The sequence below is a fragment of the Procambarus clarkii genome, chromosome 66 (assembly GCF_040958095.1).
Source record: "Procambarus clarkii isolate CNS0578487 chromosome 66, FALCON_Pclarkii_2.0, whole genome shotgun sequence".
NCBI lineage: Eukaryota > Metazoa > Arthropoda > Malacostraca > Decapoda > Cambaridae > Procambarus > Procambarus clarkii.
The window spans coordinates 758,314-830,402 of record NC_091215.1 but is presented as its reverse complement, the minus strand read 5'-3'; the positions used below and the strand labels follow the sequence as shown (position 1 = coordinate 830,402).

The 72,089-nt window shown below is 42.5% G+C and overlaps 2 protein-coding genes across 2 annotated transcripts; both read left to right on the top strand.

Moving 5' to 3' along the window:
- Nucleotides 1-19,800: 19,800 nt before the first annotated feature.
- On the top strand, nt 19,801-52,821 carry LOC138355124 (seminal vesicle major clotting proteins-like). The gene is made up of 3 exons (XM_069309848.1): nt 19,801-20,098; nt 24,519-24,734; nt 52,712-52,821. The coding sequence occupies exons 1-3, from the start codon at nt 19,801-19,803 to the stop codon at nt 52,819-52,821; spliced, it is 624 nt and encodes a 207-aa protein (XP_069165949.1).
- Nucleotides 52,822-60,206: 7,385 nt separating this feature from the next.
- On the top strand, nt 60,207-64,199 carry LOC138355123 (golgin subfamily A member 6-like protein 2). The gene is made up of 3 exons (XM_069309847.1): nt 60,207-60,468; nt 62,203-62,679; nt 64,075-64,199. The coding sequence occupies exons 1-3, from the start codon at nt 60,207-60,209 to the stop codon at nt 64,197-64,199; spliced, it is 864 nt and encodes a 287-aa protein (XP_069165948.1).
- Nucleotides 64,200-72,089: the final 7,890 nt, after the last annotated feature.

Genomic DNA, 72,089 nt, shown 5'->3' with positions numbered 1-72,089 from the left:
ATGGGGCTTGTTTTCAAAAACGCATGTTTTTACCTGTCACTGTAGGAAGCATCTATACAATAGGTATATAAAACTTCGCGCCTATGCGAATGTAAAGTTGTGTCAAAATTTCAAAGCAATCAGTAAAGAACTTTGGGAGATACAACATGTGTTGCTCTCACGTCCAACAGATGGCGGTTTAAAAAAAACAACTTTTTTTTTCCTGTCACAGGTAAGACATGTATATAGTAGATATATAAAAACATGCACCAATTCTAATGCAACGTCGTGTCAAATTTTCAAAGCAATCGGTAAAGAAGTTTCGAAGATTTCTCTCACATGAAAAACATATGAAAAACACAGTTTTCCAAAAAAAGCATGTTTTTTCAGTCACAGACGTGACATCAATATAGCATGTATGTAAAAGCCTGCGCAAATGCGAATGGAACATTGTGTGAAAATTTCAAAGCAATCGGTCAAGCACTTTCGGAGATTAGCGATTTTGAGCAAACGAACAAACGAACACACACACACACACACACACACACACACACACACACACACACACACACACACACACACACACACACACACATATATATATATATATATATATATATATATATATATATATATATACATATATATATATATATATATATATATATATATATATATATATATATATACATATATATATATATATATATATATATATATATATATATATATTATATATATATATATATATATATATATATATATAATATATATGTCGTACCTAGTAGCCAGAACGTACTTCTCAGCCTAATATGCAAAGCCTGATTTGCCTAATAAGCCAAGTTTTCCTGAATTAATATATTTTCTCTATTTTTTTCTTATGAAATGATAAAGTTACCCATTTCATTACATATGAGGTAAAAAAAAAAAAAATTATAGGAGTTAAAATTAACGTAGATATATGACCGAACCTAACCAAACCTACCTAACCTAACCTAACCTATCTTTATATGTTAGGTTAGGTTAGGAAGCCGAAAAAGTTAGGTTAGGTTAGGTTAGGTGGTCGAAAAATCATTAATTCATGAAAACTTGGCTTATTAGGCAAATTGAGCCTTGCATAGTAGGCTGAGAAATGCGTTCTGGATCCTAGGTACGACATATATATATATATATATATATATATATATATATATATATATATATATATATATATATATATATATATATAATATATATATATATATATATATATGTTTCATTGAATATGACCGCATATTCTGTATTTATTATTTTCTGGTTTAGGGCTTCTATCCCTCTAACTATTTTCTTAGCATCAGGGCTTAATTGAAATAGGAGTTCTCCAAAACTCATTTTCGTACTTTTAAGGTGAAGAAAAGAAGTGATTTACTATAGAGTGTATTACACTTATTTGTATAATTTGCATGACGTTTCGAACCTCCATGGTTCATTCTCAAGTGAACAGATCTTACAATACTAGTTGATTTTATACCCGCATTAGGTCAGGTGATAATACAATGAAGGTGAAAACATGGGGGGATACATAAGGGATAAATGTGAGGTGAAACATAGAGGCTGCAGAAGGCTTATTGGCCCATACGAGGCATCTCCTATCTAAACACAAAGATTAATCCAGTGTAATTGGCCTGTTATGTTGGACATTGTCTTCTGTGTTGGCATCGATATGTTCTTGTCTTGTCCTTACTCTCATGGTGGGTAGAGTAAATAGTTCCGTGATTTGGGTGTTCATGGTAGGTCGCTCTATTCTTATGTGAATTGCCTCAAGAATTTGTAATCTTCTTGAATCTTGGGTTTTGTCTATTATGCAAGTATTCTTGTTCAACATTTCTCTTGTTAGAGTAATGTCATGGGCTTGTCTCATGTGATTCCTAGGGGCACCAGATTGAAGATGGCATGTCAAACGCCTCGTCAGCTTGGTCGACGTCATACCTATGTACTTACATTGAAGGTTACATCCTTCGTGGGGGCAAGTGTACATGTATACAACGCTTGACTGCTGTAGAGGGTTCTCCGTCGGCTTCGGGCTGTTTTTGATAAGGAGTTCGGAAGTCTTCTTGGTTTTGTAGAATATTATCAGGTTTATGTTTTGGTTAGGAGTAGTGCTTTTTACTCCTTTACGGATTATTTCTTTCATTATTCTTTCCTCTTTTATATGTTCACTGTGCATGGTTGATTTGTAATATAATTTTATTGGGGGTGTTGTGGTTTCTGTTCTAGGTTCTGAATTATACCAACGGTCCAAGTGTCTTCTTATAGCAGCGTTTATTTCCGCGTTGCTATATCCGTTGTTCACCAATACCTGAGTTACTCTTTCAAACTCTCTACTCACGTTGCTCCATTCAGAGCAGTGGGTAAGCGCTCGACGAATATAAGCATTGAGAACACTGGCTTTGTATCTTTGGGGGCACTCACTTCTACCGTTCAGGCATAATCCTATGTTGGTGGGCTTGGTATATACGTTGGTGCTTAAAGAGGTTCCTGTTTTTGTTATTAGTACATCCAAGAATGGCAGACTGTTATTTTCACTATTTTCATGTGTAAATCGGAGTACTGACTCTCTCTCTAGGTGTCTTTTTTGGTCAATTAGTTCATCTGAGTCTTTTACTATTACGAATATGTCATCTACATAACGGCAGTATACAGTTGGTTTTTGTCTGCTACTGAAGACCCTATCTTCGATGGTTCCCATATAAAAATTAGCAAATAAAACTCCTAAGGGGGAGCCCATTGCTACTCCGTCTATTTGTAAATACATGTCTCCTTGTGGACTGATGAAAGGGGCTTCCTTTGTACATGCTTCGAGAAGACTTTTCAAGTGTGGCTCAGGTATGTCTAATTTGGGGGTGCTCTCGTCTCTGTATACTCTGTCCAGTATCATTCCTATGGTTGTGTCGACTGGGACGTTGGTAAATAGGGATTCAACGTCCAGGGAAGCGATGATTCCATCGGGCTGGGTAGATTTGATCAATTCTAGGAAATCTGCTGATGATTGTAGACTAAACTTACTTGGAGTGTATGGAGTTAGGAGTTCATTGAGTTTCTTTGCCAGGTGATAAGTTGGGGTTGGTATTTGGCTGATTATAGGGCGTAGTGGGTTACCTGGTTTATGCGTCTTAACATTGCCGTAGGCATATCCTAAGCCATAGTCGCCTTGAAGTTTATTGAAATGCAAACTACCTTTCTTTGCGTTGATTGCTGTAATTGTTTTGTTTACTTTCCGCTTAAGGTCTTCTACGGGGTTCCTCGTGATTCGTTGAAATTTGGAGTCGTCACTTAGGATGTCGCTAATTTTGTTCATGTATTCATGGGTAGGAATCAATACATATGCTGCTGTTTTGTCGGCTTTTCTTATTGTTACGTCATTCAGATTTTTTAGTTGTTTCGGTGCTTCTTTGAGTCGTGGGGTTAAGATTGTAGATGAATATGTTCCTCGTTTTTTCCCTGCTTCTGCAAGTAGTTCAGCTTGAAGTGTGTCAGTGGTGATGACTTTTTTGTTGTCTTCTACCTTATGGATATCGTCCAGAAGCATTTCGATTTCCAGGCGTTTTTGATGCATCTTTGGTTTAGATAAGAATTGACAATTTAGACCAAGATTTAAGAGGTCTCGTTGGTCCTGGGTAAGATCATAAGAAGTCAGGGAAAAAACGAGGAACATATTCATCTACAATCTTAACCCCACGACTCAAAGAAGCACCGAAACAACTAAAAAATCTGAAAGACGTAACAATAAGAAAAGCCGACAAAACAGCAGCATATGTATTGATTCCTACCCATGAATACATGAACAAAATTAGCGACATCCTATGTGACGACTCCAAATTTCAACGAATCACGAGGAACCCCGTAGAAGACCTTAAGCGGAAAGTAAACAAAACAATTACAGCAATCAACGCAAAGAAAGGTAGTGTGCATTTCAATAAACTTCAAGGCGACTATGGCTTAGGATATGCCTACGGCAATGTTAAGACGCATAAACCAGGTAACCCACTACGCCCTATAATCAGCCAAATACCAACCCCAACTTATCACCTGGCAAAGAAACTCAATGAACTCCTAACTCCATACACTCCAAGTAAGTTTAGTCTACAATCATCAGCAGATTTCCTAGAATTGATCAAATCTACCCAGCCCGATGGAATCATCGCTTCCCTGGACGTTGAATCCCTTTTTACCAACGTCCCAGTCGACACAACCATAGGAATGATACTGGACAGAGTATACAGAGACGAGAGCACCCCCAAATTAGACATACCTGAGCCACACTTGAAAAGTCTTCTCGAAGCATGTACAAAGGAAGCCCCTTTCATCAGTCCACAAGGAGACATGTATTTACAAATAGACGGAGTAGCAATGGGCTCCCCCTTAGGAGTTTTATTTGCTAATTTTTATATGGGAACCATCGAAGATAGGGTCTTCAGTAGCAGACAAAAACCAACTGTATACTGCCGTTATGTAGATGACATATTCGTAATAGTAAAAGACTCAGATGAACTAATTGACCTAAAAAGACACCTAGAGAGAGAGTCAGTACTCCGATTTACACATGAAAATAGTGAAAATAACAGTCTGCCATTCTTGGATGTACTAATAACAAAAACAGGAACCTCTTTAAGCACCAACGTATATACCAAGCCCACCAACATAGGATTATGCCTTAACGGTAGAAGTGAGTGCCCCCAAAGATACAAAGCCAGTGTTCTCAATGCTTATATTCGTCGAGCGCTTACCCACTGCTCTGAATGGAGCAACGTGAGTAGAGAGTTTGAAAGAGTAACTCAGGTATTGGTGAACAACGGATATAGCAACGCGGAAATAAACGCTGCTATAAGAAGACACTTGGACCGTTGGTATAATTCAGAACCTAGAACAGAAACCACAACACCCCCAATAAAATTATATTACAAATCAACCATGCACAGTGAACATATAAAAGAGGAAAGAATAATGAAAGAAATAATCCGTAAAGGAGTAAAAAGCACTACTCCTAACCAAAACATAAACCTGATAATATTCTACAAAACCAAGAAGACTTCCGAACTCCTTATCAAAAACAGCCCGAAGCCGACGGAGAACCCTCTACAGCAGTCAAGCGTTGTATACATGTACACTTGCCCCCACGAAGGATGTAACCTTCAATGTAAGTACATAGGTATGACGTCGACCAAGCTGACGAGGCGTTTGACATGCCATCTTCAATCTGGTGCCCCTAGGAATCACATGAGACAAGCCCATGACATTACTCTAACAAGAGAAATGTTGAACAAGAATACTTGCATAATAGACAAAACCCAAGATTCAAGAAGATTACAAATTCTTGAGGCAATTCACATAAGAATAGAGCGACCTACCATGAACACCCAAATCACGGAACTATTTACTCTACCCACCATGAGAGTAAGGACAAGACAAGAACATATCGATGCCAACACAGAAGACAATGTCCAACATAACAGGCCAATTACACTGGATTAATCTTTGTGTTTAGATAGGAGATGCCTCGTATGGGCCAATAAGCCTTCTGCAGCCTCTATGTTTCACCTCACATTTATCCCTTATGTATCCCCCCATGTTTTCACCTTCATTGTATTATCACCTGACCTAATGCGGGTATAAAATCAACTAGTATTGTAAGATCTGTTCACTTGAGAATGAACCATGGAGGTTCGAAACGTCATGCAAATTATACAAATAAGTGTAATACACTCTATAGTAAATCACTTCTTTTCTTCACCTTAAAAGTACGAAAATGAGTTTTGGAGAACTCCTATTTCAATTAAGCCCTGATGCTAAGAAAATAGTTAGAGGGATAGAAGCCCTAAACCAGAAAATAATAAATACAGAATATGCGGTCATATTCAATGAAACATGTTTGAAAGAAAACCTGCTGCCAGTATACACCAATATATATATATATATACATATGTTAGTATACTTTGGTAACAGTCTTTCCTGTAGACATATATTATTAAATATGACCGAAAGAGTAAGATTAATATCTCTAACACGAATTTTCTCAATCTTTCGTACATTTCTTTTCACTGTTGGAGGTAATTCAAAAATCAATTCTCCAAAATTCATTTTTATTTCTAGTCTACCGCGACACGAGCGCGTTTCGTAAAACTTATTACATTTTCAAAGACTTTAGCTTACAAATACACAACTGAATAGAACTTACACATCTTCGATTTTTGTTTATATCTACATTTGAGTGAGGTGGATGGGGTGAGGTGGCATTAATAAGGTATTAATTTCATCAACACAAGACAGAACAAGAGGTGGCATTAATAGGGTATTAATTTCATCAACACAAGACAGAACACGAAACAATGGGTATTGAATTGGAAGTGATTGTAGAAAGCCTATTGGTCCATATTTCTTGATGCTTCTATATTGGAGTGGAGTCTTGAGGTGGGTAGAATATAGTTGTGCATTAATTGGCTGTTGATTGCTGGTGTTGACTTCTTAATGTGTAGTGCCTCGCAAACGTCAAGCCGCCTGCTGTCGCTGTATCTATCGATGATTTCTGTGTTGTTTACCAGGATTTCTCTGGCGATGGTTTGGTTGTGGGAAGAGATTATATGTTCCTTAATGGAGCTCTGTTGTTTATGCATCGTTAAACGCCTAGAAAGAGATGTTGTTGTCTTGCCTATATACTGGGTTTTTTGGAGCTTACAGTCCCCAAGTGGGCATTTGAAGGCATAGACGACGTTGGTCTCTTTTAAAGCGTTCTGCTTTGTGTCTGGAGAGTTTCTCATGAGTATGCTGGCCGTTTTTCTGGTTTTGTAGTAAATCATCAGTTGTATGCTCTGATTTTTATCTGTAGGAATAACGTTTGTATTAACAATATCTTTCAGGACCCTTTCCTCGGTTTTATGCAACCCGTTCTCGCAAATTCGTAAAGTCAATATTGACTTATTAACTACGTGCATAGGTGATATACTAAACATAATAGATACCCTTAAAAAGATTCATAGAAAACACCAACCTTACCTAACCTTGTTAGTATCTTAACATACTAAGTAGGTTAGGTAAGGTCGGTGTTTTCTATGATTCTTTTTAAGGGTATCTATTATGTTAAGTATGTCACCTATGCACATATTTAATAAGTCAATATTGACTTATTAAATTTGCGAGAACGGGTTGTTTTATGAGCTGTGGAAAAGAAGTTCCTGTAAAATAGTCTAATAGGGGGTATAGGTGTTGTGTTAGTTGTCTCTTCAGAGGTTGCATGGCGTTTCACTTTCCTTCTTATGATGTCTTCGACGAAACCATTGGAGAAGCCGTTGTTGACTAGGACCTGCCTTACCCTACTAGAGTTCTTCGTCGACTTGCTTCCATTCTGAGCTGTGGCTAAGAGCACGGTCGACATATGCGTTAACAACACTCCTCTTGTACCTGTCTGGGCAGTCGCTGTTGGCATTTAGGCACATTCCTATGTTCGTTTCCTTAGTGTAGACAGCAGTGTGGAAACCTCCGCTATTTTCCATGACTGTTACATCTAGAAAGGGCAGCTTCCCATCCTTTTCCATCTCGTAAGTGAAACGCAACACGGAACTCTGCTCAAATGCCTCCTTCAGCTCCTGCAGATGTCTGACATCAGATACCTGTGTAAAAATGTCGTCAACATACCTGCAGTATATGGCCGGTTTCAAGTTGATGTCGACTAAGACTTTTTGCTCGATGGTACCCATGTAGAAGTTTGCAAACAGGACACCTAGGGGAGAACCCATGGCGACCCCATCTACTTGCTTATACATGTGCCCATCCGGGCTCAAGAAGGGTGCCTCTTTAGTACAAGCTTGGAGTAGTTTCCTTAGAATATTTTCGGGTATATCAAGAGGAGTACAGGCTGGATCACAATACACTCTGTCGGCTATCATCCCGATTGTCTCGTCCACAGGTACGTTGGTAAACAGCGATTCTACGTCCAACAAGGCTCTTATCCCTGTGGCCCGTGTGCCCCGCAGTAACTCAACAAATTCCTTTGGAGACTTCAAGCTGAAGGCGCAAGGAACATAAGGAGTCAGCAGGCCGTTGAGTCGCTTCGCCAGTCTGTACGTGGGTGTGGGTATCTGGCTAATGATTGGCCGAAATGGGTTTTCAGGCTTGTGTGTCTTGACATTTCCATACGCATATCCAGGTTTATATTCCCCAATGATCTTTGGCAGGTGGAGTCCGGATTTCTTGGCGTTCACAGTTTCGATCAGTTTGTTGACCTTTGCTTTCAACTCGGCTGTAGTGTCCTTCGTTACCCTTTGGAACTTAGTTTGGTCAGAGAGTATGAGGTTCATTTTCGCCAGATATTCGTCTTTTTTAAGAATGACATATATTGGCGACTTGTCACCTCTCCTGACAACTATCTCCTTGTTCTCACGAAGGCTTTTAGCTGCCGATTTGAGCTCTGGGGACAGTATGGTGCTTCTGTAATTGCCTCAATTCTTTCCTCCTTCTGCAATAAGTTCTGCTTGTAAGGTATCTTTGGTAGTGACCTTCTTTTGTGTCTCGAGATCGAATATGTCGTCCAACAGAATTTCCAACTCTACTTTCCGGGCCATCTCACTCGGTCTGGACATAACGTGAAAGTTTATGCCCAGATTTAGGAGAGTGACTTCGTCCTCAGTGAGGTTAATTCCTGCAAGGTTCAGGAAGCCATCTCTTGGTCGTGGAATTGCCATAGGTCCTACATATAATGTTGTAAGTTTCTTGATAATCCTTGTTTCAGTGCTGAGGTGATGTCGGTCTGTGAGGATGTCGAGGTGTTGTTCAATGCGGGTACGGATACTTTCGTCGATGTTGCTATTTCTCCACTCGTTTGTAGCATGAAGTAGTTGCGTTTTGTTGTCTTTGATTTCATTCTTTGCCTTGTATATCTGATCACGAATCAGATCCTGGCGATATTTTATCGTGAAGGCTTGATTCCTTGCTGCTGGGTCGTGCGCTTTCATATTAGTATACTCTGGTAACAGTCTTTCCTGCAGACATATATTATTATATATGACCGAAAGAGTAAGATTAATAATTCTAACACGAATTTTCTCAATCTTTCGTAAATTTCTTTTCACTGTTGAAGGTAATTCAAAAATCAATTCTCCAAAATTCATTTTTATTTCTAGTCTGACGCGACACTTGAGCGCGTTTCGTAAAACTTATTACATTTTCAAAGACTTTACACATACACAACTGAATAGAACTTACACATCTCCGATTTGTTTATATCTACATATGAGTGAGGTGGATGGGGTGAGGTGGTATTTAATAGGGTATTAATTTCATCAACACAAGACAGAACACGAAACAATGGGTATTGAAATGGAAGTGATTGTAGAAAACCTATTGGTCCATATTTCTTGATGCTTCTATATTGGAGCGGAGTCTTGAGGTGGGTAGAATATAGTTGTGCATTAATTGGCTGTTGATTGCTGGTGTTGACTTCTTAATGTGTAGTGCCTCGCAAACGTCAAGCCGCCTGCTATCGCTGTATCTATCGATGATTTCTGTGTTGTTTACTAGGATTTCTCTGGCGATGGCTTGGTTGTGGGAAGAGATTATATGTTCCTTAATGGAGCCCTGTTGTTTATGCATCGATAAACGCCTAGAAAGAGATGTTGTTGTGTTGCCTATTTACTGTTTTTTTTTTGGAGCTTACAGTCCCCAAGAGGGCATTTGAAGGCATAGACGACGTTGGTCTCTTTTAAAGCGTTCTGCTTTGTGTCTGGAGAGTTTCTCATGAGTAGGCTGGCCGGTTTTCTGGTTTTATAGTAAATCGTCAGTTGTATCCTCTGATTTTTGTCTGTAGGGATAACGTTTCTATTAACAATATCTTTCAGGACCCTTTCCTCCGTTTTATGAGCTGTGGAAAAGAAGTTCCTGTAAAATAGTCTAATAGGGGGTATAGGCGTTGTGTAAGTAGTCTCTTCAGAGGTTGCATGGCGTTTCACTTTCCTTCTTATGATGTCTTCGACGAAACCATTGGAGAAGCCGTTGTTGACTAGGACCTGCCTTACCCTACAGAGTTCTTCGTCGACTTGCTTCCATTCTGAGCTGTGGCTGAGAGCACGTCGACATATGCGTTAACAACACTCCTCTTGTACCTGTCTGGGCAGTCGCTGTTGGCATTTAGGCACATTCCTATGTTCGTTTCCTTAGTGTAGACTGCAGTGTGGAAACCTCCGCTCTTTTCCATGACTGTTACATCTAGAAAGGGCAGCTTCCCATCCTTTTCCATCTCGTAAGTGAAACGCAGCACGGAACTCTGCTCAAATGCCTCCTTCAGCTCCTGCAGATGTCTGACATCAGGTACCTGTGTAAAAATGTCGTCAACATACCTGCAGTATATGGCCGGTTTCCAGTTCATGTCGACTAAGACTTTTTGCTCGATGGTACCCATGTAGAAGTTTGCAAACAGGAGACCTAGGGAAGAACCCATGGCGACCCCATCTACTTGCTTATACATGTGCCCATCCGGGCTTAAGAAGGGTGCCTCTTTAGTACAAGCTGGGAGTAGTTTCCTTAGAATATTTTCTGGTATGTCAAGAGGAGTACAGGCTGGATCACGATACACTCTGTCGGCTATCATCCCGATTGTCTCGTCCACAGGTACGTTGGTAAACAGCGATTCTACGTCCAACGAGGCTCTTATCCCTGTGGCCCGTGTGCCCCGCACTAAGTCAACAAATTCCTTTGGAGACTTCAGGCTGAAGGCGCAAGGAACATAAGGAGTCAGCAGGCCGTTGAGTCGCTTCGCCAGTCTGTACGTGGGTGTGGGTATCTGGCTAATGATTGACCGAAGTGGGTTTCCAGGCTTGTGTGTCTTGACATTTCCATACGCATATCCAGGTTTATATTCCCCAATGATCTTGAAATTGAAATTGAAATTGAAATAAGTTTATTGATGTAAAATACACACAAAGGGATGAGGTAGCTCAAGCTATTCTCACCCCATTCAGTACAACGTGTTAATATATACATAGACACACATCACAAATAAACACATTACCAAACATTCTGAGAGGTAAAAATATACATTTCCTCCCTCACAAGTAGTATGGTATCAGACGTACACACAAATACTTTTATGACCTAGGTATACTGTATAGACAATTTGCAAGACACCTGCAGATAATTCAACAAAAAATTACAATCTTGGTGCAAAATTCTTATATCTCTCAAGAATATCATCAACCTTTCCGTTGTGACACATCCAGGCTATTTGTTCAGGAACAGTCCTTATCTCAGTGTTTCTATATACATTAATCAACGGACAATCAAGAATATAATGGGCAAGGGTGTGAGACCTTAACATACCACATAGTTTACACTTCGTGTCATTACCATGAACATCTATCCCATATTCCCAGTAATATTTGTACCCAAGCCTGAGCCGCATGTACACAGAGTCACTCCAAGCATTTCTCCTTTTACCATAAGTGAAATGGGTGTTTTGACTCACATACATGTAGTGTTGCATGGTTTGACTTCTCTCATACATTATCTCTCTCCTCTCCACTCCCGCCTGTGCCTGAATATTTCTGATTTTGCTTCTTATTTGTCTCATTGTGAATTCACATTCAATGTCAACTTGTGGTTTTGATGTGGCACGTTTGGCCAAGTCATCCGCCACCTCGTTGAGCACTATTCCAACATGAGACGGAATCCACATGAATTTCACACTATGACCTTTCAGCTGTATCTCAGTTATTCTTCTCTTACAGTCCTCAACTATAGACATGAAGACTGGGTTTCGACTATTTAAGGACTCCAGTGCTCCTCGGCTATCGACAAATACAAAAACATTTTTGTCGTCATGACGTACTTCCTCCAAACACGCCAGAATGGCCTGCAGTTCAGCTTGTGTGGATGATATATAATTACTAAGCCGATCCAATGATCTTTGGCAGGTGGAGTCCGGATTTCTTGGCGTTCACAGTTTCGATCAGTTTGTTGACCTTTGCTTTCAATTCGGCTGTAGTGTCCTTCGTTACCCTTTGGAACTTAGTTTGGTCAGAGAGTATGAGGTTCATTTTCGCCAGATATTCGTCTTTTTTAAGAATGACATATATTGGCGACTTGTCACCTCTCCTGACAACTATCTCCTTGTTCTCACGAAGGCTTATTGCAGAAGGAGGAAAGAATCGAGGCAATTACAGAAGCACCATACTGTCCCCCGAGCTCAAAGCGGCAGCTAAAAGCCTTCGTGCATCTAAGTAAATTTAAATTAATTTCTTGGCAATTCATTATTTTGTTGTTTTAGGCACCCATATCACAAAAAAACAGTTCTTTGGTGGTCGATGGATAACATCCCGGTCGTTTCTGCAAAGAGTAGAATCAGTCTGTTATATGTAAAACCCCCATCAAAAAGAAGCTCCATGCATAAGTTACCGGATTTCTCTACGGGTAGAGCATCTCTTGTATCTACCACAGTTGGGTTAAATACAAATACGGATCTTCCTCTATTAAGAGGTCTGTATTCAAGAATGGAATCTCCAGTCCTATCGCCCGAATTGTTTCATAATAAAGTCGCGAATAATGATGGTGAAATTCACTCGAAATACGATATACGGCTATATTATTTACAAAAATGGCTATATTACTTATCTTACCATTTTCGAAATACAAACCATTTTCGGTATATTCACCGGCATAAGCGCTCATTGGAACTACAACCATATATAATTAATGAGGTATGACATGAGACCAGGGCTGATCAATCAAGAGACTCGTCTGATTCGCTGCTAGGACATAATTTTTAGATAGTGTCTTGTTGTAAGTATATGTTGCACTTTCTGCTGAAGCTGTCAAAGAGTTATTCAAAGCAAGATAGGCAGTTGGTTAAGGAAAAACACGGGTCACCAATAATTTCGCATAATCCAAATGGACTCTAAATTTAGAGGCATCTGCAGGGCTCGAATTTAGAATCCAAGCTTGTGGGGGAAAGTTCGAATCTTAGATGTAAATCAATATTATCTAAAATATACTGATCTAGGGTAGAAATATCCAGGGCTGAGGGAAAACACATTGATAGCCCCTTAGTTTTACAGTCATTAATAAAATCTTTCTCTTTCTCATTCGCATTGGTAAAATAGGTATTAGTAAATTTGTAATGATGCCACTTCCCTTCCTATCACTGCGAAAGGCACCAATTCGACCTAGTGTGGCCATCTTAGAGGTTGGCATGCATGTATTTACTTTTATAAAAGACCAGTAATTGAAATTAGAATTAGATTCAATCACTTGTTCTCCTAAAAAGACTTGCACGCTTTTAAATACCGTATTTGACAACCCATTAATAAATTCCACATTATGCAGGCGATGAGTCACAATAACGTGGCTAAAGTATGTTGACCAGACCACACACTAGAAGGTGAAGGGACGACGACGTTTCGGTCCGTCCTGGACCATTCTCAAGTCGATTGTGATGAAGTAGAGACAGGCAATAAATAGGCAAGAGAAAGGTGAGGAGCAAAGGTGTAGTAGAGAGGATAGTAAATAAATAATTAAATAAATAAATAAATGTTTATTCAGGTAAAGTACATACATACAAGAGATTTTCCAAAATTTGATGGATTTATAGATAGAGCTAGTACATACAATGCCTAAAGCCACTATTACGCAAAGCGTTTCGGGCAGGAAAAACATTAATGACTAAAAATTAATACTAATTGAGTATAAAGAATAAAATGTGTTGAGAACAAATAAAAATAAAGACAAAAAAAGGGGGAACATGGCTGAAAAAGCAGCACAAATAACAATTAGGTCGACAAACAGCGTTTTTTTTTTTTTAAAAACAGACATGGGTTGACAATAGAGGGGTAAGGTAGGTTACAGGGAATTTATTTGGTAGTGCTTCGTTTTTACCTTAAACTGGTTGAGAGAGGTACAGTCTTTAACATTTTTGGGAAGGTCATTCCACATTCTGGATCCCTTGATTTGTAGAGCATTTCTAGTTTGATTAATTCGTACTCTTGGAATATCAAAACTGTATTTATTTCTGGTGTGGTGCTCATGGGTTCTGTTACAACCTTCAATGAAGCTTTTGAGGTCAGGACTGGCATTACAGTTCAGCGTTTTATATATGTATAATACACATGAGAGAATGTGCAGCGACTTAATATCTAACATATTCAGAGATTTGAGTAGGGGTACCGAGTGATGTCTGTGGCCAGAGTTTGATATTGTCCTAATTGCAGCTTTGCGTTGAGTAATTAGAGGACGTAAATGATTTTGGGTAGTAGAAACCCAAGCACAAATACCATAGTTGAGATCTAGAGAGATGAGGGAGTAATAGAGAGAGTCACCAGGGCAGGGCGGGGTACATAATATCTGATCTAAGAAAGAATGCCAACAGTTTTTGAAACTGTTTTTGATATATTTAGAATGTATCCCTGGAAATTCAGCTTGAGGTCAATGAGAACGCCAAGGAATATGCCATCTAATTTGTTACAAATTTGGGTATTGTTTATTTTGAGATTTATTTGATTAGAGGATTTATTGCCAAACAGAATATAGAAAGTTTTGTCAATGTTAAGTGTGAGTTTGTTGGCAGTTAGCCAAAGATGGACTTTATTTAGCTCAGTATTTACAGTGGCATTCAGAGCAAGGGGGTCAGGACTGGAGTAAATGAAGGTTGTGTCGTCAGCAAATAGAATTGGTTTGAGGTGTTGAGAGGGATTTGGAAGATCATTAATGTAGATGAGAAAGAGGAGAGGGCCAAGTATGCTGCCCTGAGGAACACCGATGTTGTTGGGTAGGGTGGGAGAAATTGAATTATTCAGAAACATACTGAAGCCTGTCAGTAAGGTAAGATTTGAGGTATTGCTGGGAGTGTCCTCTGACTCCATAATGATGTAATTTAAGAAGAAGGTTTTGGTGGTTGACAGTGTCAAAAGCCTTACACAGGTCCACAAATAACCCAACAGGGTACTCTTTTTTTATCAAGTGCTGCATGAATCAAGTTAATCATACTAATAAGTGCATCGTTAGTGCTTTTTTGGGGTCTGAAGCCATATTGACAATAGCTAAGTATATTGTGTTTGGCTAGATAAGAGTAAAGCTGCTTGTAGATTAGTTTTTCAAATATTTTTGACAAGTTAGGCAGGATTGATATACAGGCAATGAGTCACAATAACGTGGCTGAAGTATATTGACCAGACCACACACTAGAAGTTGAAGGGACGACGACGTTTCGGTCCGTCGTCCTGGACCATTCTCAAGTCGATTTTGATGAGGAGGTAGAGATAGGGAATAAATAGGCAAGAGAGAGCTGAGGAGGAAAGTAAGGTGTAGGGGATAGTAGTAATAATGAGAACTGCAGAGGGCCTATTGGCCCATACGAGGAAGCTCCTATTATAACCACCGAAGGAGATAGTAAAAGGAATAAGAAGAGGATAGCAAGGGAGCGTAGGAGAAGACAATGAACAGAAAAAGGGGAGAAGAGAGAAAGAAATGGAAAGAGAAAGAAAGATAAATGGAAGGGGTAAGCTTGTGTTAAGTCACGTTTGTTAGAAAGATTAGAGCATTTGAGTATATACTGTGAAAGGGAAGAGTCCACAGCAATAAAGCCAGGACTCAAGTTCATGTTGGGTACATTGTGTATAAGAGCCGATTCTACAAGACGGCGCTGTGTAGAGTAGAGGCAGGAAAGATTATTTTGGAGGAAGACCAATCAATGGGATGATTAGAATCCCTCACATGGCAGAAGAGAGCATTGTTAGTGTCTGCAGACTTAACACTTCTCTTGGGTTCTTTAAGTCTGTCATTCAGTGTACGGCCAGTTTCGCCAAAGTATTGGAGAGCACAAGATGAACAGGAAATAGATTAGACACCAGCAGCATTAGAAGCAGGAGGAGCAATGTGAACTAGATTACTACGAAGTGTGTTAGTTTGTCGAAAGGCGAGTTTAATGTCAAGAGGACGAAAGGTATTGGTAAAAGTTTTGAGTTCAGATATGAAGGGAAGGCATTTTACAGTGCTACTAGTGTTGGAAGCAGGTTTAGGATGAAAGGAATTTCGTTTAGCTTGAGAGTAGGCACAATTGATGAAATGCAAAGGATAACCAAGAAGAGAGAAGGATTTGTAGATAAAGGCAATTTCAGAATCAAGAAACTGAGGGTCGCTGATGCGTAGAGCGCGGAGGAAGAGAGAGACGAGGACACTTATCTTAACAGAAGGAGGATGGTAGGAAAAGAAGTGAATGTACATGCCACTATGCATGGGTTTACGGTAGACAGAGAAAGAGAACCCGGACACAGAGCTGTGAACATGAACATCAAGAAAAGGAAGGAGGGAATTAGATTCCCACTCAACTTTGAAATGGATAGGAGCCAGATTGTTAAGAGAGGCGAGGAAAGGCTGGAAAAGATTAAGGTTATGAGGCCATAGAGCAAAAATGTCATCAACAATTTCTTTCATCCTAAACCTGCTTCCACCACTAGTAGCACTGTACTATGCCTTCCCTTCATATCTGAACTCAAAACTGGTGGCATCACCACCAGCCAAGGAGTCATCACCAGCCAATGCGTCATCACCAGCCATTGCGTCATCATCAGCTTTTGCGTCACCACCAGCTATTGCGCCACCACCAGCCATGGCGTCACCACCAGCCATGGCGTCACCACCAGCCATGGCGTCACCACCAGCCATGGCGTCACCACCAGCCATGGCGTCACCACCAGCCATGGCGTCACCACCAGCAATGGCATGACCACCTGCGGAAAATATTAGCAAGCTTTAATTGTTTTTATTCTGTGAATATTCAAATATTTACTTTATTTTTATTTATAATTGACTTTAATATTATATTTTTTTTATTTGATTATTTTTCTTCTGAGTTAGTTCTTAGTTCTTAGTTAGTTAGTAGTGGACTCTATATATTCTAATTCAGCCTGCAAAAATATTTCACACACAGTTGTGGGGACAATTTGTAGCTTAAACCAATTAGAGGTGGATCCTTCCTAAATCACATATTGTTTACCTAGTCTTTGATATATAAATTTAAAATCATACCATATGGTGGTCTAATCTACTGTAATTATAATTAATCTATCTACAATATAAAATAAAAGGGAGCCTTAGATGATACTGTTGGTGGAGAATGCTAAGGCTGTGTAATTGTAGAATCAGAAATAGGTGTGGCCCTGTGCCTCAGAGTGCCACGTAATGGCGGCTGTCTGGTGGCCTGCAAGGCTTGATGTACAGCTAGTGGCTGCAATCACAGTTATATTGGTCTTCTCAGATACTTGTAACTCCAACACAATTACCTGCCGAGTGTACGGAATTAATAATAGTTCCCTAAACATATAAGTACAGGTATGACATGGACTATGTGTGTGTGATGCTGAGTAAACTCACTTCGTTAAGGGATTTAATCCCACGTCTTGACGATATTTCCTACAATAATAATAATAATGGCCAGTATTAAATGCAGTAGAAATACCGAAAGTTGTTCTGCCCTTTGTTCATGAGATCTTCGGTTGGGCGGATCGTAGAGGACCCTCTGTCGAAGCTCGGAGAAAGAACCCTTATGTGTTGTAAAATTTGTCAGGGAGTGCTTCCTCACTGTGTTTACAAATAGCTGCGTATACGTGACAATGCCCTAAGGGAGACGTCCCAAATTATTTGGTGGTTGTATTTATGATTAAGGAATAGAGAGTTAAGCTATATTCCTGGTGTTGGAAATTATATTCAGTCATAGTGAACACTTTTTTATTAAATTTAAATACTAGACTGAGGTTTAAAAAGAGATGAGATATATAATATATGTCGTGTTGTGTGATGTCATGGAATACCCGTTCTCTTTTTCTTTAATGGGTAACTTATGTTACTATGTGTGTCCAATTCCCGACATAATTCCAGGGAAGGGGGGGGGGAGGAACACGGGTCAAAGTCCTGGTAAAGACTGCGATATCTTTATTCCTCACCCTCAGAATTACAGAGGTTCTTTAATTTGAGCTTGCATTGCTTTGACGCAGTCCGCTCGGGACAGATGTCCTTTACTGGCTCCTCAGGTGCTGGAAGTCGTTGAACGTCTTCTTTTCTTGCCAGTTCTAAAGGTACTAATTTCTCTAATGTTTTGAGAGTAGTGTTGCCTCGGCATTTTACTTTTACTATTCTCAAGATGCCCTGACGGTCTGGATTAACAGAGACTATTTGGCCTATAGGCCACTCTGAGCGTGGCCCATCGCTGTCTACCAGAACTATGTCGCCAGGGTTCAAGTTAATTCTGTTGTAGGGGTTGTTTGACCTGTAATGATACTCCCTCAGAGCAGTAAGGTATTCTCGAGTTCATACGTCATTCCACTGACTTATCACCCCCTGATAGATGTTTGAAACATTGAACCAAATCACTCTCGCGGACATATGAAGGATCCTCTGGTTCCTCGTCCATAAGGGACACAAGGGTGCTGAGAGGTCTCCCATACATCAGATGAGCTGGACGTAATGGTTCACGCTGCAAAACATCATCAGAGAAGTAGGTAAGTGGTCGGTTATTAACTCGTGTTTCTATCTCTATGGCTTGCTGGAAAGCCTAGGTCATCAGCATTCCAAATTGTAGGGCATTTGTGGAAAAAGTTAGAGCGAGCAGTAGCCTATATTTGTAAAAAGTTGAGGAGACAGAAGTGAGCAGAGTGGAATAGCTGAGGGGCGTGAGCCAACCGCCACCTGCCCCGTCCCCATAGCAACACATGCGGCCATCTTGAAGGCCTCCTTGAGGGCCAAGGAAGCTAGGCTGTGATTGGCCAAGGAGGTAGACCTCTATATGCCTTTCTTTGATTGGTTCGTTTGAGGAGGACTAGGAAGCCAGTCCTCGTCAAGGGGGCCGGGAAGCCGGTCCTCGTCAAGGGGGCCAGGAAGCCGGTCCTCGTCAAGAGGGCCGGGAAGCCAGTCCTCCTCAAAGAGGCTTGGAAGCCGGTCCTCCACAAGGGGGCCAGGAAGCCAGGAAGGGTTGACCAGGAAGCTGACACCTTGCCTGAACCTAGCTGTATTGTAGGCATTCTGCATCCAGCCATCGCCTGTGTTAGACATAATCTTTGCTCAGTCGGCCAGCTGAGTAAAGGCAAAGTGGCTGAAGCTACTAATACATCTCCATGAGCCACCAACGGCGACGTTAATCCGTGGGAACAGGCAGAATCCGGGAACTCTTCGTATTTGCCAGTGTTAGCCACCTACAAGCAGTGTGCCAGTGTATGGTAGGACGTGTGTGGGCGTGAGGGCCGGCTGTACAACCGAGTAAGTACCACCTGTGTGTATTTGGTGATTCGAGGCTGGTGGTGATGCCATGGCAGGTAACGAAACCATAGTTGGTAATGACACCATGGCTGGTGATGACGTCATAGCGGGTGATGACACCATTGTTGGTAGTGACGCCATGGCTGGTGGTGACTCGATAGCTAATAGTGATGCCTTGGCTGGTGATGACGCCATTGCTGGTGATGACTCCATGTCTGGTGGTGACGCCATGGCTGGTGGTGATGACCCCATGACTGGGGATAACGCCATGGCTGATGGTGATGATGCCACGCTGGAGGTGACACCATAGCTGGTGTTGACACCATGGCTGGTGGTTACACCATGACTGGTAATGATGCCATGGCTGGTGGTAACGCAATGGGTGGTGGTGACGCCATGGATGGTGGTGATGCCATGGCTGGTGGTGACGATTCCATGGCTGGAGGCCATGTTGCAATAGCTGGTGGTGACGATGCCATTGCTGGTGGTGACGATGGCATGGCCGGTAGTGACGATACCTAGGATGGTGTTGACGATGCCTTGGCTGGTGGTGACGACATGGTTAATGTTGACGATGTCATGGCTTGTGGTGACGCCACAGCTGGTGGTAACGACATGGCTGGTGGTGATTCCATGGCTGGTTGTGACGCAATTGCTGGTGATGATGTCATGGCTGGAGGTGACCCCATGGCTGGTGATGATGCCATGGCTGGTGTTGACGCCATGGCTGGTGGTGACGCCATGGCCGGTGATGATGCCATGGCTGGTGTTGACGCCATAGCAGGTCGTGACGCCATGGCTGGTGGTGATGCCATGGCTGGTGTTGACGCCATGGCTGGTGGTGACGCCATAGCAGGTCGTGACGCCATGGCTGGTGGTGATGCCATGGCTGGTGTTGACGCCATGGCTGGTAGTGACGCCATGGCTGGTGATGACACCATGGCTGGTTATGACGCCTTGACTGGTGATGACACCATGGCTGGTAGTGATGCCATGGCTGGTTATGACGCCATGGCTGGTAGTGACGCCATGGCTGGTTATGACTCCATGGCTGGTGATGACACCATGGCTGGTTATGACACCATGGCTGGTGATGACACCATGGCTGGTAGTGACGCCATGGCTGGTTATGACGCCATGGCTGGTGATGACACCATGGCTGGTGATGACACCATGGCTGGTTATGACACCATGGCTGGTGATGACACCATGGCTGGTAGTGACGCCATGGCTGGTGGTGACGCCATGGCTGGTGATGACACCATGGCTGGTGATGACACCATGGCTGGTGATGACACCATGGCTGGTGATGACACCATGGCTGGTTATGACACCATGGCTGGTGATGACACCATGGCTGGTAGTGACGCCACGGCTGGTGGTGACGCCATGGCTGGTGGTTACGCCATGGCTGGTTATGACACCATGGCTGGTTATGACGCCATGGCTGGTTATGACGCCATGGCTGGTGATGACGCCATGGCTGGTTATGACGCCATGGCTGGTTATGACGCCATAGCTGGTTATGACACCATGGCTGGCAGTGACGCCATGGCTGGTTATGACGCCATGGCTGGTTATGACGCCATAGCTGGTGATGACACCATGGCTGGTGATGACACCATGGCTGGTTATGACACCATGGCTGGTTATGACACCATGGCTGGTAGTGACGCCATGGCTGGTTATGACGCCATGGCTGGTTATGACGCCATGGCTGGTGGTGACGCCATGGATGGTTATGACACCATGGCTGGTTATGACACCATGGCTGGTTATGACACCATGGCTGGTTATGACACCATGGCTGGTAGTGACGCCATGGCTGGTGTTGACGCCATGGCTGGTGGTGACGCCATGGCTGGTTATGACACCATGGGTGGTTATGACACCATGGCTGGTTATGACACCATGGCTGGTTATGACACCATGGCTGGTTATGACACCATGGCTGGTTATGACGCCATGGCTGGTTATGACGCCATGGCTGGTGGTGACGCCATGGATGGTTATGACACCATGGCTGGTTATGACACCATGGCTGGTTATGACACCATGGCTGGTTATGACACCATGGCTGGTAGTGACGCCATGGCTGGTGATGACGCCATGGCTGGTGGTGACGCCATGGCTGGTTATGACACCATGGCTGGTTATGACACCATGGCTGGTTATGACACCATGGCTGGTTATGACACCATGGCTGGTTATGACGCCATGGCTGGTGATGTCGCCATGGCTGGTGGTGACGCCATGGCTGGTGGTGACGCCATGGCTGGTTATGACGCCATGGCTGGTGATGACACCATGGCTGGTGATGACGCCATGGCTGGTGATGACGCCATGGCTGGTGGTGACACCATGGCTGGTGATGACACCATGGCTGGTTATGACACCATGGCTGGTGATGACGCCATGGCTGGTTATGACGCCATGGCTGGTGGTGACACCATGGCTGGTGATGACACCATGGCTGGCGGTGACACCATGGCTGGTTATGACGCCATTACTGGTTATGACACCATGGCTGGTAGTGATGCCATGGCTGGTTATGACGCCATGGCTGGTGATGACGCCATGGCTGGTTATGACGCCATGGCTGGTGATGACACCATGGCTGGTGATGACGCCATGGCTGGTTATGACGCCATGGCTGGTTATGACGCCATGGCTGGTGATGACACCATGGCTGGTGATGACACCATGGCTGGTGATCACACCATGGCTGGTTATGACGCCATGGCTGGTTATGACGCCATAGCTGGTGATGACACCATGGCTGGTGGTGACACCATGGCTGGTGATGACACCATGGCTGGTCATGACACCATGGCTGTTGATGACACCATGGCTGGTGGTGACATCATGGCTGGTTATGACGCCATTACTGGTTATGACACCATGGCTGGTTATGACGCCATGGCTGGTGATGACGCCATGGCTGGTGATGACGCCATGGCTGGTGATGACACCATGGCTGGTGATGACGCCATGGCTGGTGATGACACCATGGCTGGTGATGACGCCATGGCTGGTGATGACACCATGGCTGGTGATGACGCCATTACTGGTTATGACACCATGGCTGGTTATGACGCCATGGCTGGTGATGACGCCATGGCTGGTGATGACGCCATGGCTGGTGATGACACCATGGCTGGTGATGACGCCATGGCTGGTGATGACACCATGGCTGGTTATGACACCATGACTGGTGATGACGCCATGGCTGGTTATGACGCCATGGCTGGTGGTGACACCATGGCTGGTGGTGACGCCATGGCTGGTGATGACACCATGGCTGGTGGTGACCCCATTACTGGTTATGACGCCATGGCTGGTTATGACGCCATGGCTGGTGGTGACACCATGGCTGGTGGTGACGCCATGGCTGGTGGTGACACCATGGCTGGTGATGACACCATGGCTGGTGGTGACACCATGGCTGGTGGTGACACCATGGCTGGTGGTGACACCATGGCTGGTGGTGACACCATGGCTGGTGGTGACACCATGGCTGGTGGTGACACCATGGCTGGTGATGACACCATGGCTGGTGGTGACCCCATTACTGGTTATGACGCCATGGCTGGTTATGACACCATGGCTGGTTATGACGCCATGGCTGGTGATGACACCATGGCTGGTGGTGACCCCATTACTGGTTATGACGCCATGGCTGGTTATGTTGGATATTTCCAACATCGAATACAGCATTGTTGTATTCTCATTACTTATTACTAACCATACTTAATACTGTAGTAAGTAAAATTAACAATTCGTAGAATTCTCCTGTACTAATAATTCATCTGTGCATTAGGCTAGAATTCTCACGTCACCTGACGCCAGTATTGCGTCTGATTTCTTTACAGTAAAACACATTATATACAATTTGTGTGAGAATTAAATACGATTCTCCATAATTAAAGCATTCTGTATGACAACTGATTGCAGACGAATTGTTCTCTATCTAAAAGCCGAATAAAGCGTTAGAATTATACCGTCTACCTCGCGGTAGTGTTAACGTCATCAATGAATGCCATGGGGAGACATTAATTCCTCTCCCTTATATATTTACTATTCTTAAATAGTTAAATAATAATATTTCGTTCCTCTAAATAATAAACCCGTCCAGTCTTTAGAGTTTCAAGCGCGAATGCGAGAAATATTAATGTTCATGCCAATAATTTGTGTTGTGAACGTCGACTGGGCGTGGGAGGAGGGACGCCATGCCATCCTCAGTACACGTGGGGAACCGAAGAGAGGCAGACCTGCGCTTAACGTACTCACAAAAGACGCCATTGTCCAGCAAATAGGACACGTGTGTCTATCCACAGATGAAAGCCGCCACTGTGAGGCGTGAACGACCTTGCAGATAATATCTTCAACTAGTGCTGGTGTTAAATAAGGGACCCCTAGACTTGGTTCCTGACGACACGTGATCAGCCAACTTGAAACGTATTAATCCAGGATAAGCTCACCTGAACTTAGGATACGTAATTACGGCAATATTAATACTTACACAGTGCCCACAGTTAAGTACTTTTATTTGATGCATCATTTATAAGTGTATTAATGGCAGGGTGATTGCACGTCACGCGGCAAGACAACACCTAATAACAGGTGATTAGAATTCTATCTGTAGATATTAATAATCTTGAATATGAATTGAGTAGTTAAATCCATTGCTACTGGTAGTTATTTATCTTGCAGCTCGAGAGACGAATTCCTCATGCTGTCTTCTCCATGTTAACCGTGTCATTCGTCGGTGTGCCAGACTTGGAGATTAAGAGGACTGCCAGGGTTATCTAAAGGAATCTATTACCAGCTAAGGCTTATTTATTTTTATTCATAACTTTGCAATTTGATACATTCAGAATGTACAACATAATGTGTGATTTACTGTAACTCATTATTATGCTCATATTCATGTTTTTCTTTGTATGAATAATATTATATTCAACATTAATTATAGGATTAGATTATTATTAATAGAATTAGTGAACGAACCACACTGATTCCTGGACGTACTGACCTCCAGTAATAACCCCCCAATGTAGGTGTTTGAGGTTTGGTTTTTAATAATACAGCCCATTAATTATTCTTATGATCATACTTTCTAGTCATATCCATAGTCACTGGTTTTCTCTAGAATTTTATCTAATGATCTGAAATTCTCAGTTTCCCTCTTTCCTTTAAAAGCGGGTGGTCCTTCGTAATTTTAATTTACTACTTTAATTATTAATTAATCAGAATCAAACCCAAATATCCCACAGGTTATGACGCCATGGCTGGTGATGACACCATGGCTGGTTATGACACCATAGCTGGTGGTGACCCCATTACTGGTTATGACGCCATGGCTGGTTATGACACCATGGCTGGTTATGACGCAATGGCTGGTGATGACGCCATGGCTGGCTATGACACAATGGCTGGTGACGACGCCATGGCTGGTTATGACGCCATGGCTGGTTATGACACCATGGCTGGTGATGACACCATGGCTGGTGTTGACACCATGGCTGGTTATGACGCCATTACTGGTTATGACACCATGGCTGGTAGTGATGCCATGGCTGGTTATGACGCCATGGCTGGTGATGACGCCATGGCTGGTTATGACGCCATGGCTGGTGATGACACCATGGCTGGTTATGACGCCATGGCTGGTTATGACGCCATGGCTGGTTATGATGCCATGGCTGGTGATGACACCATGGCTGGTGATCACACCATGGCTGGTTATGACGCCATGGCTGGTTATGACGCCATGGCTGGTGATGACACCATGGCTGGTGATGACACCATGGCTGGTGGTGACACCATGGCTGGTGATGACACCATGGCTGGTGATGACACCATGGCTGGTGATGACACCATGGCTGGTGGTGACACCATGGCTGGTTATGACGCCATTACTGGTTATGACACCATGGCTGGTTATGACGCCATGGCTGGTGATGACGCCATGGCTGGTGATGACGCCATGGCTGGTGATGACACCATGGCTGGTGATGACGCCATGGCTGGCTATGACACAATGGCTGGTGACGACGCCATGGCTGGTTATGACGCCATGGCTGGTTATGACACCATGGCTGGTGATGACACCATGGCTGGTGTTGACACCATGGCTGGTTATGACGCCATTACTGGTTATGACACCATGGCTGGTAGTGATGCCATGGCTGGTTATGACGCCATGGCTGGTGATGACGCCATGGCTGGTTATGACGCCATGGCTGGTTATGACACCATGGCTGGTGATGACACCATGGCTGGTGTTGACACCATGGCTGGTTATGACGCCATTACTGGTTATGACACCATGGCTGGTAGTGATGCCATGGCTGGTTATGACGCCATGGCTGGTGATGACGCCATGGCTGGTTATGACGCCATGGCTGGTGATGACACCATGGCTGGTTATGACGCCATGGCTGGTTATGACGCCATGGCTGGTTATGATGCCATGGCTGGTGATGACACCATGGCTGGTGATCACACCATGGCTGGTTATGACGCCATGGCTGGTTATGACGCCATGGCTGGTGATGACACCATGGCTGGTGATGACACCATGGCTGGTGGTGACACCATGGCTGGTGATGACACCATGGCTGGTGATGACACCATGGCTGGTGATGACACCATGGCTGGTGGTGACACCATGGCTGGTTATGACGCCATTACTGGTTATGACACCATGGCTGGTTATGACGCCATGGCTGGTGATGACGCCATGGCTGGTGATGACGCCATGGCTGGTGATGACACCATGGCTGGTGATGACGCCATGGCTGGTGATGACGCCATGGCTGGTGATGACACCATGGCTGGTTATGACACCATGGCTGGTGATGACGCCATGGCTGGTTATGACGCCATGGCTGGTGGTGACACCATAGCTGGTGGTGACGCCATGGCTGGTGATGACACCATGGCTGGTGGTGACCCCATTACTGGTTATGACGCCATGGCTGGTTATGACGCCATGGCTGGTGGTGACACCATGGCTGGTGTTGACGCCATGGCTGGTGGTGACACCATGGCTGGTGATGACACCATGGCTGGTGGTGACACCATGGCTGGTGGTGACACCATGGCTGGTGGTGACACCATGGCTGGTGGTGACACCATGGCTGGTGGTGACACCATGGCTGGTGATGACACCATGGCTGGTGGTGACCCCATTACTGGTTATGACGCCATGGCTGGTTATGACACCATGGCTGGTTATGACGCCATGGCTGGTGATGACACCATGGCTGGTGGTGACCCCATTACTGGTTATGACGCCATGGCTGGTTATGACGCCATGGCTGGTGATGACACCATGGCTGGTTATGACACCATGGCTGGTTATGACACCATGGCTGGTTATGACGCAATGTCTGGTGATGACGCCATGGCTGGTTATGACACCATGGCTGGTGATGACGCCATGGCTGGTTATGACGCCATGGCTGGTTATGACACCATGGCTGGTGATGACGCCATGGCTGGTTATGACGCCATGGCTGGTGATGACGCCATGGCTGGTTATGACACCATGGCTGGTAATGACACCATGGCTGGTGATGACACCATGGCTGGTTATGACACCATGGCTGGTTATGACACCATGGCTGGTTATGACACCATGGCTGGTTATGACGCCATGGCTGGTTATGACACCATGGCTGGTTATGACGCCATGGCTGGTGGTGACGCCATGGCTGGTTGTAACACGGGGGACTTAAGCTGGACTTGGAAGATTTTCCACCTACGTTTCTACTGAAAACAGAATTCTAAGTCTAAAAACGCAATTCTACCGTCTTACTGGTAAAACTAGAAAATATCATCCGCATCGACTGGGGAATCCTAATGACACCCAGATCATACACGTGACCCACGAATTCAAATTTATTACAGTTAACGACTTTCCGACGTTGACTTCGCCGAAAATTTATCCCAAAATACTTAAAAATATTTTCACGTGCTCTCTCAAACATTTACAACGAAAATTACTATCTCTTAACAAACTCCTTCACTAACTATAGTGACCGACATATAGCCCTAAGTCCAGAGGATTAACTGCGCACTAGAAAACCACACCTCTGACTTAGACTAATACAACAGGGACTAGCAAAACTTAATGTACGGACTTAGCCTAATATACAAGAAAATACTAACACTTGGGAAAAAAATTTAACCGGGGATTGAATTTAGGGAAAAAAAGTTAATCTCTAGAACAACGCAAATAAACGGAATTACTTTATAAATTTAAGTATACTTAATTCAATGATACACTCGACTTAATCCTATAATTGCTCCTACCGGCTCGCCGTACCGCACCTAGCCTAGGGGTCTCGACCATCTAGATTCTAACAGAGCGACACTCAGCTTTCAGCAACAATTAAGACTAGAGACGACTCAACCTCCACTAAGTGTGCGATCACTTAGTCGTTGAATCGCTGCTAGGTAGGTTACTAGTCCAACCCTCGGAGGCCGCAACGCCCTTCACGGATTTACGTTTTTCCCAGCGTTTTGGGTCGTCTAACAACGCCCTCGGACTATCTCCTGGCGTCCCACAGATAAATCCGCCCAGACAGCCCACAAGGAACTGCTGTTGAGAGTATGGCGGCTCCCATCCCCTCTGAATCAATTGCAATGGGTCGAGTAAGGTTCCCAGTCCAATCAACTCGGAGCGTTCTCCTACTCAATAATCTTAACAGCGTAATCTTACTAACTAAACCTTAATCGTATCAGCCCGCACGACCACGATTCCCCAATCCCCACTCAACCGCACTGTTGTGAGGCGCACTGCTAATCCTGGCCCGCGGCTGACTCCCTCGCATCCACGCACGTGTCCGCATGGCTAGACGCGTGAGCCTTTCAACAATTTCAAACAAAATTGTTGAAACCACCGCTGTGCACCATTGTAACACGGGGAAGGGGTTCTCGAATGAACTTTTCTCCCTTTACTCTCCCTCTGCCCGTATCTTACTTTTGTTCTCTACCAAGGGACCCCAAAACTTTCACTTAAGCCGACCCCACGCCACGTGGTCTCAAGACGATTGACCGACTTTAGATTCTACACCCCATATGACGTGGACTAGGCTTCTAGCAAAACCCTAGGGTCGCCTTTCCGCCGCCACCACCAGACCAGTTACCCTGAGCAATGATCGAGGTCTGGATCGATCATACTAATCAATAACTTTGGGGCTTTATCCCCACTAGTAACATATAACCTTGGATCTTAAGTGTGGAATTAAAAATCAATGGGAATACCGAATTATGACTCGGTGTTAGAATTGGCGCCCAATTCAACTCTGCCTCGTGGGGACCACGTGACAAGGACAAATTCACATAAATATAACACACACATGGAAAATAATGCAAATGCAAATTAATAACTAATTAATTTATTCAAAACTAAAACAAACTGTAAGAAATGGCACTCCCTAAACTTGAACACTCCCTAATTGACCAGATCGGCAATGAGTGACCTATTCCCTACAATTACTCGTAAAGCAACTCTACCTTCGTCGACCAGCTAGATGTTCGTGCTGTCTGGAGGCCGATGATAGGAAGGCCACCTGCTCGAGCTGCTACTCAAACCACACTGATCTCTGCTCGGCGAGCGCTACCCAGACCAGAGCATTGTATCCTTCCACTAGTAAAAGTTTTACCAAGTTACTAGCATGGCTTAAGTTTTAACAACTAACCTCTGTTGCACTGAATGATCCAGATTGGTTGAATTATTTTAACTGAAGTTAAATTACACAAGCATCTTAAGGAAGAGCTACTCCCGATCACAAAATGGGTATTTGACCATTGAGAAATAGAGAACATGGAATCCTCTGGTGACCTATGACCGACAAATCACTCCACCTTATAGCCTAGTTCTGGCTCGTGATGTCACTGATGGTGACTTAACTCACGTCTCCTAATAATTAGAATATTTTTGATATTATAAATTAATACTGTACAATACAATTTGAATACAAAATGAATAGAGGCTAATTTCTCTAAATAAGTGAATACTATAGAATGATTCCTTATACAAAACTATGAACAAAGACGCCAGCCAATTTGTGACTCAGACTTGCTAATCCCCAGTGGAATGCGCAATGTTGAGGTCAGGTCCCTACACGAGACTTCTGGAACCTTCTGGATAATTCTTACAACAAACCTAGTTTGTTACAACCCCCCCGCACAAGCACTTAGTAAACCTTGTTAATTTGTTAAAAATAATGAGGTTTAGTATCCAAATCCACAATTCAACTCATGCCACAAACAAAAGCTAACCTAACTAAGAAAATTTGACAATTATTAGAGTGTCCAACATCATCATAATAAACATGTTCAAATTCATAAATTTCTCAGCTGTCAACTGAGAGCAATCCTCCAACATCAGGAAACACACATCCTACCCTTACTGACATAGCTAAATAACATGTCCCTACTCTAACATCAAAGACTAGCTATTAAAATCTCTTGGCTCTTCACTAGCCAAGTTCATGTGTCTTCTAGAGCCGGCCACACCGTGCTCCGTCATAAAACATAAAAGTTATATCTTCAGACTGAACTTTCAGTCATCCGGGAGCGTACTACGGAACTATCAAGTTCACAACCTTGTACTGTCCACTCCCCAATCAATGTTAACCTTGACATGCTAAGGAACACACCTAACGTTTATTACATGTATCTAAAAATGTAAAAAAAAAAAAATCCTATACTATATCACAGGTTTCAGCTGACTGTACAGCCAAGTGTCCTCACTCACTAGAAGTGTCAATGTTTATATTGGTCCGCCTCTCTTGTGTTCAAACATTCTGAAAAAGTAGCACACAACATAATTTTCCATAACCGTTTGTTCTGGGCTTAAACAATTACACAGGGGCTTCGATTTTGATTACTTGACCAATTTATGGAGTGAAATTTCCATATATCATTATACCAGAATAATTATTTTAAATTTGTTTTTCAACATTTATAAGGTATTGCGATTCTAAATCTGTTTTCAACATTTAAACAAAAGTGTCCAGACAGATATTCTTTACACAGATGTTCAGAGCCAACTTTCTTTGTTTGTATCAATTGTTCATATTGAGTAATCGAGAAAAAAAAATCGATGCTACTGGACAATGAATGTAGTCGCTTGACGATGACGGTGCCGATCTTGCTTCACCCCATGTGTAGACATCAATACCTGGTACTCTTGTACTCCCATCCGGTACTCTTGAATGACGACAGAGTGTAGTAGAACTGAGTGCCTAGTGACAGCTGTAGAATACTGTTACTTCGGCCATTGCTCTTGCTCCCGACAGTCCACACACCTTCATATCAATCACAGTTCACTCGGCAGTCTTGATGTTCAACTTGACGTCGCAGATGACCACAGAAGAGCAGGACTGGATGTACCAACAGTGTCTCGTAACAGGAGTGGTGTCAGAAGGTCGTAGAGGCGGGTTGCTTGTTTGCAGAACAGGTGAATCTCGTCTTCCATCATTGCTCACGTCATCTCAGGCGTTTCTTGATGTCACCAGGTTACTAGGCCGTAAACACCAACTGTGTATACCCTCGTACCGCCGACTTTAGGCCAAAGGAGACAATTTTGCGACCTTCTATTGGCGAGTCCCGGAACTCTGTAGGGAAACCGTGCCTTCCACCTGTGACCGCCTTAGTTCCGCTTTCTTGTTGCTTCAGATGACGTAATCATTAATCTTCCGGCGAAATTCTTGAGTACTGCTACATGCATTCCATTTCTTGACCTCTCCTCCAACACTGCTGGAATGGCTGCAGTCTTGATGACGCAGCAGGTGAGTAGTGGTGATGTCGAGACAGCTACCCCGGCGTTGTATGGCACCTCCGGTGACTGCTAAATGTGGACAGCTCGCTGGCCCTGACAACCTCGTTAGTGACGTGAGGCGTCGGCCGGGTGACTCCTGGATAGTCACTCATCACCAAAGTAACTGATGTATGGGTTACTGGGTCTGGTGGGGAAGGGCTTTGTATAACGTGCCTCCCCCCTCGGTCTTTACAGACAAGGGTTCACGTGTGGCTGGAACAACTGGGTCGGTGTACCAATCAGACCTGGGAACAGACAGATACAACACAGCGGAAGCATAGATAAACTCTGGGTTTGGTGGAGGTCGAACCCCAGAGCACGGTAAAAGCTGCTACCTGAGTTAAGTATAGAGATAGTTCACCTCATTGCCTTTACAGGAAAATCTAATGAATACTAAATTATACTAACCTAGGAAGTTACTTTACTGTATAGCGCGAGATCTCGTCACCATAGGGTGGCGAGACTGCACCTGACTACTGATGAGCGATGACAGAGGGTCATCCTCATCCCCTGACTCGTCGGTGAAGTCATGAGTCAGGAACTAGACCCGCTGAAGGCAGTTCTAGAAATGGTCAACTAGCACCAACACGTATCTATTACCTGAATGACTGTGATGTAAATCAATCATCTCGGCCCCCACACGGTCTAGAGGTTCACGAATTTCAGGAAATTCCTGAAGTGGGGCTTGTACCATAAGGGTACCTTTCCTCCTCTGGCAACGATTGCACAACTTCACGAAATTGATTACTTCAGAAAGTAATCCAGGAAAATAAAATAGAGACTTTGCCTTTAAGTGGGTTTTAACAACCCTGGATGCCCTGCAATTTTAGATGCATGTGCAAGCTTTAACGCTGATGACCGCAACGCGTCCGGAATAACTAGTTGAAATACTGCTCTATCATTCTGGCTATTAACATAATACAGGATGCCCTGTTTCATTTCAAAATCATGAATAGGTAAAAAATTTTTATTTTTCGGGTATTTTCTTCCCTCTAAATACTCAATAATTTCTTTCCATCTAGGCTTGCTCATCTGGTATTCTCTCATTTTATCTGATGGAATGGTTTCAATATTTTCATTAACTTGAACTGCCGCTATGTTTCTACTTAGCGTATCTGGCACAACGTGTGCTGGACCAGGCTTGTACAAGATCTGAAATGAGTGGGCCGAAAGTTCGTGAGACCAGCGTGACATACGTGGGCATTTTGTTTGCTTTTTAAATATGTGTGTCAACGCTCTATGGTCTGTGTAAATTACAAAGTGCCGCTGAAATAGTTAAGGCTCGAAATACCTAACTGATTCTACTACTGCCAGTGCCTCCCGATCCGTAGCTGAATAACGAACTTCAGGTCCTTTGACCTTCCTACTGAAATAGGCTACTGGATGGGGTAAATTATCCGCATCTCACTGAATTAAGCACCCGCCAATAGCAATACCGCTGGCGTCAGTGTGCACCTCCCACTCTTTCTTAAAATCAGGAATAGCCAATACCGAATATGCAAATATGTCAATATGTCAATATGTCAATATGCCAATATGTCAGGAATATGCCAATACCAATTATATATAAATGTGTCTGGAAGAGACTTAAAAATCAATTTTAGATAGTGCGCATTATATTTCTACTTCCTCATAATTGAAGCTACAACTGGGGGATGGTCGATCATCTCCACTGAGTAGGAAGTCTGTCCCAACTGCAACCTGCAGTTCCTAGCCCCTTTTTGAGCAGACAAGGAATAATCAAATCGCGACAGACAATCAGTTCCCATTAAGATGTGACCAGGAAAATCAAGGTTCTCTACGATCGTACATGTGTGAGGCTGCAATTCCCCATCAATCTCAAAATTAACTGTACCTTGACCTACAATCTCAATCTTTTCCCCATTGACCGCTGTTAATGTCTTTGCGCAACGTTTAAGACGTGCATACTTAAAATTGCTGAAGGCTGACTTTTTAATTACTGTTGCCTGGCTTCCTGTATCAACAAAAACAGGCCTAAGCAGGCCAAACAAAAGTAGGCCTACCATCACTAGGAGCCTGCTTTCATGCTTTCGTAGTAGTGACTTTACAGTCCCTCTGTATATGCCCGCGCTTCCCGCAGGAGTAACACCTCCGCGGATCTCTGTTGGTACCCCGCGCAGGGTGGCTCCAACTTGCATCTGTGGGCCGCTTCCCGCCTGATGAACCCGTGCTACAGTTACTCAGCTTGTCCCCCCTCGCCTTTACTTAACGCCTCAACGTATGGGGACGACTGAGCGCCCGATGTCCCTGTGCGCGTCTGCCTGTCTAAGGCTGTGGCGGCCTGTTGGACTAGGTCTTTATAACTCACAAACGCTCTCTCCGCAAACAAAAACGGCCCCATAACAGAAGGTTTCGCTTTGCAGAACAATTGTTTGGCTAATCGCTTTGCCTGACTCGAATCTAACCCCAGTTCCGTAGTGAGGTCGTCAAACCTGCTCTTTAATAGTGTCCCGAAATCCTTGACAGTGCTGCGGTCATCCTTCCTAAGTGACTGCAGATAAAAATGAGCCTCATCTTCTGACACCTTTTCCTTGAATCTGTCCCTAATCGCTTGGACAAACTGAGGCCAAGTCGTCAGGTGCTGAAACTCTGTCAGTCTCGCCAGTGGACCGGCTACGTCCACGCAAGCCCCCATAGCAAGAGCAATTTTCAAACTATCCTCTGGGACAGCCTCCAGCATCGAACTAATCTGACAAGCCAGTCTTCCACTCGGCGGTTACGTTCCACCTTAATAAGCGGCAACTCCGTGCCTCTGAGTGTCGGCAGAGTCAACTTGGGAATCAGACTCATAATTCCTGGTTTGTATGACGCGGGGCTACTGGAAGTGGTTGGGCCCTGGGGTTGGGAACTGGGTTGAAGTTGGGGTTTGTGTTGAGGTATGGTGTGGGTGGCCTTGGGTTGGGGTTGAGGTATGGTGTGGGTGGCCTAGGGTTGGGGTGTGGATGGAGGCTGGGGTTGAGGTATGGTGTGGGTGGCCTCGGGTTGGGGTTCAGGTACCGTGTGGGTGGCCTGGGGTTGGGATGGGTATAGGGTGGCCTGGGGTTGGAATGGGTATGGGGTGGTCTGTGGTTGGAATGGGTATAGGGTGGGCTGTTGGAATGGATATGGGGGTGGCCTGTTGGAATGGATATGGGTTGGCCTGGGGTTGGGGGAAGGGTGGGTATAGGAATGGAGGTTGGGGCTGGTATAGGAAGTGAGGATGGGGTTGGTATGGGGATTGAGTATGGGGTTGGTATGGGAGGTGGGGTTGGGGATGTTGTAGTGACGGATGAGGTGTACCTAGGTGTTGTGGTATTGGTGTTATGTGGGGTAGTTCCTGCTGTTGGTGGGGCTGTTCCTGTTCCCGTTGAACAGGTTGCTGGTGATGTTCTCTACCGAACGAAGTGGGACGTCCTACCGTACTAACTGAAGCCCCCCTGTCCAGCTCCCTGTCTGCCCTGTTGGTATGGCGTCGATGTTGTCTGTGGGGGAACCCAAGAAGGCTCCCCTCACTCTTGGGACGAATCCTCGCGAGACTCCCCACTCATGTCAATAATCGTATCTGTACTGGGATGAAAAGATACCCTCGCCTGCCCTGTCCTATGCAGAACCCGTGACCCCGTCGCTTCAGTCCCACTGACCCCACCTGTGACGTCAGCTGAGCTACCTGAGCGGACCCCTGTGGTGTCGGAAGAGGTGCTGTCCTCTACACTTTCACTCCCACTGGTCCCTACTGACTGGTCACTGTCTGGGTTAAACATTTCCTGAGATTTCTGGTGTGCCATGTCTCTTTTAACTACCCTTCAATATGCCCTCGACCCGGACTCACTACAACCGTGATCTTACAAAAAAAAAAGAAAATCAACTCTTTTTCCAAGAGAAAACCAACGAAATTCCCAAAATAGGAAATACAACGATTATTCGAGAGAATCGCTGAAGTGAATTCAATGAATGAGTGTCTGCCCCGCACTTGTGTCTGACCGTGAAATATCCCGCAGTTCTGTTACTGAAACCTAAGTCCTCTATGTTAAAAAAAAAAGTTAAAGAATCTAATTTATGTAAAACAATTAAAATGATAACAGTAACTAATGCGCAGACCTCGTGATGGATTAGATAAAGAATATTTACTGTACTTTAACACTAAACGCACTTTTTTTTTTTTTTTTTTTTTTTTTGAGATATATACAAGAGTTGTTACATTCTTGTACAGCCACTAGTACGCGTAGCGTTTCGGGCAAGTCCTTAATCCTATGGTCCCTGGAATACGATCCCCTGCCGCGAAGAATCGTTTTTTCATCCAAGTACACATTTTACTGTTGCGTTAAACAGAGGCTACAGTTAAGGAATTGCGCCCAGTAAATCCTCCCCGGCCAGGATACGAACCCATGACATAGCGCTCGCGGAACGCCAGGCGAATGTCTTACCACTACACCACGGAGACTTGAAGTGAGCAGCGTAGCCACTGATGACTGATGGAGCGGGACCAGCTGCACTGAAAAAAACTAAGTCCAGCGCTTTTTTGCTTAAACGCTGAAAAATCACAACTTTTATTCTGAAGGGAAATAACTAGTTTTACTTTACTAAACCATTCTAGCAATCACTGCAGACACCCAGGACATATATTTGCTTGCCGAAATTGAATTTTTTATCAAAAACTGCATTTTTACTCATATGCTGGACTCTGCCAATTTTCCTGCACTCGAACAAAAAAAATCTATCACCCTAATATTACAAAACTCCCTTAATTCGAAAAAATGGGTTTCTCGTTCCCAGATATAAATACGTTATTATTTAATACTGATGCTGTATACAGAACAATACTGACACCTTGGGCGGTTTCAACACTCACGAATTCGACTTTTCGTCAAAATCCGAGGTTTTCACCTCAAGTGGACTCTGACAACATTACAACACGATTTACTCGAAAAATAACTGAATTCGGCAAAAATGTAATTATCACTGTTTATGCTTAAGAACAGAATTACGTCCCTTGTGCACACTTGAGGGTAATACTGGCCCTACAATATACATGAAACATGAGAATTCGAATTTTCGCCAAAATGTACGATTCTAGCCCAAGCTGGACTTAGAAAATTTTCCACCTACGTTTCTACTGAAAACAGAATTCTAAGTCTACAACCACAATTCTACCGTCTTACTGGTAAAACTAGAAAATATCATTCGCATCGACTGGGGAATCCTAATGACACCCAGATCATACACGTGACCCACGAATACAAATTAATTACAGTTAACGACTTTCCGGCGTTGACTTAGCCGAAAACTTATCCCAAAATCCTTAGAAATATTTCCACGTGTTCTCTCAAACATTTACAACGAAAATTACTATCTCTTAACAAACTCCTTCACTAACTATAGTGACCGACATATAGCTCTAAGTCCAGAGGATTAACTACGCACTAGAAAACCATACCTTTGTCTTAGACTAATACAACAGGGACTAGCAAAACTTAATGTACATACTTAGCCTAATATACGAGAAAATACTAACACTTGGGAAAAAAAATTTAACCGGGGATTGAATTTAGGGAAAACAAAATTAATCTCTAGAACAACGCAAATAAACGGAATTACTTTATAAGTTTAAGTATACTTAATTCAATGATACACTCGACTTAATCCTATAATAGCTCCTACCAGCTCGCCGTACCGCACCTTTCCTAGGGGTATCGACCATCTAGATTCTAACAGAGCGACACTCAGCTTTCAGCAACAATTAAGACTAGAGATGACTCAACCTCCACTAAGTGTGCGATCACTTAGTCATTGAATCGCTGCTAGGTAGGTTACTAGTCCATCCCTCGGAGGCCGCAACGCCCTTCACGGATTTACGTTTTTCCCAGCGTTTTGGGTTGTCTAACAACGCCCTCGGACTATCTCCTGGCGTCCCACAGATAAATCCGCCCAGACAGCTCACAAGGAACTGCTGTTGAGAGTATGGCGGCTCCCAACACCTCTGAATCAATTGCAATGGGTCGAGTAAGGTACCCAGTCCAATCAACTCGGAGCGGACTCCTACTCAATAATCTTAACAGCCTAATCAAACTAACTAAACCTTAATCGTATCAGCCCGCACGACCACGATTCCCCAATCCCCACTCAACCGCACTGTTGTGAGGTGCACTGCTAATCCTGGCCCGCGGCTGACTCCCTAGCATCCACTCACATGTCCGATGGCTAGACGCGTGAGCCTTTCAACAATTTCAAACAAAATTGTTGAAACCACCGCTGTGCACCATTGTAACACGGTGAGGAGGTTCTCGAATGATCTTTTCTCCCTTTACTCTCCCTCTGCCCATATCTTACTTTTGTTCTCTACCAAGGGACCCCAAAACTTTCACTTAAGCCGACCCCACGCCACGTGGTCTCAAGACGATTGACCGACTTTAGGTTCTACAACCCGTATGACGTGGACTGGGCTTCTAGCAAAACCCTAGGGTCGCCTTTCCACCGCCACCACCAGACCAGTTACCCTGAGCAATGATCGAGGTCTGGATCGATCATGCTAATCAATAACTTTGGGGCTTTATCCCCACTAGTAACATATAACCTTGGATCTTAAGTGTGGAATTAAAAATCAATGGGAATACTGAATTATGACTCGGTGTTAGAATCGACGCCCAATTCAACTCTGCCTCGTGGGGACCACGTGACAAGGACAAATTCACATAAATATAACACACACATGGAAAATAATGCAAATGCAAATTAATAACTAATTAATTTATTCAAAACTAAAACAAACTGTAAGAAATGGCACTCCCTAAACTTGAACACTCCCTAATTGACCAGCTCGGCAATGAGTGACCTATTCCCTACAATTACTCGTAAAGCAACTCTACCTTCGTCGACCAGCTAGATGTTCGTGCTGTCTGGAGGCTGATGATAGGAAGGCCACCTTCCCGAGCTGCTACTCAAACCACACTGATCTCTGCTCGGCTAGCCCTACCCAGACCAGAGCATTGTATCCTTCCGCCTAGTCTAAGTTTTACCAAGTTACTATCACGGCTTAAGTTTTAACAACTAACCTCTGTTGCACTGAATGATCCAGATTGGTTGAATTATTTATCTGAAGTTAAATTACACAAGCATCTTAAGGAAGAGCTACTCCCGATCACAAAATGGTTATTTGACCTTTGAGAAATAGAGGACATGGAATCCTCTGGTGACCTATGACCGCCAGGTCACTCCGCCTTATAGCCTAGTTCTGGCATGTGACGTCACTGATAGTGACTTAACTCACGTCTCCTATTAATTAGAATACTTTTGATATTATAAATTAATACTATACAATACAATTTGAATACAAAATGAATAGAGGTTAATTTCTCTAAATAAGTGAATACTATAGAATGATTCCTTATACGAAACTATGAACAAAGACGCCAGCCATTTTGTGACTCAGACTTGCTAATCCCCAGTGGAATGCGTAATGTTGAGGTCAGGTCCCTACACGAGACTTCTGGAACCTTCTGGATAATTCTTACAACAAACCTAGTTTGTAACATGGTAATGACACCATGGCTGGTGGTGACGTCATGGCTGGTGATGACACCATGGCTGGTGGTGACACCATGGCTGGTGATGACGCCATGGCTTGTGGTAACGCAATGGGTGGTGGTGACGCCATGGCTGGTGATGACACCAGTAGTAGTAGGGATGAAGAATCAGCAGTCTCTTTTTTTGGGGGGAAAAGAGGCCCATACAAATTCAGGGGTTTCAGGTAAATTAGGGAAGAGGACGATACGGCACACTGGATTCAACGAACTTTGGAAAGAGGCCCATATGTCTTCAGGGGTTTCAGGTGAATTTGGGCAGATACTAATTTGGAATTAAGTAATTCTTATGAGGAAAATAATTTCTGAGATCTTAGAAGTTTGTTAAGAGTTCTTATGAGAAAAATACGATCATAGAAGTTTGTTAAGAGATCTTATGGGAGAAATTCAAATTCCTCTTTAGCGCTTCATGGTTTTCAGGTGAATTTGGGCAGTCACAGATTTGGAATTAAGGAATTCTTATGAGGAAAATAATTTCTGATATTTTAGAAGTTTGTTAAGAGTTCTTATGATGAAAATAAGTAGGAAAATATTAAAGAAAAATTCAGAAAAAATCCAATTTAGGACACAGCATTTCCACGTAAAACTCTGCGGACATATTTTACCTGTTTTCAAAACCTCGTAATTTTCAAAGACCATTTTCAGGGAATATTGTCTTAAACGTTTTGTTAAGGAAAACAGACATCTTAGTCATAACTTTAAGTTTTATAACCATTTACGGCTGTTTCACCTGTAAAGACCCAAAAATAGTCAGAGACAGTTTAAAGCTCAAATTTCATCAGAGGCCAGTTTATGCCTGAAAATAATCAGAGTCAAGTTTTACCCTGAAAATTAACAAGAGTCCTGTTGTTAACCTAAATTTTTCAGAGTCCACTTTGGGAGCAAAATTCTTCAGAGTCCAGTTTGTACCAGAAAATATTCAGAGACCAGTTGTAGACAGAAATTCATCAGAGTCCAGTTTATGCCTGAAAATAATCAGAGTCAAGTCTTACTCTGAAAATTAACAGAGCCCACTTTGTGCCCAAAAATATTCAGAGTCCACTCTGTGAGCAAAATTAGTCAGAGTCCGTTTGTAGACAGAAATTCGCCAGAGTCCAGTAAAGACCAAAAATTCATCAGAGTCCACTTTGTGCCAAAAATATTCAGAGTCAAGTTCATGATCAAAATTAATCAGAGCCCAATTGAAGACCAAAATTTGTTAGAAACCACATTTTCGCTACTAATAGCCCAATTTCCACGAAATTTAAACAGTCATATTCCAGACGTAGTGAAATATATGAAGTCAGTAAGCAAGTTGTAGCTCCTGTCTCCCTCCATAGTTCCCTCTCGTATCTTCGTTAATACCTATTCAATTTCCCTGAAACTTATACCCTCTGTATATCAGACACAGTAAATAAGATCAAGTCGGTTACTGGCTCCAGCTCATGTCCTCCACCTTAGTTCAATGTTTATCAAATTAATTAAGATCAAGTCCCTCTCCAGTCTGTCAAAGTAATCATCATGGCCTTTAATACCCTTTCTGTACTCAGTTATGTAATATTCACACAGTCATATAACACCTTTACCTTCAATACCTTTTGTTAACCCAAGTAAGCAATAATCCCACGGTCAAAATCTTACCTTACCCTTTCCCTCCCTTACCCTTCTTATCCCCCAACTTATCCAAACCTTCAATAATCGTACTGTATTTGCATATTTTCTCTATATTCACTGTGTTCTTCACATTCTTTTCCATGTTTTGTGTGTTCACTCCATGTTCTACAAATGTTCACAGCATGCTCAGTTCATATTTTTTCACCAGTTTCTCAATTTTTCTCTGTTTTCTACCATTTTCCTCGTATGTTCAATATGTTCTTTGTCACGTTTTCATGGACGTCATATGTTCTCTGTACAACTTTTATAGTCAATATTCATGTTCTCAATGTTCTTAGCTTGTTCTTCACATGTTCAGTGTTTATTTTTTTGTATTCCCTATGTTCCTTATCATGTCTTCATGTTCTCTGTAAGTTCATATTTCCTGCATGTTCACTGTGTTTATCAACTTTTTCTACATGTTTTCTGTGTTCCCCATATGTTCACTGTGTTCATTCCCTTATTTAGTCTCAATTTTTTATGTTCTTTGTTTCTTTAAACCAATTGTTTCTTCCATTCACTAACTAGTTCTTTGTCAAATATTATCAACCGCAATACAGTTCCCCCAACAAATTTAATCACCCAGTTTTATTTGCAAAACTATGTCAAAGTAATTCTCGTAGTTAACTTAATATTTCTTACCATCACTGTTCTTAACTAAAATAATCTTTCTCTTAGCAAAAAATAGTCAAAGGAAACCTTCCAATACTGTTCATAACAAACTTTATCCATCGTCAAGTAACTGAAAATAGTCTTGTTCATCATTTCTTAACAGCCATTATGTTTCGTCAAGTAAGAAAAAATAGCTAAAGATATCTTTCATCGCTGTTGTTAACTGACATTATACTTTGTGGAGCACAAAAAATAGTCTCCGTCATCATATTTTCATGTTTTTCCTCAACTAAAAATAGTCAAATGGAACATCGTTCTACACTTTTGTAACTAACAGTATACTTCAATGAGTAAGAAAAATAGTCAAAGACACTCTTCGAGATATCAAAGACTTACTCATTTCATCAAAGTTGCACTCAAAGACATCCTTTGAGATATCACAGACACTCTTTGAGACATCTAAGACACTCTTTGAGACATCAAAGACACTCTTTGAGACACCGAAGTTACTCTTCGAGACATCAAGGCCACACTCAGATACACCCAAACTCCTCTTCGTCCATCAAAGTTATTCTCAGAGATATCTAAACTTATACTCAGAGACTTCTAAAGTTAATCTCGGTCATCAAAGTTAATCTCTAAGTCTCCTTCGTTATTCAGTGAAGCTAACTGAGACATCCTTATTCAACAAAGCTGTCCTCAGAGCCATCAAAAAGTTAAATACTGTCATCAAGTTAATCTCTAAGTATCGTTTCGTACATCAGAGAAGCTTTCTAAGATATCTTTGTTCATCAAAGTTATTCTCAGAGACATCCAAAGTTATTCTCCGAGACATCTAAAGTTATTCTCAGAGACATGTAAAGTTATTCTCGGAGACACCAGAGTCATCAAAACTTATTCTCAGAGCTACCAAAAGTTATTCTCAGAGTCATCATAGGTGTTGCCAGAGTCATCAAAGATATTCTCAGAGTCATCTAAGGTAATCTCTAACTCACTCTCGTTCATCAAAAGTTGTTCTATATGACATCAAAGTCATCTAAAGTTATTCTCTGAACTATCAAAAATACTACTCATGTTCTCAAATGTCTTCAAAGATATTTTCAGAGTCATCAGAGGTAATCTCTAACTCACATTCATTCGTCATAATCATTCTCTAAGTCATTAAAGTTGTTCTCTAAGACATCAAAGTCATTCTCAGAGTCATCAAAAGTTATTCTTAGTCATCAAAGGTAATTTCTAAGTTACTTTCATTTATCAAAGTTATTCTCTAAGTCATGAAAGTTATTCTCAGAGACATTAAAAATTAATCTCAGTCATCAAAAAGTTAATCCCAGTCATCAAATGTAATTCTCTAAGTAACCTTTCGTTCATCAGAGAAGCTTTCTAAGACATCTTCGTTCATCAAAGTTGTTCTCTACATCATAAAAGTTATTCGCTAAGTAACCTTTCGTTCGTCAGAGAAGCTTTCTAATACATCAAAGTTGTTCTCTAAGACATCAAAGTTATTTTCAGAGTCACCTTCGTTAATCAAAGAAAGTCTCCTTCTTTCAACAAGTTATTCTTTAAGACATCTTCAGTCATAAAATTTCTCTCCAAAATATAACTAGTTCAGCTTTTCATATTAAACCTGCACTTCTGTAAAATATATTTTCTTAGACACTTTACCTTTAAAACTGTTCTTTGTACAACACTGCTAAAACCTACCTAACCTATCCTCCCCACCCAATGTTACTTACCTAACATAACGTTCCTAAACCTAACCTAGCTTACATAACCTAACCTAACTAACCCTATCCTTACTTAACTTAACCTAACATACCCAACCTAACCTAACTTAACTAACCCAACCTAACCTAATTTGCATAACCTAACTTATCTTACCCAACATAACCTAACCTAACTTAACTTAAATAACCTAACCTAACTTAACTTGCTTAACCTAACCTAACTTAACTTGCTTTATCTAACCTAACTTACCCAACCAAACTTAGCTTGCATAACCAAACCTAACCTAACTTGCATAACCTAACCTTACCTAACTTAACCTAACATATCCTAACTTACCCAACCTTACCTAACCTAACTTAAGTAACCAAACCTAACCTAACATAACTTACCTAACCTATCATACCTAACCTAACCTAACTTACCTATCCTAACTTAACTTACCTAACCTAACTTAACCCAACTTACATAACCTAACTTACCCTTCCTAACTTAACTAACCCAAACTAACCAAACCTAACTTAACTAACCTAACCTAACTTGCATAACCTAACCTAACTTGCATAACCTAACCTAACTTACCCAACCTAACCTAACTTACCCAACCTAACCTAACCTAACATAGCTTACTTAACCTATCATACCTAATCTAACCTAAATTAGCTTGTGTAACCTAACCTAACTTACCTACCCTAACTTACCTAACCTAGCTTACATAACCTAACCTAACTTACCTATCTTATCTAAACTAACCTAACCTAACCTAACTTAACTTACCTATCCTAACTTAACTAACCTAATCTAACCTAACTTAACTTACCTTACCTAACCTACCTTAACCTAACTTTGCTTACCTAACCTAGCTTACATACCCTATCTTACCTACCTTAACCTAACCTTGCTTACCTAACCTAGCTTACATACCCTATCTTACCTAACCTATCTTAACCTAACCTACATAACCTAGCATACATAACCTATCCTAACCTAACTTACCTAACCTAACGTACCTTACCTTACCTTACCTAACTTAACCTAGCCTAACTTACCTAACCTATCCTTGTCTAACTTAACCTAACCTAACTTGCATAATCAAACTTAACATAACCTAACTTAAAGTAAATTACCTAACGTAACCTTACATACCCAAACTGATGTAACCTAACTCACCTAGTCCAACCAGACATGACCTAACTTACATAATTATTCCTGCTTATCTTCTGTGTTTTGTCAATCAATGTCGCATATTCATTTGTTTGTTTCAATAGTTATTTTCTTAAATGATAATTTATGTATTTCATGTGCTATTTGTTAAAGATTGGGTATTTAATCATTTCAAAGGATTTTTGTTATATATGGGCATTTGTTCGCTTCAATTGTTATTTTTCTCATATAGTGGTTTACGCATTTCAAGTGCTATTTGTTAAAGATTGGGTGTTTAAGCATTTCAAAGGATTTTTGTTATATATGGGCATTTTACTTGTTTCAAGGGTTAATTTCTCATATGGTCATTTTTGCATTTCAAGGGTTATTTGTTAAAGTTTATCACGTTGCTCATAAGTTGTATTTATTATGTTATAATTGTTCTTATTCTTCCACCCCTTAACCTAACCTCTTTAATCTTAGTGCATTCATTATTTTGGATATCATTTGTTCTTATTCCCCAACCCTTTAACCAAACCTTTCAGATGTAGTTTATTGTGTTTTGACGTATTTCTTGAATATATTATCCTTTTCCTAACCTTTCAGATGTAATTTTGTTTCTCCTTTTTGTATATTTTACCCTAACCCACCATCCCACTTAACCTTCCTTCCTTCTTTTACTATGTTTTCACATATAAGTTCATTCTTTATCTTAGTAATAATATAAGTACAGTAGTAAAGAGACAGATCTACTAAGACTTGAAATTGAGAAAAACAAGAGAGCACGAGAGTGAGAGCATGGGATCAAAGAAGAGAGAATGAGAGTGTGAGAGCATGGGATCAAAGAAGAGAGAGAATGAGAGAGAGTGAGAGCATTGGAGCACTAAGACTTGAATATGAGAAAACAAATAAGTGAATAAGAAAGAGTGAGAGCATGGGAGCATTAAGACTTGAATTTGAGAGAAATAAGAGCATTGGAGCAAATGAGTGAGACAGAGGGGGAGGAAGAGAGAGAGAGAGAGAAAAGGGGGGATAGAAGGAAGATATAGAGAAAAAGGGGGTTAGAAGGATGCAGATAGAGAAAAAGGGGGAGAGAAGGTGTAGGAGAAACAAAGTAAAAGAAGGAAGAAAGGTTAAGTGGGATGGTGGGTTTGGGTAAAATATACAAAAAGGAGAAACAAAACTACATCTGAAAGGTTAGGAAAGGGATAATATATTCAACAAATACGTCAAAACACAATAAACTACATCTGAAAGGTTAGGTTAAAGGGTTGGAGAATAAGAACAAATGATATCCAACATAATGAATACACTAAGATTAAAGAGGTTAGGTTAAGGGGTGGAAGAATAAGAACAATTATAACATAATAAATACAACTTATGAGCAACGTGATAAACTTTAACAAATAACCCTTGAAATGCAAAAATGACCATTTGAGAAATTAACCCTTGAAACGAATAAATGCCCATATATAACAAAAATCCTTTGAAATAATTAAACACCCAATCTTTAACAAATAGCACTTGAAATGCGTAAACCACCATTTGAGAAAAATAACAATTGAAAGAAACAAATGCCCATATATAACAAAAATCCTTTGAAATGCTTAAATACCCAATCTTTAACAAATAGCACATGAAATGCATAAATGATCATTTGAGAAATTAACTATTGAAACGATTAAATGAATATGCAACATTGATTGACGAAACACAAAAGATACGCAGGAATAATTATAAGTTAGGTCATGTCTGGTTGGACTAGGTGAGTTAGGTTACGTCAGTTTGGGTATGTAAGGTTACGTAAGGTAATTTACTTTAAGTTAGGTTATGTTAAGTTAGATTATGCAAGTTAGGTTAGGTTAAGTTAGGCAAGGATAGGTTGGGTAAGTTAGGTTATGTTAAGTTAGGTAAGGTTAGGTAAGGTACGTTAGGTTAGGTAAGTTAGGTTAGGATAGGTTATGTAAGCTAGGTTAGGTAAGTTAGGGTAGGTAAGTTAGGTAATGTAGGTTAGGTTAGGTAAGTTAGGTTAGGTTAAGATAGGGTAAGTTAGGTAATGTAGGTTAGGTTAGGTAAGTTAGGTTAGGTTAAGATAGGGTAAGTAAGCTGTCATGACGCTGAACCCCGGTTCATTCCGAACACAGCGATTACACAACACATAACACCTTGCCTCAGCAACCGTTACTACCTCCTATACTCCTACACACACCAGACCATTGAGGCGTACCACTAGGTTTGTACTGGAACACAATGAATGAACATATGGAAGGTATTTAAAGGCCGTCGGGTTTTGTCATTTAATTACAAAGAATAGACTCTGACAAATAATAACATATTAACATACTCTATTAGGTAAATACACTTCCAATACCCATAGACCACTTGACCTTCACGGTCACCACTTGCACTCGCAACTTCCGCCTAAGTCCCTAATACGGAATGATTACTACAACGCTCCACACCCTGTTAGTCTTACATTCAATACTCACATACTGCAGACTTAACTTCGTCACTAAGATCATATCAGGCTCTCGCATACCTGTCTGCTACACTTCGCTGCTGCCGCAAACGGAGAACCAGAGGACTTCTCAGTTCAACTCCCACAATCAGACTGGCTCCAATCAGCCATCTACCTCAACCATTTCACCCCGCCTCTCAAGGAAGGTATAATCCGATTAACCTTATCCCTAGAAGCGGTAATCTTATTCCTAGAAGCCTGAAGAAGAATAATTCCTCTTTCCAGGAATTATTAATTTGGCTAAGTAGCTGCGGTCTTAATCACTTGACCTTTCTTAGATATGTGATCCATAGTCTGTCTACTTAACATGTACTTCCAATCATTATTCGTTAAGTGTTGTAGTAATGATCCTCTAGCTAATAATTCCTACTAACTTGTGGATTACAACACCACTCCCCTCCTTAAACACGCATATGTCCCCATATGCATCATTGCAATGGTTCCATTAGTGCAAGGACCTGGAGGATGCACCCATCATATATGTACAACTAAAAAATCATCCAATAAGTTCATCATACACACGATGAAATTAATTAAAACTTTCCCCGACATGACTCACAACACTTCTCCAACATATACATTATATTCACATCATAGTATAGGTAAAATAGTCTGTAATAATTTTTCCCATCTCCAACAATGCACATATACCTAAACTGCTGACATAATTACATACAAACATAACCATAAAATTACATGGACCAGAATGCTGGCACTTAACAGAAATGACACTAGTCATTAATATATACACACACATATATATCTAAGGTTCTTCTTCCTTAGTAATAAGTTACTAACAATTTAACATCTTGCCCTGTACTGTTGACATAAGGGCTTATAATGGTCACACAATGTTTCACTGGCCTCCTCCACAATTGGCAGCATCACTTCTCTTGTCTTCGTGTCCTATGGTCGCTAGGTCATAGATCCTCCATGAACCAGACAAAACCCAGGCTGTCCAGCCTGGTGAATGTTGTCAATGTCCCATCGTTGCTCTGAGCTATCGTGATCCTGGCCTCCAGAGCAACGGAGATTCCTACCCCAGGGTCATGTTCCCTTGGGTCTGTGCTGACGTCTCGTTCCAGGGCACCAACCCCAGAACGCTGTAGATACCTCACAGCTCTCTGGTCATCCTTCCTTGCTGTGCTCACCACAGCTGTAGCACATTACTCTAGGCCCATCTGCCCAGAGTGTGTCCACCTGCATTCACACCTTCCCGACCGCTGTTCCTGCAATATATTCCCTCGGAGCCCCCTGGCTCGATCCCATTATTACATGACACCCTTTCGGCTCCTTACTCTCTCCCCGTATATAGCCTGAGCGCAGCTGCAAAGCCATTGCAGCTGGCCCTTATCCCTGCTTTGATGTCAGGGGACGAATTTCGCCTATAACGTCACGTTGGCTTCACTTTCTCCCCCTTTTTTTCTGGAATTATTGAGTGTAGCCTCATGGCTTCCCTTGTACTCTACCTGAAGCTCTGTGACATGATCCCGGGGGACCTTCTCAAGCCTAACACTCAGTAATGGTGCCGATGAGGTAATATACAGTATATACATACACATACATTATCACAATAAATACCTCATTAAAATAATTTCACAACTAATGTCACTAAAGTATCATACTGCCACTGGCTCGCCTCTAGCGAGATTCCTGTAACAACTTAATTAATGAGAATTTAGTATATCTTCTTGACTCGCCCACTGCAACCACCAACACCTGAAATTTTGAAATTCTACATTGTAATCTTATCCATAAGACTTACCCACTCCGACTTAATTAATGAAAATTTTAATGAAAATAATGAATTTTTATTAGTCTTTTATGAGTCTTGTAGATATATCGACTTGGCTCTCCTACTGCAGCCACCAACTCCTGCAATTATCCACATTTCATCTTATCCATAAGACTTACCCACTCCGACACACCATTACCTCTGGTCATCCCAACCACTGATGACCTCAATATAACGCCACACAACCCTACAACCACTTCCTGCGTCCTAACGCACCGACCTTGCTACGCCAATACTCACCTTACCGACCACTACCTGGCGCCCCTGCGCCACCATATACTCCACAACACCACACTCCATACCAGGAGTCCAAACGCCACCAACACAACACACACGGCGTCCCAAACGCCATCAACACAACACTCGGTGTCCCCAACGCCCTCAACACAACACACGGCGTCCCCAACGCCCTCAACACAACACACGGCGTCCCCAACGCCCTCAACACAACACATGGCGTCCCCAACGCCCTCAACACAACACACGGCGTCCCCAACACAACGCACGGCGTCCCCAACGCCCTCAACACAATACACGGCGTCCCCAACGCCCTCAATACAACACCCGGCGTCCCCAACGCCCTCAACACAACACACGGCGTCCCCAACGCCCTCAACACAACACACGGCGTCCCCAACGCCCTCAACACAACACACGGCGTCCCCAACGCCCTCAACACAACACACGTCGTCCCCAACGCCCTCAACACAACACACGGCGTCCCCAACGCCCTCAACACAACACACGGCGTCCCCAACGCCCTCAACACAACACACGACGTCCCCAACGCCCTCAACACAACACACGGCGTCCCCAACGCCCTCAAAACAACACACGGCGTCCCCAACGCCCTCAACACAACACACGGCGTCCCCAACGCCCTCAACATACACACAGCGTCTTCAACGCCATCAACACAACACACACAGCGTCTTCAACGCCATCAACACAACACACACGGCGTCCCCCAAGACCATTACCACCACAGGCATATGCCTTGCGCCAGAGCGCATCAAAACACCACGAGACGTCACCACCAATAACACCACCAATAAGTAACCAGACGCCACACACACTCCCTTTTCTCTCGTAATCTGTTAATTACCTGACCAACACTCGTCAGGCATAATTTCTTGTGTAGTGGCCACCCGCCACACTCTACCACCTGCGTTAACATACTTCAATGCTAATGTCTACAATACACCCGGTGTTACAACAACCAGTTATGCTACACATGCTACACCTTGGCGCTACAATGCCAACAATGTCATGCACTATACTACATCCATAATATCAACAGTCAAAACATGCACATTTCACTACAGTAAATACTATGCATTACGCTGGCGTTTAATAAGCCACTACACGTGCATTACACTACACACCCCTGCGTACAAACGCCAATACACAACCATGCACTACACTTGGCGTCCAACCACCAATACACAACCATGCACTACTCCCTGCGCCACACACCCCCACCAACGGGACACGCTCCCCGTGTCCCAAGGTAACACTCTCCACAATGCTACCTGCACCCACTAAAAATCTCCATGGCCCTCTCCATGGTACACTAGACAGCGAACCCCAGACGTCAAATTATGCGTCGCTCGCTATGCGAAGGCGTCCATAATTCACTGCGCCTATTTTCTGTATCAACACCTGACAACGCCGGAACTCGCACAGTACTTTAGGTAATATTTCATTATCCTTAAAATATTCGATTTACACGTTACATGAAATTTAATTAACTTTAAATTACGTAGTTTTAACGCTTAATTTCACCTTAGCAACGGTTTCTCACTATTTCCGCCTTACCAACGATATAAAACAAGCTCCAAGGTGCGGCTCGCTTGGCCCACCCATCGCTTGGCCCGCACATGGCCGCACATGGCCCACGCTGGCACACATTCACCCGCGTTAGTTTACCTCGCCACGCTGTATAATCCGCACTACGAACACTGTATAATCCGCACTACGAACACTGTATAATCCGCACTACGAACACTGTATAATCCGCACTACGAACACTGTATAATCCGCACTACGAACACTGTATAATCCGCACTACGAACAGTGCACTTGTTTTGGATCCCGATGCTTCAGTGATCCAGACTTGCCTCTTAGCCGTCTCTCGTTGCGGGAATCTGGAAAGAAAGAAATAAACCCCACATGTGCCCCACAATGGCCTAGTCCCTTTAATTAACTAACTCCTCTGACCTGGTCTCACCTGACCCTTCTTTCCTCCGTCTAGTAACCACCATTCTCGCCACAACCCGACGTCTACCATTTCCCGAACATTCCCTCACCAACTAAACCAGAACCACACTTCCTTCATCTCGCAAAGTGTTCCAAAACCTGTTTGCGCTGCCACCAAATATGTCGTCTACCAATTTCCTAACATTCCCTCACCAACCAAACCAGGAACACTATGAAGGGACATATCGAAGGGACATATCGAAGATATTTAAAGGCCGTCGGGTTTTGTCATTTAATTACAAAGAATAGACTCTGACAAATAATAACATATTAACATACTCTATTAGGTAAATACACTTCCAATACCCATAGACCACTTGACCTCCGCGGTCACCACTTGCACTCGTAACTTCCGCCTAAGTCCCTAATACGGAATGATTACTACAACGCTCCACACCCGGTTAGTCTTACATTCAATACTCACATACTGCAGACTTAACTTCGTCACTAAGATCACATCAGGCTCTCGCATAGCTGCCTGCTACACTTCGCTGCTGCCGCAAACGGAGAACCAGAGGTCTTCTCAGTTCAACTCCCACAATCAGACTGGCTCCAATCAGCCATCTACCTCAACCATTTCACCCCGCATCTCAAGGAAGGTATAATCCGATTAACCTTATCCCTAGAAGCGGTAATCTTGTTCCTAGAAGCCTGAAGAAGAATAATTCCTCTTTCCAGGAATTATTAATTTGGCTAAGTAGCTTAATCCCTTGACCTTTCTTAGATATGTGATCCATAGTCTGTCTACTTAACATGTACTTCCAATCATCATTCGTTAAGTGTTGTAGTAATGATCCTCTAGCTAATAATTCCTACTAACTTGTGGATTACAACAAAGCTAGGTTAGGTAAGTAAGGTTAGGTTAAGGTAGGTTAGGTAAGGTAAGGTAAGTTAGGTTAGGTTAGGTTAGTTAAGTTAGGATAGGTAAGTTAAGTTAGGTTAGTTAAGTTAGGATAGGTAAGTTAGATTAGGTTAGGTTATGAAAGCTAGGTTAGGTAAGTTAGGCTAAGTTAGGTTAGGTTATACAAGCTAGGTTAGGTTAGGTATGATAGGTTAAGTAAGTTATGTTAGGTTAGGTTAGGTTGGGTAAGTTAGGTTAGGTTATGCAAGTTAGGTTAGGTTATGCAAGTTAGGGTAGGTTAGTTAAGTTAGGTTAGGTTGGGTAGGTTAGGTTATGCAAGTTAGGTTAGGTTAGGTTGGGTTAGTTAAGTTAGGAAGGGTAAGTTAGGTTATGTAACTTAAGTTAGGATAGGTAAGTTAGGTTAGGTTAGGTATGATATTTTAGGTAAGTTATGTTAGGTTAGGTTTGGTTTGTTAGGATATGTTAGGTTAAGTTAGGTAAGGTTAGGTTATGCAAGTTAGGTTAGGTTTGGTTATGCAAGCTAAGTTAGGTTGGGTAAGTTAGGTTAGGTTAAGCAAGTTAAGTTAGGTTGGGTTAGTTAAGCTAGTTTAGGTTAGGTTATGTTGGGTAAGATAGGTTAGGTTATGCAAGTTAGGTTAGGTTGGGTTAGTTAAGTTAGGTTAGGTTGGGTAAGTTAGGTTATCTTCTTGAGGTTAGGTTAGGTTATCTATAGGTTAGGTTAAGTTAAGTAAGGATAGGGTTAGTTAGGTTAGGCTAGGTTAGGTTTAGGAACGTTATGTTAGGTAAGTAAGTAACATTGGGTGGGGACGATAGGTTACGCAGGTTTTAGCAGTGTTGTACAGAGAACAATTTTAAAGGTAAAGTGTCTAAGAAAATAGATTTTAACAGAAGTGCAGGTTTAATATGAAAAGCTGAACTAGTTATATTTTGGAGAGAAATTTTATGACTGAAGATGTCTTCAAAAATAACTTGTTGGAAGAAGGAGAGTTTCTTTGATTAACGAAGGTGACTCTGAAAATAACTTTGATGTCTTAAAGAACAACTTTGATGTATTAGAAAGCTTCTCTGACGAACGAAAGGTTACTTAGCGAATAACGTTTATGATGTAGAGAACAACTTTGATGAACGAAGATGTCTTAGAAAGCTTCTCTGATGAACGAAAGGTTACTTAGAGAATAACATTTGATGACTGGGATTAACTTTTTGATGACTGAGATTAATTTTTAATGTCTCTGAGAATAACTTTCACGACTTAGAGAATAACTTTGATAAAGGAAAGTGACTTAGAAATTACCTTTGATGACTAAGAATAACTGTTGATGACTCTGAGAATGACTTTGATGTCTTAGAGAACAACTTTAATGACTTAGAAAATGATTATGACGAACGAATGTGAGTTAGAGATTACCTTTGATGACTCTGAGAATATCTTTGAAGACTTTTGAGAACATGAGTAGTATTTTTGATAGCTCAGAGAATAACTTTTGATGACTTTGATGTCATATAGAACAACTTTTGATGAACGAGAGTGAGTTAGAGATTACCTTAGATGACTCTGAGAATACCTTTGATGACTCTGGCAACACCTATGATGACTCTGAGAATAACTTTTGGTAGCTCTGAGAATAAGTTTTGATGACTCTGGTGTCTCCGAGAATAACTTTACATGTCTCTGAGAATAACTTTAGATGTCTCTGAGAATAACTTTGATGAACAAAGATATCTTAGAAAGCTTCTCTGATGTACGAAACGATACTTAGAGATTAACTTGATGACAGTATTAACTTTTTGATGGCTCTGAGGACAGCTTTGTTGAATAAGGATGTCTCAGTTAGCTTCACTGAATAACGAAGGAGACTTAGAGATTAACTTTAGAAGTCTCTGAGTATAAGTTTAGATATCTCTGAGAATAACTTTGATGGACGAAGAGGAGTTTGGGTGTATCTGAGTGTGGCCTTGATGTCTCGAAGAGTAACTTCGGTGTCTCAAAGAGTGTCTTTGATGTCTCAAAGAGTGTCTTTGATGTCTCAAAGGATGTCTTTGAGTGCAACATTGATGAAATGAGTAAGTCTTTGATATCTCGAAGAGTGTCTTTGACTATTTTTCTTACTCATTGAAGTATACAGTTAGTTACAAAAGTGTAGAACGATGTTCCATTTGACTATTTTTAGTTGAGGAAAGACAAGAAAATATGATGACGGAGACTATTTTTTGCACTTCGCAAAGTATAATGTCAGTTAACAGCAGCGATGAAAGATATCTTCAGCTATTTTTTCTTACTTGACGAAACATAATGGCTGTTAAGAAATGATGAACAAGACTATTTTCAGTTACTTGACGATGGATAAAGTTAGTTATGAACAGTATTGGAAGGTTTCCTTTGACTATTTCTTGCTAAGAGAAAGATTATTTTAGTTAAGAACGATGATGGTAAGAAATATTAAGTTAACTACGAGAATAACTTTGACATAGTTTTGCAAATAAAACTGGGTGACTAAATTTGTTGGGGGAACTGTATTTCGGTTGATAATATTTGACAAAGAATTAGTTAGTGAATGGAAGAAACAATTGGTTTAAACGAACAAAGAACATAAAAAATTGAGACTAAGTAAGGGAATGAACACAGTGAACATACGGGGAACACAGAAAACATGTAGAAAAAGTTGATGAACACAGTGAACATGCAGGGAATATGAACTTACAGAGAACATGAAGACATGATGAGGAACATTGGGAATACAAAAAAATGAACACTGAACATATGAAAAACAAGCTAAGAACATTGAGAACATGAATATTGACTACAAAAGTTGTACAGAGAACATATGACGTCCATGAAAACGTGACAAAGAACATAGTGAACATACGAAGAAAATGGTAGAAAACAGAAAAATTGGAAACTGGTGAAAAAATATGAACTGAGCACGCTGTGAACATTTGTAGAACATGGAGTGAACACACAAAACATGGAAAAGAATGCGAAGAACACAGTGAATATAGATAAAATATGCAAATACAGTACGATTATTGAAGGTTTGGATAAGTTGGGGGATAAGAAGGGTAAGGGAGGGAAAGGGTAAGGTAAGATTTTGACCGTGTGATTATTGCTTACTTGGGTAAACAAAAGGTATTGAAGGTAAAGGTGTTATATGACCGTGTGAATATTACATAGCTGAGTACAAAAAGGGTATCAAAGGCCATGATGTTTATTTTGATAGACTGGAGAGGGACTTGATCTGAGATAATTTGATGAACATTGAACTAAGGTGCAGGACATGAGCTGGAGCTCAGTAACTGACTTGATCTTATTTACTGTGTCTGACATACAGAGGGTATAAGTTTCAGGGAAATTGAATAGGTATTAACGAAGATACGAGAAAGAACTACAGAGGGAGACAGGAGCTAGAACTTGCTTACTGACTTCATATATTTCACTACGTCTGAAATATGACTGTTTAAATTTCGTGGAAATTGGGCTATTAGTAGCGAAAATGTGGTCTCTAACAAATTTTGATCTTCAATTGGGCTCTGATTAATTTCGATCTTGAACTTGACACTGAATATTTTTGGCACAAAGTGGCTTCTGATGATTTTTTGGTCTTTACTGGACTCTGGCGAATTTCTGTCTTCAAACGGACTCTGACTAATTTTGCTCACAGAGTGGACTCTGAATATTTTTGGGCACAAAGTGGGCTCTGTTAATTTTCAGGGTAAGACTTGACTCTGATTATTTTCAGGGATAAACTGGACTCTGAATATTTTCAGGCACAAACTAGACTCTGAAGAATTTTGTTAACAAAGTGGACTCTGAAGAATTTAAGTTAGCAATAGGACTCTGTTAATTTCGGTATTTTTACAGGTGAAACAGCCGTAAATGGTTATAAAACTTAAAGCCATGACTAAGATACTGTTTTCCATAACAAAACGTCTTAGACAATATTCTCTGAAAATGGTCTTTTTACAAAATTTGGTCATAAACATATAAATAAACTTCTATGATTATTTGAAACTCTGAAATATTTTCTTAAAACTGAACTCTGAAAAATTTGAATTTCTCCAGTAAGAACTCTTTAACAAACTTCTAAGATCTCGGAAATTATTTTTCTCTTATGAACTTTTAACAAACTTCTATGACATTATTTTTCTCATAAGAATTCCCTAATTCCAAATCAGTGTCTGCCCAAATTCACCTGAAAACCATGATATGCAAAACGGGATTTTTTAATTTCTCCCATAGGAACTCTTAACAAACTTCTAAGATCTTATTTTCATCATATGAACTCTTAACAAACATCTAAAATCTCAGAAATTATTTTCCTCATAAGAATTCCTTACTTCCAAATCTGTGACTGCCCAAATTCACCTGAAAAGCATGAAGCGCTAAACGGGATTTTTTTCCAAAACAAAAAAAATCCTCTTTAGCCTTCACCCCTACTACTGACACCATGGAAGGTTGTAACGTGGGGTGGGGGAAATAGCTCTATCATGTCCATTATTCTACCCCTATTTAACTATTCTAATGGGGGAGTGGGGGAAATAGCTCTCTTTTGTCCATTATTCCCCCCCCCCCTGCCGGTTAGCTAATCTAAAGCTCCCCCCAGAGTCCCTACTGCAGCTCTCTAATTCATCACCTGGTGACCTAGGTATTTGATTACCTAGGTGTCAAGACCACAAGGCATTGTAACCTGATCAGGTACCCGTGACTCAAGAGAACTCTAGAGTAATTCACTGAAACGAACGAATCAGAGAAATGAAAGGAAAGAGATGAATAAAACAGTAATTAGTGAGGGTTTGGGGTGAGGGAGGAGGGAGGACTAGGCGGAAGGAGGGAGGAGTGTAGTAAGGTAAAAGGGAGAGAGGGTACGGAGATGAATAGGAAGTAGTGTTAGAGGTAGAAGTAGAAAAGTAGATAGGAGAAGGTAGACTGCCACCATCCATTCAAGACCATTATATACAAGACAAGGAATGGAACTTGTCGGTATCACAAAATTCTCTAAAAGTATCAACAGGTCATCATTAGCATGATTTAACTGGAATCGTGTTCCAGACAAGATTCTTTAACTAAAGAGTACTCAACACTCTATTTTGCATATCATCATAAATTCCAAGAACTTGGGAACACAATTAATGTAAAATTAAAAGTAAATGAATCAATTATTTATTTAGCATGATAAATATCAGAATTCCAGCAATCGAACTGAAGGTTCATTTTTAATGTACCTAGTGAGTCACTACACCAGAATTCGATACCATTACAACCGTCTTTCCCCTGATTGTCACACAACACTAGTAAACACGACTACGTCACCTTTCATGATCAACTCACCAAGTGTCTGCCTATAGCTGGCTTGAGAGGGGGGAGGGGACTGTAGTTGACAGAGACTGTCCACCCCGTCCGGCTGACAGCCTCTCGATTCTGCTCTGCTGGCTGTTCTCCTGTCTCCTGTCTCTCTGTCTATCTCAGTGTACAATACCCTGGTATATATTGGGGACCAACTAGCTAACTCCGCCCACAAGTAGATAGCCCCAGGCACTCTACCAAGCCACACCTTAAATTGGCGGCATGTTTGAAGGTCACCCCTGGCTAGCCGTCTGCAATTATGAGATTAGCGGAGACCATGTCAACTTCCCATGACCTGACCTTGGTCACTTGGTGGTCATTAACACGTAGAGGTGAGAGTTTCTTAATTACTAGGGGCCGCCAACCTGACGCCTTTCGACATCTTGTCTGTGACTTCTTGTTCTAGTAGTAGTAGGCAACCTTCAGTCTCGGAAGACTATGGAGTTGCGCCCTGACAGGGCGCAAAGCCTGGGTAGGTAGATTTGAAGGAGAAGCTGTTACCCATGCAGCAGGTCCCTCCTCTCAACGTTGCTGAAATTATCCAATAGAAAGGCAAATGCCAATACACATGGTTCCAGCAACGTTGCAGGAGCTGCCAGAACGAGGTCGACGTCAACAACGAACTGCCTTAGGGGATCCAACTCTGGGTTTTTCCTCGAGGTTGGCTCCTGAAGCTTTTCCCAAAAAAGGGGAATGGCCGCAAGGTAGCGGAGGTTTAAAATCAGGGTTTTCCTTCCCCTAGATGGGCTGCCTTCCCAGGCTATCGAGTCCCATCTACCCGGAGCAGCTGTTTTTAAGGCGCCAGAGGCACGCCCTCACCCCTTCTCCTGTCGGTAAAAGCAGTTCCGCCAAACTTAAAGACTAAGCCATCCGTGCAGGCCAGGAGTTGGACTTGGTTGTCAGAGGCTATTGGAGACACATACCGTATAGGAGCATTTTATAGGTCATGGGAGCTCGTCCCCCATTACCACTCCCTGGCTATGACAACCCCTTGGACTCCTGTTCTATATATATATATTAAATTCAAAACCACTTTACGGTGTTACATCTCCCTTCCCCCCCTTAATAAAGTTTTTGCAACACTGCTAATGCCAATAAGCTGGGTGGAAAAACTTTATAAAAAAAAATTACATCCTAGCTAAACAATTTTTCATCATCCTACTCTAACAAACAAAAATATGTTTTTGTTTGACAAAATATGTTTTTATGTTTACACAGAGACAATTATGTTTTTGTTTACCCAGTTTGTTTTGTTTTGTTTTTGTTTACCCAGAGACAATAATACATGCGGCCCAGGGGAAACTCAGAGAAAAACAAGGGCAGAGCTACTCAGACCTAGAACCAAGAAGTGGAAGACAAGAGATGGATTCTTCCAACCCTTTTTTTCCCCGGCCTTGCAGCACAGCTTAAGATAAAACTCCAGGAAGAATGGACATGGATGAGGGAAACGTACAGTGAACATCCATCCTGGGTAAAATTCCCACAAAATCCTCCCATGACCGCCTGGAGGCGAGGTAAGTCTATAAAGGACCACCTTGTTAGAGCAGGTGTGCAGGTAGATCATCTAAACAGAACTCGGGGGGGACCAGCCCCAGGTTACAGTTCAAAGAAATGAAACTTACTGACCCTAACCTAACCTGACACAGGTTTGGTGTGCGACCTGCATGGAGGCGGAGTATGCAGTGGTTAGGAGGGGCCTACAAGTACGACCGACATCAGTTGTCTCTGGTTGGGCGATATCACTGCTTGGTCTTGTAGATATTCCTGTGACGCCTTTCATCAACACAACTGCTTCAGTCGCCTCTCTGTCATTGACGCACAACAACGCAGTGGAAACTGTACTTCTTGCACTGCGCACAGGACCGTGGAATTCGGTTGTCCCAACTGATCTTGAACTGGCCGTACGTCCGTCACCATGATTGCCGTATCTTGGGGTTCTTCACAGCATAAAGGGAACTGCAAGTTTCGAAACCTCCATGTAGTTGGAACCGTAGAATCCATTCTATTCTCAGCCTCCCTGTTGCTCCAGCACGCCTCCTTCAGAGAGCCACTTCAGACAGCTACATCAAGTTTGCACGACACAGGGGGGAATCACTCAACAGAGCAGCATGCTTGCTGGAGCGGCGGCCAGTTAAGGCAAACGATTCTGTCTTGCAATTACGCTCCATGCAATGATGCTGACACCTAGAAGGAACACTAGGCATCATGTTCTAGATTGGCCTTATCTTCTCCTCCTCTTCTAGCCCTACCACTTGAGCTGGGCGGTACAGCGACGATCTCGCTTCATGCAGGTCGGCGTTCAATCCCCAACCGTCCAAGTGGTTGGGCACCATTCTTTCCACCCGTCCCATCCCAAATCCTTATCCTGACCCCTTCCACGTGTTATATAATCGTAATGGTTCGGTGTCGGAAAATCCGACACCATTTAATATATCATACAGATAATAGCTGTATTGTATAAACAAGTTACCCATAGAAAACGTAACTTGTAGTGGAATTACCGTCTATAGAAAATGGGATATCATCACCACATACTATTATAATTCACCAGCTATTCTGCTGGGAATTATTCTTAAATACATTGGTCTTTGGACTTTACCATCATAAAACATCTCATATAAATTAACTTAATTATCAATATTAAAGTAGAGTAAATGTGACCCTTCTATCACTTTCTGTCATCTGGACAATGTAAGCCAGGCGTCAGTGAGGAAGGAGGGGCAGCCATTGTTGATACTAGACCAGAGGCTCACGGGAGCAAATTCGGCTCCTGTTAATTTTACTTGGACGTAGTGTTATGGAAACCAAAGGTGTACCATTATCAACACGCTGTCAATAAATCAAGTTAAGTGTTCTTCCGAAACCCATGTATCTTTCATTTATGGCCATTAATGTCATTATATAGGGTGACCCGGTTAGAGCACGTGGTAGCCTCAAACTAAAGGTAATTAAGCCAGGTCTTCATTGTTCCATGTACAGTATTTTCTCTGATATACCTGTCATATATAGGATTCTGGCTTTACAGCTAGCTCCCTTTTGACAGGTCAAGACGAGGAAGCATGCTTTGTGCATCAGTTACCAGGGTGATGGAAGCTACCTCAAAGAGGGAAAATGTGGTGTCTACACCCTAGTTATACCTGGTGGACTAACCTGCTGTACTATAAGATAAGGAACCTCTTCAATGTATGTAGTCTAATACTGTAGTTTGATTGGCTGCATATATATAAATTAAATTAATATAAACCCCCCCCTAATGTGTAGAGGATCGATTTGTGAGATTATGAGATTATTGCAGAAATACAGTCCACTTATCATTATACAAATTGCTATCGAAGTATATAAATTAACGTAAATATAAATTCATATAAATTAAATAAATATAAATCTCACAGGTCGGTTCCCACATTTGGCGCTTTCCCCTGATAACTCCCTTCCCTCCCTCCTCCTCTTCTTTCTTTTTTCTCCCATGGGTCTTTGAGAAGCGACCTGAGGTCCAGTGGGGTCCGTCCATCCTGGGGTCCAGTGGGGTCCATCCATCCTGGGGTCCAGTGGGGTCTGTCCATCCTGGGGTCCATCCTGGGTAGACCAATGTTGGTGGGACAGACTGGCGTTGTTGTTGATCCTCTCTGGTGGTCACGATGCAATAGCAGGTGGTGACACCATGGCTGGTGATGACGCAATGGCTGGAGGTGCTGACATGGCTGGTGGTAACGAAATGGCTAATGGTGACGCAATAGCTGGTGGTGACGCCATTGTTGGTGATGATGCCATGGAAGGTGATGACACCATTGCTGGTGGAGACACAATGGCTGGTGATGTCGCCATGTCTGATGGTGACTTCATTGCTGGTGGTGATGCTATGGCTGGTGGTGACGCCATTAAGGGTGATGACGCCATGGTCTTATACTACTCCACGGAGACTGGTGTGACGATGCTATGGCTGGTGATGACTCTATGGCTGGTGGTGACGCTAAGGCTGAATGTGAATCCATGGTTCCTGGTGAGGACATGGCTGGTGGTGACGCCTTGGATGGTGGTGACCCTATGGCTGGTGATGACAACATGGCTGGTGGTGAGGCCATAGCAGGTGGAGAGACCATGGCTGGTGGTGAAGAATCTCCTCTCAACTCCTTATATTAACATTTACTAATAACACTAACACGTAGAATTAAAATCGTTGGTGTATCAGGCATGATATGCTAAATCAGGCATGATTTAGATAGAAATTACCCAGCCACCTTGACACCAAGCGTCGATAGCAGACTGAAACATGAAGTCTTCCACGAATGTTAGAGATTTATAGAGTTCAGTTAATTGTCCTTTCTTTCTAAAAATATTGTTCATTATGAAAGAAGTATTCGTTTCGTGAATTATGTGAATACCTCTTCTCGCAATTGCCTTGCGAGAAGAGGTATTATTATTCAACATATTTACTGGTGACGATAGTTTAAATCGTACTCCTTTATTTCCCTCAATAATTACTAGTAAACCAAATTGGTTTAAGCTCGAGATCGCTATGAGCGTCTCTGTGCATGCGTATTCGGGCCTCTGGGTATGGGGGAGGTGGCTTTTCGGCACACGGCTCCGCTACGAGTACACACAGATTTACAAGCGGCAGCCATTGCAGATATAATACGTGGTCGTACAGTGCTTCGTACTGTATATTCTCGTTTCTGAGAAGATAACCGCGTCCCCGAATTTGACCTTCAACAGCAGTGAACGTAAGGGACTAATTGACGTGATATCGGCGACTGTAAATGTGCCTACAAGCCTACGTTATGTATATTTTATGAGTAGTGCACTATCTCATAAATTATTACTGTAGGTAGCTCGTCGTTATGTCATTTACCGACCAAAACACTCATGTTCTTTTCTTTCCACGTAATTCTCAAATTTTAATGAATAGTGGAATAAATCTCTAGCCCAGTCAAATTCTATAACATTTTTGTGATTACAGCGTGTTGGTGAGGACAAACAGAGCAGTTCTTCCTCTACACACGACATTCCCTACTGGTGTATCATCCATTATTTGGGCAATGTGATCACGGCTACGAGTATTCGAACAGTGAAACGGGTTTAGTGAAGTCTTCTTACAACTAAGCCTTACTGTCTCTCTTTCGTAGATTTCTTTGACTGATGCTAATATTATTTCTATTATGTATTTACATTTCTTATACATATAATATTCTAAGAGAAATTACATAAATCTAATATTTTGTTTCTCAGTGTGTAGCAATGTTTCATATATAATTTCCTATGATTTGACAATTTATTTAATAGGCTTAATATTCTTACTATATTATCATCATATTGAATCTACATTTAATTTCTGATTCTATAATGTGTATTGATGTAATTAACCAACTGGTATCGAACCAGCACCAGTCATAATCCTAGATATATATTATTTCTAGTAATACCCCCCAGTGTTGAAGTTTGAGGATTTAAACTCTCAATTAATTATTATTACAGTCCATTCATGCTCTTCAAATAATTACCAAATAATCTAACATCCATAGGCACTAGTACCACAGTGTCAGTCTTATAATCCATTTATTTGTTTTCCCTCTTTTTTCAAAAGTGGGTGGTCCTTCGAGTATTTCGAATTCTTAATTAAATATTAATAGAGTTGAGTTAAAAGTCCCAATCCACAACAGTTGGTGGTGACGCCTTGTCTGGTGATGACGATGCCATGGTATGTGGCGAGGACATGGCTGTTGGGGTCGCAATGTCTGGTGATGATGTTATGGCTGCTGGCGACGACATGGCAGGTGGTGTCGCCAAGTCTGGTGGTGACGACATGGCTGGTGATGACGACATGGCTAATGGTGACGACATGGCAGGTGGTGACGCCATGTCTGGTGGTGACGACATGGCTGGTGATGACGACATGGCTAATGGTGACGACATGGCAGGTGGTGTCGCCAAGTCTGGTGGTGACGACATGGCTGGTGATGACGACATGGCAGGTGGTGACGCCATGTCTGGTGGTGACGCCATGTCTGGTGGTGACGACATGGATGGTGATGACGCCTTGGCTGGTCGTGAGGCCATAGCAGGTCGTGATGCCATTACTGGTGGTGACGCCATGGCTGGTGGTGATGCAATGGCTGGTGGTGACGCCATGGCTGGTGGTGATGCAATGGCTGGTGGTGACGCCATGGCTGGTGGTGATGCAATGGCTGGTGGTAATTCAATGTCTGGTGGTGACGCCAAGGCTGGTGGTGACGCCATGGCTAGTGGTGACGACATGGCTGGTGGTGACGCCATGGCTGGAAGTGTATCCATGGCTGGTGGTGATGCCATGGCTGGCGGTGATGCCATGGCTGGTGTTGACGCCATGGCTGGTGGTGATGCCATGGCTGGCGGTGATGCCATGGCTGGTGTTGACGCCATGGCTGGTGGTGATGCCATGGCTGGCGGTGATGCCATGGCTGGTGGTGGTGAAATCGATGGTGGTGATGCAATTTTTTTTTTATTATTTTTATTTTCCACCACAGACGTGGCCATGCAGTTACAATGCTAACCAGCATATATACATTTTCTTCTGTCCTCCATGGACAGGGTTAGAGATGTGTTAAACATATAGTTCAAGGGTTTATTGAACAATCAACCACAGAAGGTGATACGGTGCTTTTAAAATGCTAAGCTAACGTACATACGTAAATACATAGATCCACAGATTTACGTATGCCCTACATAAAGTGTTAGATGTGTCTTTTACTTAGTGTCATTAATGTGCATTTACAAAGGTGAAATGTAATTCTGATCAGCTTTCATATATCCTTTATACACATACATATACATATACACACACATGCATTCACATACATTTGTCTCTTTTACACTGACAGGGTGAGATAGCTGATAGAGAAACTAGTGTGCAATTAAGCACTTAATCACTATAGGTGATTAAGGTGCTTTTACAAGCTCAGGTTATATAGGCACATTATATACATACATTGTATAATTGATATATTACAGGGTCAATCTAGGGTACAAGTCCAATATATCATCAATTGTTCCAGTACTCATATAGTAATTACACAGTTCAGCATACCTTAGCCCAGGAGGGCGAAAGTCAGTCAGTATGGGACATTCTACAATATAATGTTCAAGAGAGTGCATGTTTTCTCTTTCACAAAGTTGACACATTGTGTACTCGACATTTGGGTTTTGAGAAAGCTGCCAGATACGTCTATATCCCAGGCGTATTCTGGCCACTATAACATCACATTGCCGGGTTCTTGTTCTATTAGTCCCATATGTGACTGTCTCCTCGCGATATCTATCGTAATATTTAATGCTACAACTTTCTGGTTTTTGTGAATTTGTTAGGTCGATGAGATCTTCATTAGACATTTGTTTAAGTATTCTCTTTGTCACTGCTAATGAAACACCCATATCAATTTCTACCACTGGTTTTCTACAGGCTGTCTTTGCAAGCATATCAACAGTGTCATGCCTTGAGATGCCAACATGTGATGGTATCCATAGGAATTTAATTTCAAATCTGTTTTCTTTAGCAGCCATGACAGTGTCCACCCTTATATTTCTTCCTTCCCAACTTAGAAGAATCATATCTCCGTACCCTAAGTATTCTCTGATGTTCAGGGAACATTTTCATGTGTGGGAAAGCATGGAGCGCAATTAAGCTGGCTATAAAATGGCCAGCTAAGTTTCATAATGCAAGGGGGCTTACGCCTTTTGAGGCACAGGACGGTGTAGAGTCATCCTGTTTCCCGCCAAGACGCCCTGACGCTTCCCGGCACCTGATTGGCCAGGTGAGGTCACGTGCCAGAAGTGACCAATGACGAGAGCCCTCGGGCGGTGTGACGTCACGAGGCGGAGGGCTCGGGGCGGCTGGCGCCTGGACGGGAAGAGTACGTCACGAGCCGTCATAGAGGGAAGACGCGCTCGAGCGATGTCCGGATCTAGAGAGCCGTTACCAGTAGATTTAAGCTCCGCTTCGATTTTGCAGACAGTCTGAGAAGCCATCCAACTTCCGTGGAGTGCCCAGAGGAAAGGACGGACTGGATTAGAGAGCCAAGAGCTCTGTCAAGAGTCTACAGCAGAGGGAACGTTGGGCTGTTGACGTCTGGGACGCCCAGACGACCACGTAGTGCTGGACTGCGAGGTGTTGGCAGTGCCAGAGAGAGTGGAGGACGACGACGGAGGTACCTGCTCCAGTACCCCAGAGAAGAGGAGGAGGAGGAAGGCAGTACCAGTTGGGAATTAGCACGGTGAGGACGCGTTACCACGACGGCGACGGAGGAACCTGTGTGTGTGGTGGGAACTAGTCGACGGCAGAGCAGATGCCAGGACCAGGAACCTCAACATCCCTCAACAGAGGACGAGTCAACTTCGTGGTTGGAGTGAAATAAGGTAGATAATTGTCCCTCCCTTTACCCCTTTTGATCTAGGGGAGCTAAAATATTTTATAGGTTGTGAATATTTCTACTCATCATTTTATTGTCTAAGTGACAGAATATTAGGCTAGGAGCCAAGAACTAATTTAGGCATGAGTTGGGGCGTGTGAGCATTAAGGTGGGGATGTTAGTGATCCTGGAGGTGGTAGCTGGTGTGCAAAAAGCCAGCAACGAACTCTGAAGCGCCCTGCTGATTACATTGCTAGAGGCGTGGGGAAGTCAAGACGTTCTAACAGTTAGAGGTATCAGCTGATCATGTTGCCAGAGGCACGAGGTTGTGCCCGCCGCGTGTCGGGTGGACCCAGTCAGCTGACCGTGATTGTTCAAATATATTGCATGCACATCCGGTACATCGTCCCCCTTCTTCTACAGAGCCGTCGGTATAGCACTGATACACATCGTTACCCATTCTCTGAGCACTTTCAGTGATGCTTTTAAGTGTTAACTGTTTTAATAATGTAGAGTGCACACTATCTTTCTTGGGCGCATTTACAAAATCAATTGATAGATCCCAGTTATCCCATGGAGTAATTGGTTAATTAATCATTAATTGAGTTGGGTACATATTTAATATTTTGGAGTTGGCTACCTTGTAGAACCAAAATATATAATCAGATTTCGTTCTTCTATAGACCTCAGGTGACTGCAGTATATTAGAAAGTTTAGCTTGAAACTTCATGTGTTGTCTAGATCTACTCAATACCTTCACGCCGAAAACTGTGCTAATAGACAAAATTCTGTCACATATGGTAGGAAATTTTAACTCTGCTCTCATATTAAGTATTCTCGTGGACTTTGGAGCCCCAAGGATGAGACGTATAGCTTAATTTTGCAAGGTTTCAAGAGATTTCAGCTCTTTGTCAGTATACAGTGTGAGATGTAGAGCATTATAGTCAATCACAGAGCGTATAAATGATACATAAAACATTCTAGCAAGTCTCACGTTAATTCCATGATTGACACCAACAAGACCCGCAAGGGCTTTAATCTCTCCCACAGTCTCCTCTTGAGAGAAGAAAGGTACCCAGGGTCGTTAATGGGGACACCAAGGTATTATCTGTAAGACTCGCAGTTCTCAAGTGCTCGCCAATCTATATGATAATTGGGTGGTGGAATACCACATGGAATGAGGGCACGAGTTTTCTGTACAGAGATAAGGAGGCCACATTCCTCAGCTCTAGTAGCAAAAGCATCGAGCAGAACTTGCATTCTAGGCTCGGGGGCAGCCTGTAAAATTATATCAGCAGCATAACAAATGACAGTCTTCATTATTAGTTGGAAGATCTTTAATATGTTTATGCATCAGAACGTTGAACAACAAGGGGCTGAGGACCCCCTCCTTGTGGAGTTCCCAGATCAAATGTTTGCTCTCTATGCTTTTAACACCATTAAACAAAACATATGCTGTTCGATTAGACAAATAGCCCTTTATCCATTTTAGTAATTTTCCTTGTATTCCCAGCTCGACAAGCTGTTCCAGTATGATTTCTCTGTTTGCTGTATCAAAAGCTGCAGCTAGGTCGATGAAGACTGTTTGAGGGGAAGCTTCAATATGTGCGAAGTACTCAGCAAAACAGTGTTGTGTACTGAGCCCAGGCATAAATCCAAACAGTTGGGGTGACAGGTGCCCCTGTATACGATACATGAGTCGGTTAAGAACAATACGTTCAAGCACTTTGCAAACACACGATGTTAGAGATATGGGTCTATAATTATCTGAGTGTGGTTTGGGGATGGGAACAATGACACTCTTTGTCCAAGCATCAGGTAATACTCCCTCACTTAAACTCATTCTGTACAACACTAAAAGTGGATTACCTGGTACTTATGAGACTAATCTCAGTAGACTGTAAGTAATACCATCCTCTCCAGGAGCAGTTGATTTGCCCAATTTTAGTGCATGATTTAATTCCCATTCAGTTACATCATTAAGGTCCGACACGTCGACAGCTGTACAGGCAAGATTGATGGTTCGTTGTCTGTTGGGGCGTGTGTCATTAAGTTTGTGCTGTATGTTAATTGGGAATGAGTTGTAGCTTGATGTTAGTGCCCATTGATCAAGGAGAATGTTTGCTTGTTCTAGTGGGCTGTGGTGCAGTGGTTTGATTGGGGTTGCTTCTAGAGATTTTTCGTACCTTTTCCCAAACTTCAACAAGTGTTGTTTGCTCATTTATACTTTGTAGGAACTCTTCCCGATGTTTATTACGTATAACGTTGCTCATGTCTCTCACCTCTCTCTATTTGCAACTAGAAATGCATGCAAGTCTCCTTGTGCTTTGGTTCTTTCGTATGTATCTCCAAGTTGCTTTACTCGTTAATGTTGTTTAACAAATACGGGGTCAAGGACCCACTTGGGTGGTAGTAGGTGTTGCCCAATTCTGCTAGGCTTACGGCTTGTTTCCCAATACACCCATGTGTCGTAGTAGGTAGTAATTGTATCAACGAGATCTATGGAGAAGGCTTGTACATTCGTTATTTCGTAATAATGATACCATTTTGAAATACAATTAATAAAGTGGTCGTGCAAACCATATGGAATATTCATTTTCCGTCTCTGATGTCTATTAGGTACATCACACTGTACTTCATAGGAAGCAGAAACTGCATAGTGATCACTAACCAAGTGATTTACCAACGAACATTCCATACTATTGCACAAGGTAAAATATTGCCCATTACATAATCAAGTCTGCCTCTCAATAAATGAGTTTGGGTATCCGTAGTATACACGGTTAATCTGTTGTCATAAACATATTTGATAAATTTGCATCCATTATCGTTGTTAGTACTGTCTCCCAGCGTAATATGTCTAGCATTAAAATCTCCCATGTATATTGTCCCATGATTGTCTAGATCTGGGAGCAATGTTACATTGAGTTTCTGGCTTCTGGCATATACGTTGAGGAATGAGAAGTGACCTGCTGCAGTTTGTACATGAAAGTGATGGTACTGTGTGTGTACATTGTGTGACGTGCTCAAAAGAGTGTGTGGTAAATCACTTCTGATGTATGATAGTAGGCCTGTGGCATTGCTGTTAGTATAGGATGCATACCCTCTGATTTTTGGTAGAGTTTTGTTTATCATGTTGGACGTGTAGGGTCCCTGTATAGCAATTATAACTATGTTGTTACTGGTAACATGTGCAATTAGATCATTCAATCTTTTGTTGATGCTACGAATGTTCCAACTGAGAAACCTAATGGTCCTTGTGCCAGCAGCAGCCATCGTCTTGGTGTCGTTCCTCCTTGGGATTGGTGGTCCCATTGTTGTCCTCGTCCCACTTCCACAATGTGTTAATTAGTGACTCTACGATGGAAAGAGCCGCACCAACCTGGTGTTTGGTGTCGTCAGTAACATCTGGTGATGACAGCAGTCCCCTGATTACTGAGGAACTCGGGATGGTCCGTGAGTGAATGTTCTCTGTAAGTTGCATGACATAAGCACTGTTACGCAGTATATTATCACTCAAGTACTTTACTTGAACGCTTTCGTGAAGATCGTTAATGAATCATATATGCTGGTGCGGGTCGACTGCCTTCACCAGTTAATGTTTCTGTGTCGCTATCACTGCTGTCATCACTGAATTGACTGACGACGTCGCCGCCCTCATCTCTGCTGCCGCCGCCACCACTGCCACCGCCGCCGCCGCCGTCACCACCACTGCAGGAACCTTTACCAGTGCGGGCGACAGCTGTGACACAGCAGTGTGGAGGCTGCTGTGTCTCTTGTGAAGGAGCCCGACGTAGCGTCTCTATAATTTCGGCCATTTCTGCTACCTGCGCTTGAAAGGCTTCCAACTGTCCTTCAACTGTTGTCTCAGGTTGTTGTTGTGTTGTCAGGGGCGTTGCTGGTACTGTCACCACTATGGGATGGGTCAACAGTACTAGAGCCAGCATCAGTAGGCACTTGTTGAGTCTCGGGCACTTGCCGCTTTGTGCCAAGGGAGGCTGGCCGTTTGGGACAGTCTGAGTGCCAGATGGTTACTCCCTCCGTACCACATCTGAGACACTTCAGCGGCGGTTTAGACGGAGCCAGTTTCAGGTTGTTGCCCTGCTTCTGTTACAGTGTTCTGTTGCTCCTGTTCCTGCTTTCTTTGGTTTCTGGTCTTCTTATACTGACAGTCCTTCAGTGCATGAGGACCGGAACAGAGAGCACACTTGGGTGTGGGGCACCAGCAGTGCTTAGCTATGTGGCCATTGCCAAAGCACTTGTAACACTCCACAGGGTCAGGCTCCCACAACCTGAACGTGCTGGGGGGCGCATACAACCCAGCAAACCAATACTTGTCAGGTGGCAGTTCAGTCTTCTTCCAGACTATGACTATTTGATCGGTAGGCTCTCCATTCTTCTTCAATCTTCTTGCTTTGTGTACCCCGTCTAACTCATAGGCCCAGTCCAGTGGATACCCGTGATTGTATCTGTAGACTAGGTACTCATCCATCTTCTTGTTTCGTGATGGATTATCTAGAAGGGAGAGTTTTACATCACCTATTTTCCCTTGTAGAAGAGCAAGTACAACATCCTGTTTCTTTCTTGAAACATACACATATGGGGAGTTGACATGTGGACGTAGCACGCCTGCAGGGTTAGGTGGGTACACCTCGCTCAGTTTCTTGCTCCACACTATCTTGTCCGCTACACTCGTGCCTTCAGGGAACGTCAGACGTGTGTACTCGCCCCTTGGTGCTATTGGACGTCGTCCACCCTGTTGTTCACCAGGCTTTTGTTTCCCTTGTTTCCTTCTCTGGCTTTCACTTAACACCTGCATAAACCCATCACTGGGTGGTGGGGTGACAGTGTCACCGGTCATGGTGGGGGGGAACCCCGATGGTGCGGCAGCCGCCTCTTCCATACTTGCTCCTTCAGGCAATGTTAATTGGAGTAATTCACCCGATACCGAGTTATAATGTTTTATAACCATTTGATGATGATTAGCACGACAAATAGTAGAGCAGACAACATGCCTTTACCAGTCATCAGCGCCAACAGTCATAAACCTGCTCTGAGGGGTAGAGCCCCCCTCAGTGGGTCCCAGTAGGACTAACAGCCGAGGCTTAAGTATGCCAGAGGAGAAAGGTCATTACAGCACAATACAATAGGGCCTAGACTGCCACCCCAGGTGACCATTGGTCTCTTGGGTAAACAGATGGTGGGGTGGGCCTGTGGTTGTGCTGGCCTCCACCCCTCACACACACACACACAAAAGTTGTGAGTGATTCAACTTCCACGGCAGTCTCACTCAATACTGTTTGTCTTTATATACATCCGTATCCAGGTATTGCTGGTAAGTCCATGTATCATCTGGACTAGGCTTCTCAGGGACACTACCTAAAGTGTCTAAATCCCACAATTTAAACACAGGGGGGATTAGACTCATTTGTCACTGATCTGTAGGGGTGACTGCTCCGAGCCTAGTCACGCCACTATACAATAGTTTGGTTGTTTGGTAATTAATGCAGATTTTTACTGGAAAAGCACCGGTCCGGTTAGCAACTTGCCACCAGCAGATGACAACAAATTCATACCAAGTTGTCTGGTGCATCCATTGATAAATCTGTAATAATAGTCGGCTCCAATAGGGATCCCAACATCACTAAGACAGTCTCAGATTTATTTTCTAAATTTATTTTGTAGTCAGGTGGCCTCATGTCGTTGCGTTTGAGATGTTTAACAGTGTGAGCAAGACCTGTGACCTGCAGGTCTGAAGGAATCTTGTCCACAACTACTGCATGTATTGGGTTAGGGGAACTTCCCAGTCGTACCTGTAACTTGACTAATTGATATTCACAGGGTCCATTATTAGCCAAGAAACCAGAGACGTTTAGTTTCACTCAGTTGGCAGTTTTTAATTTCAGCTGTTCAACTAAGTGTTTGGTGATAAAAGTCTTCTCTGAACCATGGTCGAAAGACCTCTAGTATTAACTTTATATTTCTTGTTTATTAACTTTAATTGAGCCGTGGGCAGTGTAGTATTGTTGCCTGACTCAGTTGCAAGCACATCAATCTCCTGATGCTCTTTGCAGTATTGAACTAATGTTGAATTAGCAGAATCTTTACGAGGATTTATAGAATTTAATTGAGCCTTTCTACATAAGGCGTAATGATGTGCACCCTTGTAGCATTTGCCGCACAAACGTAAGGTGATTACTCAATCAGTGGGTTCATGAGAGCCCATGCACTTAGTGCATCTGTGCAATTCTTGCAGGCGTTTAATCCTAACATTAAAATTAGGAGAAACTCTACACTTATAAGTGATATGTTTTTGTTCACAGAACAAACACTTTCTCTCCCTCGTGGGATTTGTCTTCTTATTAGATGCATTAATTACAGTCTCAGAGGGAGATACAGAATAAATACCTATATCACTAATCCTCTTTCCAGTGGATGGAGTAGGCTTAGGTTTAAATTTAATGGACTTATTTAAAGTCGATTTTGTTTTAACTGAATTCTCAGTATTAGGATGCTTGGACTCAGGTTTAATTTTATCACGAGTCTTTAGCCTATTGATTGTGATTCTTGAACCCTCAAATATTTGATCGAGAGTGAGAAACTCGGTTTTGTAGTGAGAGCATATTTCTGCTAAAACACTACGAAGAAGTTTCCTCTGTAAAAGCAACTTAATAGACCACTCGGAAGCTGGTACATCAACTTTAGTACCTAAAACTTTCACTAGAGATTCTACTTTCAACCTAAAAGTCTGAAGAGAGTCTGGTTGGTTACTTGGTGCATTCATGTCTAGCAATTGATAATACAGATTAGCTATACTTAACTCCGTGTTGCAGTAATTCAACTTCAACAGTTAGATAGCTTCAGCATAATTACTCTGTGAGGGCTAAGTTGTTTATTACCTTCTTAGCCTCCTCTTTGAGAAGGCTGTTTAGGTAAGAAAATTTGGATACCTTATCAATAGAAGGTTTTGGGGGAATATGAAGTGCAAAATGTATCCCAGTTTTCTTCATCCAGTCCAGCAAATGAAGGCAAGTCTAGAGTAGGTAAACGAGCCTCTGGTAGTAATACACTGGACTCAAGATACATTGGCATTTAGATTCAGTTTTTGGGTATCTACTATATCATGTAGAACATTAAACTTGTCTTGTGTGTTATCTTCATATTGA

What these genes read in the sequence shown, in the direction of transcription:
- LOC138355123 (XM_069309847.1), top strand. Translation starts at nt 60,207, where the DNA reads ATGGCTGGTGATGACGCAATGGCTGGAGGTGCTGACATGGCTGGTGGT. An exon ending in ATACTACTCCACGGAGACTG is followed by an intron (nt 60,469 to 62,202) that starts GTGTGACGATGC and finishes AATCCACAACAG; the next exon opens with TTGGTGGTGACGCCTTGTCT. An exon ending in TGGTGACGCCATGGCTGGTG is followed by an intron (nt 62,680 to 64,074) that starts GTGATGCAATGG and finishes TTTCTTTAGCAG; the next exon opens with CCATGACAGTGTCCACCCTT.
- LOC138355124 (XM_069309848.1), top strand. Translation starts at nt 19,801, where the DNA reads ATGGTTAATGTTGACGATGTCATGGCTTGTGGTGACGCCACAGCTGGT. An exon ending in TGGTGGTGACGCCATAGCAG is followed by an intron (nt 20,099 to 24,518) that starts GTCGTGACGCCA and finishes AATATCCCACAG; the next exon opens with GTTATGACGCCATGGCTGGT. An exon ending in TGGTTATGACACCATGGCTG is followed by an intron (nt 24,735 to 52,711) that starts GTGATGACACCA and finishes GATGTCATATAG; the next exon opens with AACAACTTTTGATGAACGAG.